General features: G+C 49.1%; 2 protein-coding genes and 1 non-coding gene across 5 annotated transcripts; 1 reads left to right on the plus strand and 2 right to left on the minus strand.

The window, feature by feature from the left end:
• Positions 1-40,922: 40,922 nt before the first annotated feature.
• On the minus strand, positions 40,923-41,025 carry LOC147864939 (U6 spliceosomal RNA). The gene has a single exon (XR_015529742.1). It is a non-coding gene; the product is annotated as a U6 spliceosomal RNA (small nuclear RNA).
• Positions 41,026-42,037: 1,012 nt separating this feature from the next.
• Positions 42,038-45,158, plus strand: LOC147864940 (uncharacterized). Of its 2 annotated transcripts, XM_087317613.1 has the most exons (7): positions 42,044-42,197; positions 42,323-42,487; positions 42,599-42,659; positions 42,766-43,100; positions 43,696-43,825; positions 43,914-44,042; positions 44,417-45,158. In XM_087317613.1, the coding sequence occupies exons 1-7, from the start codon at positions 42,149-42,151 to the stop codon at positions 44,784-44,786; spliced, it is 1,239 nt and encodes a 412-aa protein (XP_087173739.1). In that variant the 5' UTR covers positions 42,044-42,148; the 3' UTR covers positions 44,787-45,158. The 2 variants fall into 2 exon arrangements, 1 of the variants encoding a protein (XP_087173739.1); XR_015529598.1 differs by lacking the exon at positions 43,696-43,825 and having other exon boundaries at positions 42,038-42,197; positions 44,417-44,554.
• Positions 45,159-45,827: 669 nt separating this feature from the next.
• Positions 45,828-47,182, minus strand: LOC147864941 (protein CYSTEINE-RICH TRANSMEMBRANE MODULE 13-like). 2 transcript variants are annotated; one of them, XM_087317721.1, is made up of 3 exons: positions 46,973-47,182; positions 46,305-46,449; positions 45,828-46,115 (listed from the first exon to the last, which is right to left on the minus strand). In XM_087317721.1, exons 1-3 carry the CDS (start codon positions 47,019-47,021, stop codon positions 46,070-46,072), a joined length of 240 nt encoding a protein of 79 aa, XP_087173847.1. In that variant the 5' UTR covers positions 47,022-47,182; the 3' UTR covers positions 45,828-46,069. The 2 variants fall into 2 exon arrangements, with proteins under 2 accessions (XP_087173847.1, XP_087173846.1); XM_087317720.1 differs by having other exon boundaries at positions 46,305-46,464; positions 46,973-47,174.
• Positions 47,183-71,563: the final 24,381 nt, after the last annotated feature.

The following is a 71,563-nucleotide window of genomic DNA, read 5'->3' on the forward strand; positions in this document are numbered from 1 at the left end:
TGGTCACTCGATTGACCGGCTGCAGGTCCTGGATGAAGCGCAACGAACCGTTTTTCTTCGGTACGGTAAACCATCGATTCGAATATGGGGCGCTCGACGGCTCGAGAATTCCCATATCAACTTTCTGCCTCAGCAGCTCCATCAACTTCGGGATGTGAGCTCTCGGAACCGGGATTGGCTTGAGATTCCATGGTACATGCGGTACCGTGAATATCACCATCGGCTCCACGATCGTCGGGTCAACGCACCCGATTTCCTCCGGCGAGAATGCGAAGGCTTTCCCGTGCCTTCCGAGCATTCTCCGAAACCGGTCTTCCTCCGCCGGCAGTAGGAACCCGCCCCCACCTATTTTGAGCTCTCGGAGCGTCTCGTCGGTGAAGGTGTGCCCTATGCAGGCCGGATCTCGTAGACTAGGGTCCGATGCAACCCCTTTGATTCTCGACGCGCTGTCCTCCGGTAAGGGTGCCGCGACTGGCCTTACCTTCCGGTCCACCGTCTTGTACTTGGTGCTTACGTGGGCCGTCCGAACTGACTCGAGCCCTCGACCGAAGTCCGCGATGACTTCGTACATCTCCTCGGAACACACCGGTATCGTCCGGTCTTCGTTAAGGCCTTCTTCGACTACCTTTCCCAGCATTCCCAAGGTGTCGTCGAATGAGACCGCCTCCACGGCTCCGTTGATTTCCTCGTCCGGGCCGAGAACTCCGCACGCTCGAAGTCTCCCCTCCGCCTTTGTCTTCTCTCGGCCTCCGATGCCGACGATCGTACACGCTCCGCTGTCGGAGAACAAAAATTCCCTACCTATGGTACAAGGTTTCTTCGGTTTTATCGTACAGGTGTGGGGTTTTCCCGGGGTGTCCGGACTGTCGCGGCCCCACGCCTTGACAGCCCTCTCTAAAAATCCTCTCGGTTATCGGAGCCGAGGGAGTCGCGGTTACGCTCGTGGTTCGGCCTGACCGTCAAAAACTGGACCGAATGGCGCCCGTCCTGGCTCTTGACCCGCGCATAGGCCGAACCGTTGTCCAGCACCTTGGTCTCCATTCGAGCCGCCGTGATGTACGGCTCTCCCAGTATGACGGGGTGCGATGACGACTCCTGCACGAAGAAGTGCTGGTCTATCTCGACATCGCCGATCTTGACCCGTACATTCGGGCAGGCCCCGTGAAGTTCCTCGGTGGCGCGCGTCGCCGCCCTTATCTTCCACCCGTGCTTGGTGTTGATCGGCCATTTGCCCTTCTTATAGAAGTCCATGGACATCAGGTTGATTTCCGATCCGTGGTCCACCAAAGCTACTACCGGTTCCTGGACATCGCCGATCTTTACCGGGGTTTCCGTGGTCGCTCGGGCCCAGTGTGGCCGCGAATAGTGGCTCTCCGCCCACTCGTCTTCCAGCGCCATGTCGTCCAGGTGCGTCGTTCGCACTTCCACCGGTCTTTCCGGTTCTGTCTCCGTTGACAGCCTCTTCCGTTTCACCAAGTCCACGATGGAGTCGTGGAACTCCTTCTTGGCGATTCCCAGCACCTCCCGTAGCGACAGCTCCACCTTGCTGTCGAGGATCCGTTCCTCCAGGACCTTTCGTAAGTCCGTGGTTCTTTCTATCTCCGTCCCCAGACGGTACCCGCCCTTCTGGGGTTTATCTTGCGTACCGGCCCCGCCGGCTTCGTCCCGTCGTGGCCCGGACCGGGTCTCGTATCGTTGTGAGGGCCCGGTCGTCCCGGGTTTCCTCACCCGCTTCTCTTCTACCAGAGCCTCGTAGTTTCGGCAAGCGGCTTCCACGAAGCCCGTCTTTTCCTCGACCGGGTCGCTCCACCCGGTCATCTCCCGTACCCGTTTCTCCGCACGGTCCGATTCCTCCCTTTTAAGCCCTGCACCGGCAAGGCCTTCCAGCATCGTCGGCCAGAATCCGGCTTTGCTTTCCTTTCGGGCCTCGCCGCCCCCGACTCGAATGCCGGCCGACGCCGAGTAGTGGACGGTTTCCGCATGTCGGGCCGCCGCCTCTTCCATCAACCTCTTCATTCCGCCTCGCCCGTCGTTTCGGTTTAGGGCCCTTCTCGTGTCGTTGGCGTGAACCCGGCCTTCCCATAGGTACACCACCCGGTTCCTCAGCGCCTCTGCGAAATCGCCGCAGTCTTTTCGGATGTGGCCGACCCCGTCGCACCACATGCACCTGTTCCCTGCCGCCGGCCGTCGGTCACGAGCAGGCCCTCCGCCTTCTCTGCGGGCTTGTGCGATTTGGAGGTCTTTTATCGCCCTCGTCAGTTCCTCCAACGCAGCTCCCCCAGTCGAGCCTCCGATCACGCCGGTCGGAGCCGAACCGGATTCCAGCCACTCCCGAGTCTCTTCCCTTTGCACCGGCTGCGCCGGCTCGAGTTTCCTCGCCGCGACTGAGCCCGACCCGGTTGCTCTGTCATCCTCCCATTCTCGCCGTTTGTCGAAACGGCCGTAGGCTCTCTTGACCGCCGCCCAGTCGGCTGTCAGCCCATCTTCGGTTTCTAGCAGGGCGCCCACGTGACTCCGATCCCTCTCGTCAACCGATTTGACGAACAGCAGGACCCGGCTTGTATCCAGGACCATCCTGTCAAGCGCCGAAAGGCGCGCGAAGTTCTCCTCGAACTCCCGGAGGAGTGCCGACGCATTCCTTCCTTTCCCGGGAGACTCCACCCACTCCATGAAGCTTCGCTTCGAAAGCCGGAGCGCGTCGTCCAGTCCGTATTTTTCCAGGAGCCGCCCTTCGAACTCCTCCCAGGTACGGCTCTCCGCCCGCACCTCGAGCACCTCCGCGTGGATGCTCGGCATCGCCACTCGGGGAAAACCGGCAAGACGCCTGTCTTCCGGAATGTCCCGCATTAACATTTCCGCACCGTAGGACGCCAGGTACTTCGTGGCATCTTTTCCGGTGAATCGACCGATCGTTCCGACGACCGCCTCAATAGCTCTATCGAGGGCGCCGGTGCCCTCGCGCGCGCTTACTATCCGATCCACGGCCGAAGCCATGGCCTCTGCAAGATCCGCCCCCTTCATTTCCTACTCTTCTGCCGCCTCTTTCACGTCGGGTTCACCAAGATGTCGGGGTTACTACGCCCTTGCGTGTAGAAAGGAGGAGGGACCACGGGGGTCTCGAACCGAAGAGCAAGAGAGAGAGGAGTAAGAGAGAGAGACCCGAATACACAGAACCGAAGATCCGATTGCGCAGAACCGACGATTGCACAGGGACACGGCCCAACAAACAGAGATCACAAATGAACGCCGACGCAGATGGACGCAACAACGAGAGATATGTACTTATGAATGCAAGAAAATAACAGACTAAAGTATTACAACCCACGGTGGGGCACAAAATAGATACTAACGAAAACGAACAGGGCGGCGAACAGCTGCCGACCCCTGTATGTCGCGACGCACAGAAAGGGAAAACAGGTCGGAGGTGCTGCAGGACGCACTCGGGCGTTCCACGGAACAGCGCAAGCCTCCTCGAAACCTGCACAGGTACGCGATGGAGCAGAAGACAGAGAGAGCAGGAGTGAGAGAGAAGCTCCGAAATCGGTTCGGCAGCACTTCGTCCTCTCCGCGGGAGATGCCGACTTCTATTCTTCCTCTTCCTTTTATAGCCCGTCAAGAGGCCGTTTGGCATTAACTGCATACCAACCGAATCTACCCACCTAGGATCCTCGTATGTACCTACTTCGTCCTTAGGTACTTCTTGGCGCGCGTGTGTGTGTAGAGCCGTTTCCCGCGCCTTGTTCCTCCGATTCCTCTTGTGGGCGGTTTTCTTCACGACAACGGTAACACAGAAAATGGAAGGCGGCGGTAGTGGGCCTCCGGGCATGATGGTGTTGAACTCACAGAACTACGCCGACTGGAAGATAAAGATGGAAGACCTCCTCATCGTCCGAGACCTGTACGAACCGATCGACAATGCCGAGATACCCAAGGGGGTAATAGAGTCGGAGTGGAAGCTCCTGAACCGGAAAGTCGTAGCGACGATCCGGCAATATGTAGATGTAAGTGTTCTGCAACATGTGGCGAACGACACCAACGCATATGAGATGTGGAAGAAGCTGTCGGGCCTCTACGAGAGGAAGAATGCGTTGAACCGGACCTCCCTGATGAGGAAGATAGTGAACCTCAAGTACCGGGACGGCGAGAATATGGTGGAACACGTGAGCACGTTCATGGGATTCGTGAACCAGCTTGCGGCGATCAAGTTCCCGTTGGAGGATGCAATGCAAGCCATCATTCTGATGTGTACATTGCCGGAAAGCTGGGAGAACTTGGTGGTGACACTCAGCACCTCCTGCACGGAAGATAACTTGTCCCTACAAACGGTAAAGACAAGTATTTTGAACGAAGAAGCGCGTCGGAGAGATAAAGAACCGGCCTCCGACTCGAAGGCGCTGCTTACCGAATCGGAACGGGGAAGACAATGGAACCGGAGTCCGCAAAGACGGGAGAAGTCGGGGACCCGGTCGCAGTCAAGAGGAAGGCCCACGTGCTTCCACTGTGGGAAGCCGGGGCACTTCCGGAAGAATTGTCGGCATTACCGAAAGGACAACGTAGCCGACGACACCGATTCGAAGAAGTCACCGGAGAGAAACGGTGCATACCGGGGAGCCACGGACCGGAGAGGTCCGGATTGGCGAGGGCAGGACCGGAAAGGAACGACGGCACTCGCGGCAAGTGAAGAAGAGATAATGCTCATTACCGAAGAGAGGGAGCTGAACCTTGCCGGTGAAGAGATGACCTGGGTGGTCGATTCCGGAGCGTCGTTCCACCTGACCCCGGAGAAGAAATACTTCTCATCCTACACAGCCGGTGAGCACGACTGTGTCCGGATGGGAAATGAAGGCACATGCCGGATTGCCGGCATAGGAGACGTGTGGCTGATGACATCAACCGGATGCAAGATGCTGCTGAAGGATGTGCGACACGTTCCGGAGGTCCGATTGAACCTGATCTCGGCCGGGAGGCTAGACGATGAAGGCTACACAGGTAGCATCCGGAACGGCGTAATGAAGTTCAGCAAGGGGAGCCTGATAGTGGCTCGGGGCCGGAAAGTCAACACACTGTACCTGATGAATGCCCGGTTATGTCCGGAAGAGCTGAATGTGGCAGCCGATACTGCCGGTGAGCTGTGGCACAAAAGACTGTGCCACATGAGTGAGAAGGGGATGAAGAGGCTTGCAGAAGACAACCTTATCCCAGTGAAGCATGTGCACCTGGAGAAGTGCACCGACTGCCTGGCCGGTAAGCAAAACCGGACCTCCTTCCACTCAAGGCCACCGACGAGACGTAGTGTACCATTGGAGTTGGTACACACTGATGTGTGTCAGGTAGAAACGAAGTCACATGGCGGAGCCCAGTACTTCGTGACATTCATTGATGATCACAGCCGGAAGCTGTGGACGGCACCGTTGAAGACAAAGGACCAAGTGTTGTCCGTCTTCAAAGAACTCCACGCGAGAGTGGAAAGAGAATCCGGCAACAAGCTGAAAGCGATACGAGCGGATAACGGAGGGGAATACCGGGGGCAGTTCGCGGAGTACTGTCGTTCGAAGGGAATCCGGCTCGAGTTTACTGTGCCGAAGACGCCGGAACTGAACGGGCTGGCCGAGAGGATGAACCGGACCATAATGGAGAGGGTCCGGAGTATGTTGGGGCATGCGGAATTACCCAAGGGGTTTTGGGCTGAGGCAATGTCGACGGCGACATACGTGATAAACAGATCACCCTCAGTACCTCTGGACGGAGACACGCCGCAAAGAGTGTGGACCGGTAGGGAAGTATCCTACCGGCATCTGAAGGTGTTCGGGTGTCTCGCATACGTGCATGTGGCAAAGGACCGGAGAGGAAAGCTAGATCCAAAGACCCGGCCATGCATATTCCTCGGGTACGGCGACGACGAGTTTGGCTACCGAGTATGGGACCCGGTCGACAAGAAGATATTCAGGAGTCGAGACATCATCTTCATGGAGGACAAGACACTCGCCGACTGGGAGTCGGAGAAGAAGATGAAGAGCTCCAAGTCGACCGGTGAGAATCAACTCTACGAGGAGCAGTCCCGACCGGCAAGGGACCGGTTAACACTCGAGGATCCGGCCGAAGACTATGAAGAAACAGAACCGGCCGAAGAAGATGAAAATGATACCGGAACCGGCCCCGATCCCGAAATGGATTCGGATGAAGAAGAATCGGAAGAACCGGTTACCGAAGCTCCGGAACGGAGATATCCTCTAAGAGAGAGAAGGGCCCCCCGGAGATTTCCGGAACCAGAGCACGTGCTGCTAACCGACGAGGGGGAGCCGGAGAGCTTTGAAGAAGCAAAGCATGACACCCAGAGCCGCAGGTGGTTGAGTGCCATGCAGGACGAGATGGATTCCCTGCATGAGAACCACACATATGAACTTGTGGAATTGCCAAAAGGAAAGCGGGCACTACGAAACAAGTGGGTGTTCAAGCTGAAACCGGGAGATGCCGGAAACCCCCCGAGATACAAAGCCAGGATCGTGGTGAAGGGGTTCCAGCAAAAGAAGGGCGTCGATTTCGACGAGATATTTGCCCCGGTAGTGAAGATGACCTCCATCCGGACGGTGCTGAGCATAGCGGCAAGCATGGACCTCGAGGTAGAACAGATGGACGTGAAGACGGCATTCCTTCACGGTGACCTCGAAGAAGAGATCTACATGCAGCAACCGGAAGGATTCGAGAAGAAAGGGAAGGAGCACCTGGTATGCCGGTTGAAGAAGAGTCTTTACGGACTGAAGCAGGCTCCCCGGCAATGGTACCGGAAGTTCGACTCCTTCATGACCGACGAAGGGTACCACAAAACGCAGTCCGATCACTGCGTGTTTGTGAAGAAGTTCGAAGGAGGAGACTCTCTAATACTCCTCCTATACGTGGACGACATGTTGATCGTCGGACGGGACCAGGTCAAGATACGGACACTGAAGAAAGCGCTTCACCAAACCTTCTCAATGAAGGACCTGGGTCCGGCGAGGCAAATACTAGGGATGCACATCATCCGGGACCGGAAGAAGAAGCAGTTGTGGCTGTCACAGGAGAAGTACGTAACAAAGGTGCTTCACCGGTTCAACATGTCGGAAGCAAGACCGGTCGGATCAACTCTCCCGGCAAACTGCAAGCTGTCCAGCAAGCAAAGCCCCAAGACAAAGGCTGAGAAAGAGGACATGATGAAAGTACCATATGCCTCTGCCATCGGAAGCTTGATGTACGCAATGGTGTGTACAAGACCGGACATAGGATACGCAGTCGGAGTGGTGAGCCGGTACATGAGCAATCCCGGCAATGAGCACTGGAACGCGGTCAAGTGGATACTCCGATACCTGAAGGGCACGGCAAACGTGTGCCTCCGATTCGGCTCCGGTAAGCCCGAACTCGACGGCTTTACAGATTCGGATATGTCGGCTGATGTAGATACCAGCCGGTCCACATCAGGGTATGTGATGACGTATGCAGGAGGAGCTGTTTCGTGGCAGTCGAGGCTGCAAAAGACGGTTGCGTTGTCAACCACGGAGGCGGAGTACATGGCGGCTGTTGAAGCCGGCAAGGAAATGATATGGATGAAGGACTTCATTAGAGAGCTCGGTATCCGGCAGGAGGAGTACCGACTCTACTGCGACAGTCAGAGTGCCATCCACCTTGCGAAGAACACGGCCTATCACTCCCGGACGAAGCACATCCAGCGAAGATATCACTGGATCCGGGAAAGGATAGAAGACCAGGAGTTCGTGCTGACGAAGATCCACACGGACGAGAACGACTCAGATATGCTGACCAAAGTGCTCACACCCGACAAGCTGGAAGCATGCCGGAAGAGGATCGGATTGGAGAGACATCCCATGCCGAAGTGAAGGGGGAGTTTGTTGGGATTTCGGTCCCTCCGGATGGGATGTCCGGAGATGAATGACGGCAAGCCCGGTTGCGGTTACGGAGCCGGATGACGAAGACCCTGGCTACGGAGCCGGATGATGAAGACCCTGGCTACGGAGCCGGATGATGAAGACCCCGGCCACGGAGCCGGATGATGAAGACCCCGGCTACGGAGCCGGATGATGAATACCCCGGCTACGGAGCCGGATGCTGAAGACCCCGGTTACGGAGCCGGATGACGAATGTACCCGGAGGGAGATCCGGATGCGGGGACATATTTGTGAATATGTTTGCCAAGAGCCCTTGAGGCTATATTTGTAAATAGCCCGAAAGTCATATGTGTATAAATATGACTTAGGGCAAACAGTTTAGGTTGTTGCTCATTTTCTGTTTTCCACTTAGAGGGAGCGAAGTGAGAGTAGCCGCGAGAGAGAGAGAGAGAGAGAGAGAGAGAAACGAAGAGGTCGACGCCTCTGTGTAATACCGCCGCCTGTAGCGAGGACAGCGAGCTCAAGGTCGTCGCCTTGCAGCTCGCCATTGTATATTCCAGTGTATAGTGATAGTTGGAGTCGTGCACTCCCGTGGTTTTTCCCGTTTAGGGTTTTCCACGTTATACCCTGTGTATTCGTCTCTCTGTGTCTTTGTTTTTTTTCCTGCTGCATTGATCCGTCTTGTCTCGGCTGTGGCCGAGAGGCGAAAGATTTGATAGCGTCAAATCCCTACACGTACAACGAGGCCCAGACACCTAATCGACCAGATGTTAATTATGATGGTTGGTCTACAGTTTCTAACAAACATGTTTTTAAACCGTCTAGTACGATGGTTAACCCAATGTTATTACTTGAAGCTAATCCTTATCAGTCTTTGTAGGAAGTGGAAAAAGATGCGGGGATTAGTACAATGGAGGTGGGGTTTGCCATTCCAAATCTCACAAAGGAAGATCGGGTGGCACAAAATTCGCAAGACATACCTTTGAAGGTACAAATTGTAGAATCTGTTTCTAAGGTAAATAATCAAGGGAATAAGGATAAACATATGTTTTTAGATAAACTAAAACAAGATGATAGGTCCTTACTTGTGAATAAGGGTGAAAAAATGGAAGTAGGCAAGGTAGACCTACCACATGTTGACATGGATTGTGGGAATATAATTGCTTTTACTACAACCACTACGTTTTCCGATAGGGTTTCTATAGTGGATAAGCATGCGCCAATGCGAGCACATAAATTGATTGGGAAAGACATTTGGTCAAATAGGAGACAATTACGAGCTTCGGAGGATGGGCGGAAGGGTAGAGATGTTGCACTTACTGAAAAGAGAGTAGGAGGGAAAAACATGAATGATGGATAGTTTAAATATTATTTCATGGAATGTATGGGGTTTAGGAGGTAGACATTGTTGTAAAGTGAAGAGTGTCTTCCGTCGTCAATTAAGGAAGTCTCTGGTAGGTAGGATTGATGTTCTTCTTATTCAAGAGCATCATTTAAATGAACAAAGGATCCAAAAATATGGAAACTTGTTGGTAGGCCAATGGAGACAGTTCTGGGTGCATGCGATTGGTGATAATAGTTTGAAAGCGGAACTTTGCATTGCAATAAATGATATTTGGTGGCCTTCGTTCTTACATTATGGCATCTTGACGTGTGGTAGAGGTCATTATGTAATTTTTCAACTAGGATTGAAGAAGTGGGGTTTGCTAAATATCTATGCTCCGAATCATGCAAGAGATAGAACGATATTATGGAAGAATATAATGTCACAGTTACCGACTATTGACCATTGGGCAATTGCGGGTGATTTTAATATGTTGGAGGATGTGAGTGATAGGTTAGGAGGCACATCACAAACATTGGCCGGCACAGAATTATATGAATGGGAACGTTTGATTTTTTATTTGGATTTAGTGGATTTATGGCATGTGTCTTCTTTTGTAAGGATACAAGATTCGTTAGCTTACTCAAGGTCAAATAGAAGAGAGTCACATACCAATTTATCTAGGTTAGATAGATTCTATGTTGATAAGTTTTTATGGGACAAAGGAGGTTCCATTGGAATCATACCTTCATTCTCTTTTTCTGACCATGCACCGGTTCGTTTAGTTATAGTATTGCAGGAACATCATAAAACTTCTAGGTTTAGAATTGCAAATCATGTGTTTCTTAGTCAAGAGTGTGCTCCTATTATACATAATATTTGGAATAAATATGACTATTCTTATGATTTTGCACTATCTAGTGTTCAGAAGGCTCTTGGTGAAATACAACAATTTTTCCATTTTAAGTCTAAACAAATATTCTATGTGTCTTTTACTAAAATAGGAAGACTTCGTAAGGGGTTAAGGTCCTTGCAACATCTGCAAGAAAAAAGACCATATTCCAGTTATATAAGTTCCCGAGTGATACAACTAGGGAATCAGATATTGGAATTAGAAAAGATTGCCGCTGATTTTCATTATCATAATATATCATCTACATGGGCAGAATCGGGAGAAAAAGTCACTAAAATGTTCTTTGCAGCGCATAATCATTATAAGTCGAATCTTAGGATTTCTCGGTTAAAATGTCTTGATGGTTCTTATACCACTGATCCTAATCAGGTGCGTCATATAGCCTCTGATTATTATGAGATTTTATTGAAAGCTAGATCCTTTTCTGGGGATGATTTAGTTAAAAGGTGTTGAGAGACAAGCTCAACATTTGTGCGTAATCCAATGCGTAAAACCGGTACGCAGACCGGTGTGTAGGAAGGCTATATCGGTGTGTAGACCGAAAGGCCGTTAGAAAGACATTCCTCGTAAGGAATAGTTTTGGGAGTAAGTGTCGAGGCTCATTTATGAGCAGTCAAGTACTGTCAGTACTTCTGTCAGCCCATTGTCAAGGCTTGTATAAAAGTGCTCATTGAACACATCTTGTGTACAGATTGAGTATTATCGTTTGAATTAAGTTCTTGTGCTTACTCTCTCTCTGTCTCTACCGTGCGTACTGTGCAAACCTAAGCTTTCCATTAAACCTGCGTCTTCTGTTGTTCGGATTTCCTATATTGCTTCCACACGCCATTCTTTTCATGGTATCAGAGCACGAGGGTTGAGAACCTCTGCAACCGACTTTGCTTGAAGGAAAAACCAACGAAGAAGAACAAGAAAACCGATGGACAGAGGTATGGCTAGCTCGCTTCCAACGGAGAAGCTCGACAGAACCAACTACGCATCTGTTGGGAATAGACGCTTCTATTCACCTTCACCACTCGGCCACAACCAAGTAGTCTTGAATCAATGCAGCAGAAAATCGGAAACACAGAGAGAGAAAAAAAAACACGGATACACAGCGATTAACGTGGAAAACCCTAGACGGGAAAAACCACGGGAGTACAAGACTCCAATCCAACACTATACAGAGAAGTATACAATGATGAGCTGCAAGGCGACGACCTTGAGCTCGCTGTCCTCGCCACAGGCGGCGGAAATACACAGAGGCGTCTACCTCTTCCTCTCTCGCGCTCTATCTCTCTCTCTCTCACACGGCTGCTCTCTCTTCACTCCTCTAGAGTGGAAAAAACAGAAAAATGATCAGCAACACTAAAACTGTTTGCCCTAAGTCATATTTATACTTATATGACTTTGGGCTATTTACAACTGTAGCCTCAGGGGCCCATAGCGAACATATTCACGGATATGTCCCTGCATCCGGATCGCTCTCCGGGCACATTCGTCATCCGGTACCGAAACCGGGGTCTTCGTCATCCGGATCCGAAACCGAAACCGGGCTTGTCGGCATTCATCTCCGATATCCGACCATCCCATCCGAAAGGGACCGTAATCCCAACAAACTCCCCCTTCACTTCGGCATGGGATGTCTCTCCAATCCGATCCTCTTCCGGCATGCTTCCAGCTTGTCGGGTGTGAGGACCTTGGTCAGCATATCCGACCCGTTCTCGTCCGTGTGGATCTTTGTCAGCACGAACTCCTTGTCTTCTATCCTTTCCCGGATCCAGTGATATCTTCGCTGGATGTGCTTCGTCCGGGAGTGATAGGCCGCGTTCTTTGCAAGGTGGATTGCACTCTGACTGTCGCAGTAGAGTCGGTACTCCTCCTGCCGGATACCGAGCTCTCTAATGAAGTCCTTCATCCATATTATTTCCTTGCCGGCTTCAACAGCCGCCATGTACTCCGCCTCCGTGGTTGACAGCGCAACCGTCTTCTGCAGCCTCGACTGCCATGAAACAGCTCCCCCTGCATACGTCATCACATACCCTGATGTGGACCGGCTGGTATCTGCATCAGCCGACATGTCCGAATCGGTAAAGCCGTCGAGTTCGGGCTTACCGGAGCCGAATCGGAGGCACACGTTTGCCGTGCCCTTCAGGTATCGGAGTATCCATTTGGCCGCGTTCCAATGCTCTTTGCCGGGATTGCTCATGTACCGGCTCACCACTCCGACTGCATATCCGATGTCCGGTCTCGTACACACCATGGCGTACATCAAGCTCCCGACGGCTGAGGCATACGGCACTTTCATCATATCCTCCTTTTCAGCCTTTGTCTTGGGACTTTGCTTGCTGGACAGCTTGCAGTTTGCCGGGAGGGTCGATCCGACCGGTCTTGCTTCCGACATGTTGAACCGGTGAAGCACCTTCGTCACGTACTTCTCCTGTGACAGCCACAACTGCTTCTTCTTCCGGTCCCGGATGATGTGCATCCCTAGTATTTGCCTCGCCGGACCCAGGTCCTTCATTGAGAAGGTTCGGTGAAGAGCCTTCTTCAGCATCCGTATCTTGACCTGGTCCCGTCCGACGATCAACATGTCGTCCACGTACAGGAGGAGTATTAGAAAGTCTCCTCCTTCAAATTTCTTCACAAACACGCAGTGGTCGGACTGCGTTTTGAGGTACCCTTCGTCGGTCATGAAGGAGTCGAACTTCCGGTACCATTGCCGGGGAGCCTGCTTCAGTCCGTAAAGGCTCTTCTTCAGCCGGCATACCAGGTGCTCCTTCCCTTCCTTCTCGAATCCTTCCGGTTGCTGCATGTAGATCTCTTCTTCGAGGTCACCGTGAAGGAATGCCGTCTTCACGTCCATCTGTTCTGCCTCGAGGTCCATGCTTGCCGCTATGCTCAGCACCGTCCGGATGGAGGTCATCTTCACTACCGGGGCAAATATCTCGTCGAAGTCGACGCCCTTCTTCTGCTGAAACCCCTTCACCACGATCCTGGCTTTGTATCTCGGGGGGTTTCCGGCATCTCCCGGTTTCAGCTTGAACACCCACTTGTTTCGAAGTGCCCGCTTTCCTTTCGGCAACTCCACAAGTTCATATGTGTGGTTCTCATGCAGGGAATCCATCTCGTCCTGCATGGCACTCAACCACCTGCGGCTCTGAGTGTCATGTTTTGCTTCTTCAAAACTCTCCGGCTCCCCCTCGTCGGTTAGCAGCACGTGCTCTGGTTCCGGAAATCTCCGGGGGGCCCTTCTCTCTCTTAGAGGATATCTTCGTTCTGGAGCTTCGGTAATCGGTTCTTCCGATTCTTCTTCATCCGAATCCATTTCGGGATCGGGGCCGGTTCCGGTATCATTTTCATCTTCTTCGGCCGGTTCTGTTTCTTCACCGTCTTCGGCCGGATCCTCGAGTGCTAACCGGTCCCTTGCCAGTCGGGACTGCTCCTTGTAGAGTTGATCCTCACCGGTCGACTTGGCGCTCTTTATCTTCTTCTCCGACTCCCAGTCGGCGAGTGTCTTGTCCTCCATGAAGATGATGTCTCGACTCCTGAATATCTTCTTGTCGACCGGGTCCCATACTCGGTAGCCGAACTCGTCGTCGCCGTAACCGAGGAATATGCATGGCCGGGTCTTCGGATCTAGCTTTCCTCTCCGGTCCTTCGCCACGTGCACGTATGCGAGACACCCGAACACCTTCAGATGCCGGTAGGATACTTCCCTACCGGTCCACACTCTCTGCGGCGTGTCTCCGTCCAAAGGTACTGAGGGTGATCTGTTTATCACGTATGTCGCCGTCGACATTGCCTCAGCCCAAAACCCCTTGGGTAATTTCGCATGTGCCAGCATACTCCGGACCCTCTCCATTATGGTCTGGTTCATCCTCTCGGCCAGCCCGTTCAGTTCCGGCGTCTTCGGCACAGTAAACTCGAGTCGGATTCCCTTCGAGCGACAGTACTCCTGGAACTGCCCCCGGTATTCCCCTCCGTTATCCGCTCGTATCGCTTTCAGCTTCTTGCCGGATTCCCTTTCCACTCTCGCGTGGAGTTCTTTGAAGACGCACAACACTTGGTCCTTTGTCTTCAACGGTGCCGTCCACAGTCTTCGGCTGTGATCATCTATGAAAGTTACGAAGTACTGGGCTCCGCCATGTGACTTCGTTTCTACCTGACACACGTCGGTGTGCACCAACTCCAATGGTGCGCTACGTCTCGTCGGTGGCCTTGAGTGGAAGGAGGTTCGGTTCTACTTACCGGCCAGGCAGTCGGTGCACTTCTCCAGGTGCACATGCTTCACCGGAATAAGGTTGTCTTCTGCAAGCCTCTTCATCCCCTTCTCACTCATGTGGCACAGTCTCTTGTGCCACAGCTCACCGGCAGTGTCGGCTGCCACATTCAGCTCTTCCGGACATAACCGGGCATTCATCAGGTACAGTGTGTTGACTTTCCGGGCCCGAGCCACTATCAAGCTCCCCTTGCTGAACTTCATGACACCGTTCCGGATGCTACCCGTGTAGCCTTCATCGTCTAGCCTCCCGGCCGAAATCAGGTTCAATCGGACCTCCGGAACGTGTCGTACATCCTTCAACAGCATCTTGCATCCGGTCGGGGTTGTCAACCACACGTCTCCTATGCCGGCAATCCGGCACGTACCTTCGTTTCCCATCCGAACACAGCCATGCTCACCGGCTGTGTAGGATGAGAAGTATCTTCTCTCCGGGGTCAGGTGGAACGATGCTCCGGAATCGACCACCCAGGTCGTCTCATCGCCGGCAATGTTTAGTTCACCTTCTTCGGTGATGAGCATGATCTCCTCTTCACTTGCCGCGAGTGCCGTCGTTCCTTTCCGGTCCTGTCCTCGCCGATCCGAACCATTCCGGTCCGTGGCTCCCCGGTATGCACCGTTTCTCTCCGGTGACTTCTTCGAATCGGTGTTGTCGGTTCCATTGTCTTTTCGGTAATGCCGACAATTCTTTCGGAAGTGCCCCGGCTTCCCACAGTGGAAGCATGTGGGCCTTCCTCTTGACTGCGACCGGGTCCCCGACTTCTCCCGTCTTTGCGGACTCCGGTTCCATTGTCTTCCCCGATCCGATTCGGTAAACAACATCTTCGGGTCGGAGGTCGGTTCCTTATCTCTCCGACGCGCTTCTTCATTCAAAATACTTGTCTTTACCGTTTGTAAGGACAAGTTATCTTCGGTGCAGGAGGTGCTGAGGGTCACCACCAAGTTCTCCCAGCTTTCTGGCAATGTACACATCAGGATGATGGCTTGCATTGCATCCTCCAACGGGAACTTGATCGCCGCAAGCTGATTCACGAATCCCATGAACGTGCTTACGTGTTCCACCATACTCTCGCCGTCCCGGTACTTGAGATTCACTATCTTCCTCATCAGGGAGGTCCGGTTCAACGCATTCTTCCTCTCGTAGAGGCCCGATAGCTTCTTCCACATCTCATATGCGTTGGTATTGTTTGCCACATGTTGTAGGACGCTTACATCGACATATTGTCGGATCGTCGCTACGGCTTTCCGGTTCAGGAGCTTCCACTCCGACTGAAGTACCCCTTTCGGTATTTCCGACCTGTCAATCGGTTCGTACAGGTCCCGAACAATCAGAAGATCCTCCATCTTGATCTTCCAGTCGGCGTAATTCTGCGCATTCAGCACCATCATCATCGGCTGCCCGTTGCCGCCGCCTTCCATTTTCTGCAACAGTTCGCTCTGATACCAGTTTGTTGGGAATAGACGCTTCTATTCACCTTCACCACTCGGCCACAACCAAGTAGTCTTGAATCAATGCAGCAGAAAATCGGAAACACAGAGAGAGAAAAAAAAACACGGATACACAGCGATTAACGTGGAAAACCCTAGACGGGAAAAACCACGGGAGTACAAGACTCCAATCCAACACTATACAGAGAAGTATACAATGATGAGCTGCAAGGCGACGACCTTGAGCTCGCTGTCCTCGCCACAGGCGGCGGAAATACACAGAGGCGTCTACCTCTTCCTCTCTCGCGCTCTATCTCTCTCTCTCTCACACGGCTGCTCTCTCTTCACTCCTCTAGAGTGGAAAAAACAGAAAAATGATCAGCAACACTAAAACTGTTTGCCCTAAGTCATATTTATACTTATATGACTTTGGGCTATTTACAACTGTAGCCTCAGGGGCCCATAGCGAACATATTCACGGATATGTCCCTGCATCCGGATCGCTCTCCGGGCACATTCGTCATCCGGTACCGAAACCGGGGTCTTCGTCATCCGGATCCGAAACCGAAACCGGGCTTGTCGGCATTCATCTCCGATATCCGACCATCCCATCCGAAAGGGACCGTAATCCCAACAGCATCTTAGTCCTACAAGATGCACCAGTACCTGCTCGGACACGGTTATTGGAGCTATGTCGATGGAGCAAATGACACAACACCCAATTCGACACACAAAGACTTCCCGGCGTGGGAACAATCGGCGAGCAAAGTGTTGTACTGTTTCGTGTCTTGTGTGGGTGAACAACTGTTAAGCTACGTTCGGGATGCAAAAACGCCGAAGGGTACGTGGGAAAATCTGAAGAAGATCTTCGTTGCGAGCACCACAGCCAGGAAGCTTCAGCTTCAACAGGAGTTGAGCAACCTACGGCAACGCGATTTGTCGGTGGTTGACTATACCTCAAGGATTAAGAACATATGCGACTCATTAGCTTCCATCGATGTGAACATCGAGGAAAGCGAGATGGTCCAGGTCTGTCTCGGGGGTTTGGCGTCGAAGTTCAGGGCGTTCTGAACTGCTGTGTGTACCCGGGAGAATACGCCGTCCTTTTTCGACTTACAGTCGATGCTCCTGGTAGAGGAGAACCACACGGGTGCGTCAACAAGCACACACACCGATATCAAGATGTTGTACACGGAGGGAGAGAGGCCCCGTGGTCGTGGCGAACGAGGCGGCTGACGGGATCAAGGAAGAAGGCACCGAAGTGATGCCGACCGCAATTCTAGACCTTCCGGAAACAGGGGCAGTCGAGGCGACGAGAACCGGCAAGGGAAATCCATCGTGGAATGTTGGTACTGTGGCAAGAAAGGCCACAGGGAGAGCAAGTGCTGGAAAAAACGCGCCGATTCGGAGAGAACCGGGTCCGGAACATGCTCGAGATAGACCGAGAAAGGAAATCGGCAACGATCGCACTACGCCGAAGGATTCGGAGAACCCGAAAAAGGGTCAATCTTCGTGACGAGACACAAAGCAAACTCAATGAAGCAGACCACCCCGAAATTGGACGAGGTGTGGTACGTCGACTCCGGAGCGTCAAATCACATGACTGTCAGGAATAGTACTAAAGCAGAGATGGAATTAGTACTAAGAAGGGAAGTACTATTAGTACTAAGAAGACGGGACTGCGTGAGATTCCCGAGAGAGGAAGTGAGAAGAGGAGAGAGAGAGATAGCGAGGATGAGAGAGAGAGAAAGATGATGACAACAGCTAATATATTATGTGAAAAGATAAGTACAAAGCGGCTAAGAGGCTTAAGACTAGCGTTGAACCAATTTGGTTCAACATAATGCCTAGTGCCTTCTTTTATAGTGTTGTCAGGAGTAATCCTGAAACTTCTAGAATGTTCCAGAGAAATCTGGAATATACATTACTTTCTTATAATAAAACATAAATGAAAATAATATCCTATGAATTACAATAGATGGTGTGATGGTTAAGAGCTCGACCCATATACCATAAGGTCATGGGTTCGAGTCTTGCCATATCATGACACTATCTCCCCCTTAACGACGACGAGTGGAACGAGTCGGCGCTGATTGCAGACCGGGTTTGTCCGGATACTTTCGGTGGAAATCAGCAAGCAGATCCTGAGCATTGGCAACATGCTCGACGGGTTCCCAAGTGCGTTCGCTCGGACTATAACCAACCCAATCGACCAAATAATAAAGTTTGTTGCGAATAAGTTTGGAATCGAGGATGGCAACAACTTCATACTCCGGGTCGGCGTCCAACTCCAGCGGGGGAATGGTGTTTGCTTTATAAGGTTCAAGAAGAGAACAATGGAAAACTGGATGTATCTGAAGCTGTGGAGGGAGATCAAGGCAGAATGTGACATCATTAACTTTACCCGTAATACGGAATGGACCGAGTCGTCGATAATCCAACTTGTCGCACAAGGAGGAATGTGACATCATTAACTTTACCCGTAGTACGGAATGGACCGAGTCGTCGATAATCCAACTTGTCGCACAGTCGAGTAGTCTTGATGTGACGACGTAAGAGCCATACTCGATCTCCGATGGCAAAAGAGGAGGGAAGCCGATCACGATCCGCGTAAGTCTTCTGTGTCTGTTGAGCATGACGAAGATGAGTTGAGAGATCTGTCTGGATCTTGCGTAGTCTCTCCAAATGATCCCCGGCACGAGGATTGGTAGGTAGCTCCGGGGTGTCGATCACCGACCAGCGAGGATGAGAACCAGTATAAGCATAGAATGGGGAGACTCGAGTCGAGGAGTGAACAACATTATTATACGCAAACTCCGCAAAGTGGAGAATCTCGGCCCAATCGTCCTGTTGATAGCTCAGGAAACACCGGAGATATTGCTCCAGCGTTTGGTTTGTTCATTCTGCCTGCCCATCGGTCTGAGGATGGTAGCCGGAGGAGAGGTTGCAAGAGACCTTAAGCATCTTGAAGAGATGTTGCCAAAATTTGGAGACAAATTGTGGTCCTCGGTCACTGATGATACTGTCTGGGAGGCCATGATGCCGAAATACCTCACGCATGACTAGGGCGGCGGTTTCCTCACTAGTGATGGCCTTAGTAAACGGAACAAAATGTGCCATCTTCGTATATCAATCGACGATGGTTAAGATAGCATCGAACCCCTGCGAGACCGGCAGATCTGTGATAAAATCAAGACAAATAGACTGCCACGGCTTACTTGGAATCAGTAAGGGTTCCAACAAGCCATATGGATGGTGTCGTGGCATCTTTGCTCGGCAACAAGCATCACAGGTCCGAACGTAATCGTCGACAAAACAGCGCATGTGGGGCCACCAAAAAGATCGTTGCACTAGCTCCAACGTCTTAGTACTACCGAAATGTCCCGCCGTATGGGTGTCGTGACAATGCTGGACGATTTGAAGGCGATAGGAGCAATCGGGGACATATATGCGCTTTTTAAAGAATAACAAACCATCATGATATTCGAATTGTCGGTAGTCAATACCTGGTTGTTGAGACTGAGAACAGGATGCCCGAGAAGTATCAATGTGCGCCAGGATGTCTTGAGCAAAATTATCCGTCTTCAAGTTTGCACGTATGTCATCGATAATCCGTGAATCCATCGGGGTGTGAAAAATCCGCGTCGTGTGCAATCGTGTTGGTCCCAAGATTACTTGCGTTTGATTATCAAATGTTGGATCACCAGGACGAGGTGCAAGATATGAACGCCGTGATAGTGCATCTGCTTTTCCTTGCTGCTTCCCCGGTCGATATGTGATTTTGAAGTCGAAACGCGTGAGGAATTGCGCCCACTGAGCTTGCCGTCGATTTAGTACGCGAGCGTTCTAGAAATAAGCAAGATTTTTATGATCACTAAAGACAACGACCTGATGTGGAGAGCCCTCTAAGAAATGCCGTCATTGCACAAATGAATCCACGATGGCTAATAACTCCTTGTCATGTATTTCGTAGTTGATTTCCGCAACATCGAATTTGCGCGAATGGAAAGCCACCGGATGCAACTCTTCTTTATCTCCTTGTTGAGAAAGGATGCTACCGAGGGCGAAATCTGAAGCATCGGCCTCCATGATGAATGGTTTGCTAGTATCCACATGAGCTAGAATCGGTGCTGATGTAAAGGCTTTCTTAAGATGCTGAAAAGCCATATCTGCTTCAACGGACCAAAGAAATGTTTGGCCCTTCTTCGTAAGTTGTGTGAGGGGTAAGATAATCTTCGAGTAATCCTGTATAAACTTACGGTAGAAGTTAGCAAAACCTAGAAAACATTGTACATCTCGTACCGACCGTGGAATTTGCCACTCTAGTACAGTTTGGACTTTAGTTGGATCCATGGCGATGCCCTTTGAGGAGATGACGTAGCCTAGAAATTCTACTTGCTTGCAGTCAAAGCTACATTTTTCTAGCTTGGCATAAAAGACCATTCTCGCGGAGTCGCTTTAGTACTAATAATACATGAGAATCGGGCTCTTGCTGGGTCTTCGAATAAATCAATAGATCATCAAGATAGATGATCAAACAGATATCCAAGAGGTCTCTGAATATATCATTTGCCATATGTTGGAAGACTGCGGGTGCATTGGTTAGGCCGAACGGCATAACAGTATACTCGAAATGCCCATACTGCGTGCGAAAGGCGGTCTTCCATTCATCTCCTGGTCGGATCCGCACGAGGTTATACGCTCCTCGTAGATCGATTTTGGTAAAAAACTTGGCACCATTAACTCGCTCTTAAAGACTTGATATAAGAGGAAGTGCATACCTATTCCGGATGGTGACCTTATTCAATCCGCGGTAATCAACGACGAGACGAAGTGAGCCATCTTTCTTCTTGACAAAGAAGATAGGTGCACCAGCCGGAGATCTCGAATGACGGATGAACCCGCTTGCCAAGTTCTCCTCTATGTAGGCTTGAATGACTTCTAACTCGGTGGGTGACAAGTTGTAAATTGGTCCCCATGGTGGCTCGGTTCCTGGTTGTAAATCGATGGGACAGTCATAGGGACGGTGATGAGGAAGGGTACCGGCTTTTACCTTGTCAAATACATCGGCATAAGGATGATATTTTACCGGAAGTTGTACTGAGGAGTCCTTCTTAATAGTGCTGGAAGGATGTACTGATATTGCAAATAGGAACATTGCCTCCTTGTGTCCTTCTTCGCGTAATTGATGGAGTGAAATGGTCTTAAGCCTCTTAGCCGCTTTGTACTTATCTTTTCACATAATATATTAGTTGTTGTCATCATCTTTCTCTCTCTCTCATCCTCGCTATCTCTCTCTCTCCTCTTCTCACTTCCTCTCTCGGGAATCTCACGCAGTCCCGTCTTCTTAGTACTAATAGTACTTCCCTTCTTAGTACTAATTCCATCTCTGCTTTAGTACTATTCCTGACAGTTTGAACCAATTTGGTTCAACATAATGCCTAGTGCCTTCTTTTATAGTGTTATCAGGAGTAATCCTGAAACTTCTAGAATGTTCCAGAGAAATCTGGAATATACATTACTTTCTTATAATAAAACATAAATGAAAATAATATTCTATGAATTACAATAATGGTGTGATGGTTAAGAGCTCGACCCATATACCATAAGGTCATGGGTTCGAGTCTTGCCATATCATGACACTGACGAGCCATAAGGAGTGGTTCTCGTACCTAGAAAAACCGATGCAACCGGGAGTAGTCGCAACCGGAGACGACACTCCGCATCCGATCACGAATGTCGGAGAAGTACCCCTGAGCCATGTCGGGTAGAAAGGGAAACTCATGAACGTGCTACACGTTCCGACAATAACGAAGAACTTGGTGTCGGTCGGACAGATCGTCGACCAAGGGATGGAGGTCCGGTTTACGCACCTCGGGTGTTTCATTGAGGAAGAAGGCCGTATCATTGCGCAAGGGCGCAGAGATGGGAGGATGTCGGACATCGACTTATGGCACAAGCGGATAGGCCACGTCAACTACCAGCGGCTTCAAGACCTACAATCGAAACAAGTGGTGTTCGGATTGCCCAATTTTAGTGGCCGGAAGGCACAAATTTGTGAAGCCTGCTAGCTTGGGAAGCAACACCGACTTCCTTTCCCCAACAAGCGTAACCGGAGCCAGAACAAGCTCGACTTGATACACTCTGATGTGTGGGGGCTGGCACAAAATGTTTTGTCTCCTTCATCGACGACTACACGCAGCACACGTGGATCTACCTCATTGAGAGGAAAAGCGAAGTCTTCGACTGTTTCCGGGACCTCAAAGGGTTCGTGGAAACGGAAACAGGAAGAAAGATCAAGTGCATGCGGTCGGATGGCGGAAAAGAATACTTTTCCAGTCAGTTCACCGGTTATCTACAACAGATGGGAATTCGGCACGAATTCAGTTGTAGATACACGCCGGAGCAAAACGGCGTGGCTGAGAGGAAAAATCGGTCGGTTGTGGAAGCGGCACGGGCAATGCTGGAGGAGAAGAGCTTGCCCAAGTTCTACTGGGCCGAGGCGGTAAGGACCGCGGTATACATCCAGAACCGGATCGGAGAAAAAGTGTCAGTGCACGAGCTTTACTTCGAAACGAAGCCGAACTTGCGACACTTACGAGTTTTCGGTAGCATTGCATATGTGCATGTGCCGAAGGAGAAAAGGAGGAAGTTGGACGCAAAAGCCGAGAAGTGTATCTTGGTCGGCTATTCGGACGAGCAGAAGGGTTATAAGTGCTGTAACCCGCGTACCAAACAAGCGCGCGTGAGCCGCGACGTTGTGTTTGATGAGTCCGCGTCCTGGTACTTGCCTCTGACTCCGGACCTCACCTCCAATCTGAGATCTGACGATGAGGATAGCAAGGCCGAGGTGCCTCCGGCTCAGCCTGAAATCGGGACCCCCGAAGAGAGTCTGATTTCGTTTCGGTTAAGTGGACCGAATGGACAACTGAGTCGGTACGACCAGTCCGATGAAGAGCCGGCGAGTAGTGGAGACTCGGTCGTGCATTCCCCGCGTAGGAAGCCGAGGAGACGGCTTACGCGCAAAGAGAAAGGGAAGAAGAAGGTGTCGGATTCCGGCACGGATAGGAACGAGTCAGACCGACGCGAGTTCGACTTTGAGGGAAGTGGCAACGGGCCTTCAGGAGGGAAGTCCGAGTTGGCCGAGAAGACCTCGACATCGGCTAATGACCGATTACGCCGATCTACCCGCCAAAAGAACCTAGTTGTGCGGTTCGGATACAACGAGTACATGGCGCATCATTATGCGTACATGACCCGTGTAGTGGAAGTGCGTGAGCCGGAGAGCTACACAGAAGCGGCGAAGGACGCGAATTGGTGCGCCGCGATGGAGGAAGAGATGCACGCATTGGCGGAAAACGGGACTTGGGACCTAGTTGACGCACCGAAGAGTGTGAAGCCGATCGGATGTAGGTGGGTGTACAAGGTCAAGTACAACACCGATGGCTCGGTCAACCGATACAAGGCCCGGTTAGTGGCAAAAGGCTACGCGCAGAAACACGGCATCGACTACGATGAGACGTTCGCGCCGGTCGCGAAGATGATGACCGTCCATGTTTTGCTCGCGGTAGCCACGGCCAAGGGGTGGCACTTACATCAGATGGATGTAAAGAATGTGTTCATGCAAGGTGACCTTGAGGACCAAGTGTACATGGTATAGCCCCCCGGATTTCACTCCGAAACGAACACGTCGGTAGTGTGCTGATTGAAGAAGTCCCTTTACGGACTGAAGCAAGCCCCGCGTGCCTGGAATGCGAATATCACGCATCGGCTGCGTCGGATGGGCTTTGCGACGTCAAAATCGGACTCCTCGTTGTTCATTCAAAAAGGTCGACTCAGGCCGGTCAGTATTTTACTCTATGTTGATGACTTGATCATCACCGGCGCCGACCTAGGTGAAATCAACTGCGTGAAGCTCCAACTTGTGGCATCATTCGACATGAAGGATCTAGGGGACCTTCATTACTTCCTCGGGATCGAAGTGATCCGCACCCCCGAAGGCATACTGATCAGCCAACATCATTATGCGCTGAATATGCTCTTCAAATTCGGGATGGCAGACTGTAAGTCCGTCTCGACTCCTCTGGATAGAACTGTCAAGCTTCGCCCCAATTCCGGCAAGGTTTGCGATCCGACAAGGTTCCAACAAATTGTCGGAAGCCATATCTACTTGACAATCACCCGACATGATCTCAGTTATCCGGTCGGGGTGATCAGTCAGTTTATGGCACGACCTACCGAGGAGCACCTTCAGTGTGTGCAACGCGTACTGCGGTACGTAAGCAGCACTAAGGACCGGGGACTACTATATCGGACCGATACAGCCCCGCAGTTGGTCGGCTACACCGATGCCAACTGGGCCGGCAATGTCGCCGATCGTCGATCCACGTCCGAATAAGTGTTCTCTCTTGGGAGTTCCGCGATCGCGTGGAGTATCAAGAAGCAGCCGACAGTTGCACTGTCGAGCATCGAAGTTGAGTACCGAGGAGCGGCTATCGCGACATGCGAAGCCATATGGTTGAAGCGGCTACTTAAGGATCTGCAGGTGGAGGTGTCCGATCCGACGATGATTTACTATGACAACCTCAGCAACATCCAATTCGCAAAGAACCCCGTCTTCCATGCACAGACCAAGCACATTGAGGTGCACTACCATTTTGTCCGTGAGCGTGTCCTTTCTGGTGAAGTCGAACTTCATTATGTTCTGATGGCTCGGCAGACCGCCGACATCTTCACCAAGCCTCTTGGTCTGGACAAGGCCGTTAGAAAGACGTTCCTCGTAAGGAATAGTTTTGGGAGTAAGTGTCGAGGCTCATTTATGAGCAGTCAAGTACTGTCAGTACTTCTGTCAGCCCATTGTCAAGGCTTGTATAAAAGTGCTCATTGAGCACATCCTGTGTACAGATTGAGTATTATCGTTTGAATTAAGTTCTTGTGCTTACTCTCTCTCTGTCTCTCCCGTGCGTACTGTGCAAACCTAAGCTTTCCATTAAACCTGCGTCTTCTGTTGTTCGGATTTCCTATATTGCTTCCGCACACCATTCTTTTCAAAAGGGACATCATATGGTCAAGGATTCGCAAGAGGGTGTCGGTACAACTTTTAGAATGTCTTTTGCAGCCTTTAAGTTCCCAAGAGATTCTTAAAGCAGTAAAAGCCCTTGCAAAGGATGTTTGTCCTAGATTGGATGGGATGGGAGTCCAATGGTATATAAAATATTAGGATTTGATAGGTGATGGCCTTACCAAAGCTTATCAACAGATCTTAGACTTAGGAAATATGCCACAAGAATGGAATGAGGGGTTAATCTATATGATTCCTAAAACAAATGGACAGGTAGAAGAACTTAGTCATTGGAGACCAATTACTCTATTGAATGTTATTTATAAGATATTAGCAAAAACAATATCTAGAAGGTTACAACCTTATCTCCCGGAGCTAATTCATGATTCCCAAACCGGTTTTATGAAAGAGCGAAGTATTTTTGACAATATTATTCTTTTTTGGGAAATGGTGGCAATTGCTGAATTACGTAACCAAGATCTAGCAGTGTTATTTCTTGATTTTGAAAAAGCTTATGATAGAGTAGATTGGGATTTTATGGAGGGAACACTACTTAGGATGGGTTTTCCTACCACCTGGATACGAGGAGTGTCAGCATTATATCGTCATGCGCATAGTTCTCTTTTATTTGCGGGGGATATTGGTAGGCGATTTTCTATTTCAAGATCCGTGCGACAGGGATGTCCACTTGCTCCTTTTCTGTTTCTATTAGTATTTGAAGCGTTTTCCATACATCTAAATTCTCAAGATGTAAATATTAAAGGTTTAGCACTATCTGTGGAAAACGCTGGTGTGGATAGTGAGTTTGCTGATGATACAACTCTATACGTTGCTGCCTCACAAGTTAATTTGTTACAGGTACAAAAAGTTGTGGATGATTTCTCACATGCATCCGGAGCATTGATAAATTGGGATAAATCATCTGGTTTTTGGATTGCTTCGGGAGATCCGTTGGTTAATATACCGCTGGTTAACATGGTCAATCCATTAGATATTTAGGTTGTAGAGTGGGTTTGGGTTTAAATGCAGAGGATATGATTGCACCATTACTGTTAAGATTAAGGAACAAGTTAATATATTGGAACAAGGAGAAGTTATCCTTAGCAGGGCCTGTAGTTGTAGCTAACTCGGTGCTTTTGTCTTCGATTTGGTATATAGCATCTACCTGGTTGTTTTCTAGGTCAATAATGCTTAAAGTTCAACGCCTTATGCGTAATTTCATTTGGGGGAACACTATTGCAGACAATTCTGTAGCAAAGGTAGCTTGGTCGGTTCTAATACAATCTAAACAAAAAGGAGGTCTAGGTTTGATTGACCCTTTTATGCAAAGTAAAGCCTTAATTGCTAAACATGTCGTTAGGAGTTTATTGCCAGGTGATGAGTTATGGAAAAAGCTATGGATTCAGCACTTGCATAAGGTCAAGCCCTCAGTAGGAGGGCAATGGCATGATAGTCTTAGGTGGTTTTTTAATTCAGATTTTCCATTACCTAAGTCCAATGTTGGATCATTACGTTTCTTTAGTGGAATTTTCGGGCATGGGAAACTCTGCGACAAGCACTTGTTTTCTTGCCACCGAAAAATTATCATCAATTCATGCGTCAACCTTTGATCTGGAATCCTTTATTTACGGACGAAGCTGCATGTGTTTTGGGTCTATGACCGAGGTTACCTTGGGCGGCAATGGACAGTGGGCCAGCCCATACAGTCCTGCCACTAGCACCGTCCTTAGAGCATACAACATGACTCAACATGGAAGAGGTGATTGGGGTGCATAGTAAGAGTTTTTTCATAAAAGAATTTTTTCTCGGTAATCTCCGATATGTTTGGTGCGGATAGTGAACCAGATGCTTTACCTTACATAGGATGAATGATAAGGTTGTTTCATAAGGACAACAGTGTATGCATTCATTTTTGTTTATGTAGGTTTAAGCTATTGGGGATACTCGATAACAATGAACTGATTGATGGGGAACTTCGTGGACATTGCCAAGATGCTAATACGCGAGATGGCTGATGAGGACTGAATGAAGAAATTTTGCCTGTGATAAGGATGAGTGAAGATGATGGGGGTGTTGTAGCCGACTATCATGAATGGGTGAGATTTTTTCATGGACATTGGCATGAGGCTAATCAGCCAGATGGTTGATATGGACTGAACGAAGAAAAATTTTCTGTGATAAGGATGAGTGAAGATGGTGGGGAGGTCGAAGCCGACTAGCACGACTGGGTGAGGAAACATTTAGACTAATTTTTTGTTGATTCATACAGGATATGCGTGGACACTGGCACCATGTTAATCAGTGAGATGGCTAATGTCGACTGAACGAATAAATTTTTCTGGGTTAAGGATGAGTGAAGATGGTGGGGAGGGTCGAAGCCAATTATCAGGAGTGGGTGAGGAAACATTTAGACTAATTTTTGTTGATTAATACAGGATATGCGTAGACATTGGAACCATGTTAATCTGTGAGATGGCTGATGTCGACTAAATGAAGAAATATTTGTTGTGTTAAGGATGAGTGAAGATGGTGGGGAGGGTTGAAGCCAATTATCAAGAGTGGGTGAGGAAACTTTTGGACTGATTTTGTTCTTAACACAGGATTACCAACAAGATATAATCCCAATTCAAAACCAGGTTCAATCTTGCATTGGAAAAAGGCAGAGAAAGGTATATAAAGACTGAGAAGATGGGCAGGCTGAAGAGAAACCAAGTTTTTTGGCAATGTTTAAGCCGATGTTTACAGGTCCAAGAGTTTGGACAAGTTATGAATCTTGCATTGGAAAAAGGCAAAGAAAGATATATAAATACTGAGAAGATCGGCAGGCTGAAGAGAAACCAGGTTTTTTGGCAATGTTTAAGCCGATGTTTACAGAGCTAGAAGAAGACTACGACCAAGAAGCAGCAGATTACCTCAGCAGCTTGATTGGAGAGAGGGGATTTTTACTGCCAAACTGGTAGAAAAGGACACATCACATGGGAAAGTTAAAGGCCAAGGAACAGGCACAAAACTGAGTGTTATTCTGTATGACATTGTCGTAGTGTAATTCGCACACTACGTGAAAAATTACATTTTTGGTTTCTTTGGATAGGATATGGAGTACCCAGTGAGAACCGGAAGGAAGAACCAGTGAGGACCGAAACCGGTAAGGAGACCCGACAAGAGCCGGATGAAGAAGGCCGGTGAGAGTCAGTGAGAACGGACGAAGAGGACCGGTAAGGAGGATCCAGTAAGAACTGGATAAAGAAAACCGGCGAGAACCGGATGAAGCAGAGCCGGATGAAGAAGGCCGACGAGAGTCTCTCACCAGATGAAGAGACATATTTGTAAATAGAAGAAAGTATAAAATTATATATTACATGCATAGGCCAAGATTCGAACCTTGCACCTCCATGTTAATAATGTTAAACCTTATCATTATACTAGTGTATTATGAATTTTAAAGTTATACTAAACTTTATCCCATGTCTACACATGCATGGTACAAAAAGTTATTCATGCATAGACACTCGAGTTAAAAGAAAAGATGAGATAGAAAGCTAATCATGCACATGCAGTGTGCATGAAAACTAAAGATAGGAAAAGCATGATGCTTGCATGTGATAAACTTAGACTCTTCCAACACTATATAAGGAAGAGAGAAAGATGTATAGAGGTTGTTGATTATTTTACAAGGATTTTGATCAATCTAATATATTCGTGGGATTCACGATTTTTTTCCATCTATTTCTCTCTTACATTCTTAGTATCAATTAATACACTATACTTGTGGGATTCACGAGTTTCATATCTTCTTTCAAATATTTCTCTTTCTTGCAATCGATTCATGAGGAGCCTTATCTCATATTTTTTTCTTTCTCCTAGTCCAAAACCTCAGTGGTTCCCACCCGACTCACGCAACGATCCGGAGCCGAAAGGCACGACACAAGTGGTGAACCCAATGTGAACACGGGTGGCAAGGAGATGGAAAATCAACCGGAGGCTAACAACATGATGATGATGTTCGAGCGGATGCTTCAGGAACAACGTGCGATGTCGGAGATAGCGGCGGCAGTAGAGCGGCTCATGCAACGGATCGGGCAATTCAACGGAAAGGACATATCACGCTATCTTTGGAACTACAAGGCGGAAATGCTACGGTGCGGGATTTCGGAAGGACTGCAAGTGGCATCCTTCAACCGGGTGGCTACCAACGGGCTTCAAGCAAGTATCCAAGGGCTACGACAACAAAATCCGACGTGGGAAGCATTTGAAGAGGCGCTAAAGACCACGTTCGCTATTGAGGACTCCTCCAAGGCAACGCGGAGAGGATTCGAGGATTGGGTAGAAATGCCGGACAAGGGGATGAAGGTCCTCGATGTGTTCTCGGTATTCGAAAGTCGGTTCGGGAGGTTGTCTGGGAGAGATCAAGCTATCCTCGCACCGGACAAAGTTATCATGTTCTTACGAGCCGTAGACGTCCGGGACCGGAAGGATCTTGGAGTGCTTCTAGAGGACACGAATACCAAGAGTGGCCTCACCGAAACATGGGAAAGCGTGCGGGATATCGTCGCGCTATACACAAAGAGGGGGCAATGGCTTGCCAACGAAGAAAATAGGGTTTCGGAACCGATTCCGAAACCGAGATTCGGATCGGAAGACCATCAACCGCGGGCTCGGGAAGCTACGACTGAGAAGGCAATCGACGCAACTACGGTGGAGCAGTTGTTGAAGGAGATGGAGAATCTAAAAATCGCGATGGTGAAGAAGTCGGATGACCGTCCCACAAGTTCCAAGTATATGGACACCGTCGATGCATATGGTGCGATAGCACCGAACATGATCGGAGGGATTGCGACGAGCACAAGGAAGTGCTACGACAGGATCTTATCTACTACGAGGGAAATCAGATTCATTCGATGGACTCTCGAAAGCCGCTCCGACCGAACTTCCGAAAAGGCGGCATGAAGAAGGTCCTAGAGGAGGAAATAGCGGCGAAGAACAATTACGCGACAACTGCGGGAATACGTGTCGGGGAGTCATCAGGGGCAAAGGTGTCTTTTTGGCCGGAAGTGCTAGAAAACACCGAGAAAACCGACTCTAACGAGATCCGAAGCACCGCTGTCGTGCCTTTCGGCTCCGGATCGTTGCGTGAGTCGGGTGGGAACCACAGAGGTCTTGGACTAGGAGAAAGAAGTTCGTGAGATAGAGATTAATTATGAGTAAATAGCAAAGAGAAAGATAAGAAACTCGTGAATCACACGAGTATACTATATTAATTGGTACTTAGGGTGTTAAGAGAGAAGTAGATGTATAAATCGTGAATCCCACGAATAAATTTTGTATTGATTAATACTTAATCCAAATAATCAACAACCCTTTACATATTTCTCTCCTCCTTATATAAGGAAAGAAGAGTTAAGCATGGCTTCATGCTTTTTTTTTTTTTACAAAAAGTGTTCATGTCCACTAAATGTGCATGTGATGCTTTTTTATTTCCTAAGTATAGGGCTCATGCACGCTAGATGTGCATGAGTTATTTTTAGTGTCTCGTGTTTTTCTTTTTCATATATTAAAAAATACACGATTTACCTTTTAATAAAGGTATGCATAAATAAAGGTCTTATACGTATTAAATCTATATTTAAAACACTTAAGATAAGTTAATGTAATGGTAAGGTTGGGGTTTGTCAACGTGGAGGTGCAGAGTTCAAATCACGCCCTGCGCAGTAGTGAGTATTTCCCTTTTTTTTTACATTTACGTCTCTTTATCCGGCTCTTCCTTGCCGGTATGCCGTTTTCTTCCTTGCCGGTATGCCGTTTTCCTCCTTGCCGGTATGCCGTTTTTCCTCCTTCCGGTTCTCACCGAGCACTCCATTCTCTATCCGGAGGGACAAAAATATAATTTCCACATAGTGTGCAACCTACACTACGACACTCGCCCCCTCCAAACCCGCACATCCTCCGGTATGTGCCGAAGTTCTTGATTCTTCGTATCTGTCTTCATCCGAAGCTTCCTCCGATTCTCCCCTTATGTCGACTATGAGTTGTAATCCACTTTCTTCGCTTCCCGCATCATTGTGGTCTTCGTCCGATTGCTCCTCGTTGTTGGCCTTGACTTGGATCACATAAGGTTTGTCGTCGGTCCGCTTCTTGAAAATCTTCACCCGCTTCCCGGCTATAGGCACTCGTAGTATTGTTCCATCCAACTCGGACAGTCGGTACGTCCCGTTGTCGAAGACCTTCCGAACCTCGTACGGCCCGAACCACCTTTTCGCGAATTTCCGCATCGTTGTATGTTGATGGTCCAAGCTACTATCATAGACGATCACCCAATCTCCTTCTTCAATCCTCCTCGGTCGTAGTCGGTGCTTTGTGTCGAACCGGCTTTTGTTCCGGAACCGTGCTTCTTGTTGTCGGCGTGACGCTTCCGCTACATCTTTCGGTCTTCCCTCCAGTTGTCGTATCCGGACCGCTAGTAGTTCTTCCCGGCTCATCTCTTCCTTCCACGGTAGTATTGTCCATGTCGCGATTGCGGTTTCCGTTGGCATTACCGGTGCTTGTCCGGTCATGAGTTCTGCCGGCATGTAACCGGTCACGGAGCTATGCGTCGTCCGATCCGCCCATAGTGCATACGGAAGCATTTGTGGCCAATCCTTCACCCTTCCGTCGCATGCCTTCGCAAGTGCTTTCACGATCGGACTATGTCCTCGTTCGATCTTCCCGTTGGCCTCCGGATTGTAGGCCGTTGTCAACGTTAACCGAACTCCATGTTTGGCGAAGAATCCCCTAGCTTTGTCCGAGTCGAGTTCTCCCCGGTCCGCAATCACTTGTCCTACGCAGCCGTACCTACAAAACACTTCTTCCAAAAGAAATTGGCACACCGCGGCACACGTTTTCCTCCGAAGCGCCCGACCTTCAACTTGGTTTGTGAGATCTTCTCGAGCTAACACCAAGTATTTCTTTTGTCCAATCCCGGTCGGCATAGCTACAATGTCGACCATCCACTTGAAGTTGATTGTCGGTGAGAATGTCGGATGCAGCTCATCTCGGTGTCGGACCCCGGAGTAGACTTGACATTTCTCGCAGCTTTCTGTGAACTCCGCGACATCTTTATACATGTTCTTCCACCAATATCTTTGCTTGATTTTCACAAAAGTTGCCCATGTTCCTCGATGTCCAGCCCAATCGGATTCGTGGAACTCGGACATTATCCGGTTTCGTTGCTCTTTCGTCCCGACTACTCGAAGTGGTATCCCATCCGGTCTTTTCGGCGTCCTCCATATTAAACCGTTTTCCAAGAAGAACTTTTGGACTTGCCTCTTCATCCTTCGGATCTCGGCTCTCCTTTCTTTATCATTGGTTGAATCCTCGACCTCTTGTAGCATCTTCCCGATCATCAAGGTTTCCCCCTCGTATTCTTCTTCCCGGAATTCTCGGATCACGTTCACTCGGCATATGTGTTCTGACGTGAAGTAGTCTTCGGAAACTTCTTCATTATCTGATTCGGTTATGTCGTCTTCAAACCGCGCCCTCGATAACATGTCCGCTACCGCGTTGTCCTTCCCCGAGATGTGTCGAACCTCCGGATTAAGTGACTTGACATATGCAATCCACCTTAGCATAGCCACATCCGGTATCGTACAACACCGCATCATCCCGAGTATCGGAAGACAATCCGTCTCGATCACCACTTCAGCTCCGATCAAATAATCCCGATCCGATTTTATCGTCGACACGACTCCCCACAATTCTCTTTTGACTTGTGCATATCCGCGTTGCCTTTCGTTGAGGACCTTTGCTCCAAATCGGATCGGATACCGCGAACCATCCGAGTCGGCTTGATTGATGACCCACCCGATACCGGTTGGACTTGTATCAACCGTTACTATGATTGGCCGCTCGTAGCTTGGCTTCTTAAGTGATTCCGCCCTCCATAGTGTCTTCTTGAGCTTCCTCATGGCTTTAGTGTGTTCCGGTTTCCACTCGAATTTCTTACCTTTCCGCAACAAGTGATAGAGCGGGTCCGCTATATGTGCATAGTGCGGAATCCATATGTGATAGAATGCACACGCACCTAGAAACCTTCAGACTTCCGATGTTGACTCACATACTTCCTTCATAGCTTGAATCGCATCGATCTTTGTTGGTGACGGTCTTCGGCCATAGGGTCCACATAGATGTCCGACCACCAATATTTCTTCTTGCCCGAATGCCGATTTCTCCCCGGAAAGTGTTAGGTGCACATCTTCTAGCTTTCGCAACACTTTCTCGCAATCATGAATATGGTCGACCACGAACTTTCGGCATCCCCGATCATCCATAGTCTCATCTTTTTCTTCCACCGCGCATCCTTTCATCGGAATGTCATCTAGAAACGGCATCGTTATCTCCGGGATGCAATCTCGAAGCACCTTGTTCATCGCGTTCATCATATGTGCAACCGAGTTTGTCGCTCCTTGTGGTAGTGTGCACATTCGAACTAGTCCTACCGGTGTCCGCATGGTAGTGATGTCTCGGCTCTCCACGGCTAGTTGGAATTGGTCATACCCCGAGTATAGGTCCCCGATGGAGTATATCGCACGTCCGGCAAAAGCTTCCGCGAATTCGTCCACTATCGGACCGACTCCCGAGTTCCGGATCGTGACCTTGTTCACCGGTTGCAAGTCTTGGATGAATCGGAGTGACCCATTCTTCTTCGGAACCGTAAACCATCGATTTGAGTACGGAGCACTTGATGGCTCTAGAATCCCCATCGCTACCTTCTCCTTGAGCAAGTCGATGACTTTCGGAATATGCGCCCGTGGCACCGGAATCGGCTTCAGGTTCCACGGTACATGATCAATCGTGAAAATCACCATCGGCTCCACTATCTTTGGATCAATGCATCCGATCTCCCTCGATGTGAACACGAATGCTTTGCCATGTTGCTCCAACATCTCTCGAAACCGTTTTTCTTCTTCTTGTAAGAGGAACCCACCTCCACCGATCCGAAGTTTCTTCCGGGTCTCATCTGTGAAGACATGTCCGATATCCACGGACTTCCGAAGTGTCGGATCTCCCGAGACTTCTTTCTTCTTTTGTTCGCTATCGGCGGGTAGTGGTCCCGCGGCCGGTTTCACCTTCTTCTCCACGGTCTTGTATTTCGTACTTACCATTGCTTCTTCTTTGCGGAGCGCATCCGGCCCCATTTTCGCAACGATCTCGTACATCTCGACCGATTCCACCGGGACTACCCAGTTCCCTTGGCTTTTATCTTCCGCAAGCTCTTCAAGCCGTTGTAGTGTATTCCCATAGAACACTTCCTCGATCACTCCCACGATTTCTTCGTCTTCTTTTATTATTGATGCCGACCGTAACTTATCCTCCACTTGTCGGTATTGTTTCTTCATTCCTCCGGTTACGGTCGTGTACGTAGATGCCCCATCCGGGCCGATTCGTACTTGTTTTGCTCCGAGAGTTTTCTTCCTATGTGGGGTATCAGGGCTTCTCGGACTATCACTTCCCCACTCCGCAACAGTCCGCTTTAAAAATCCATTCTCACTTGGGACAAGAGTTCCCTCTTGTTCCTTTCGTGATTTGCCGGCACCGTTAGGAATTGGACGGATTTCCCTCCGTTTTGGCTCCGAATTCGCGCAAAAGCCGCACCACTATCGAGCACCTTCGTCTCCATCCGTGAAGCCGTGATAAAGGGTTGGCCGAGGATGACAGAATGTGAAACCTCATCCTGCACAAAGAAATTTTGGTCAATTTCGACATCCCCGATCTTTACTGTCACATCCGGACAAGCCGCAAATAGGTCTTCTGTCGTTTTCGTGGCTGCCCGAATCTTCCATCCATGGTTGGTGTTTATAGGCCACTTCCCCTTTCGGTAGAACTCCTTGGACATCAAGTTGATCTCCGATCCGTGATCAATCAATGCTAGCACGGGTTCTTTGATGTTGCCGATTCGGACCGGAGTCTCCGTAGTCGCACGTGCCCAGTGTGGCCTTGTATAGTGGGAGTTCGGAATTTCGCCTTCCACTTCGGTGTCGTTCATTGAAACGGTATTTGCATTCACCCTTGGAGCATTTTCCTCCGTACTTTGTCTCTTCCTTTTCACGAGATCCACGAGAAGATCGTGAAACTCCTTCTTCGCTATTCCGAGTAGTTCCCGCAGCGAAAAATCTACCCGGCTATCCAAGATTCTTTCCTCGAACACTCTTTTCAAGTCGGTTTGTTGTTCTATGTCCGAGGCGAGCTTGAATGCCGGAGTCGCCTTTTCTTTTCCCTTACCTCCGGAGTTCCAACTTTCCGGTATCTTCGATGGTCCGGCCGCATCCTCCGTGCGCCGTCGTTTCTCGTCCACATACACCTCATGTAATTGACACAGGGCATATATGCTATTCTTGTCGACAGGACACTCCCATCCCGTAGCTTCCCGGACGCCTTCCGCGGTGTTTCGGATATCGTTGGAGTCGGTTTTCTCGGTGTTTCCTAGCACCTCCGGCCAGAAAGACGCCTTCGCTCCCGATGACTCCCCGACACATATTCCCGCGGTTGTCGCATAGTTGCTTCTTGCCGCTAACTCCTCCTCGAGCACCTTCTTCATGCCGCCTTTCCGGAAGTTCGGTCGGAGTGGCTTCCGAGAGTCCATCGAATGAATCCGGTTTCCCTCGTAGTAGATGAGATCCCGTCGTAGCGCCTCCTTATGGTCGTCGCAATCCCTCCGATCGTGTTCGGCGCTATCGCACCATATGCACCGTCAATCCGTATATTTGGAGCTTGTGGGGCGGTCATCCGACTTCTTCACCATCGTGATCTTTAGATTCTCCATCTCCTTCAGCAGCTGCTCCACCGTAGACGTGTCGACTCCCTTCTCGGCCGTAATCTCCCGAGCCCTCGGTTGATGGTCTTCCAGTCCCGTTCTCGGTTTCGGAATCGGTTCCGAAACCCTCTTTTCTTCGTTGGCAAGCCATTGCCCCCTCTTCATGTACCGCGCGACGATATCCCGCACGCTTTCCCATGTTTCGGTGAGGCCGCTTTCAGTGGTCGTGTCCTCAAGAAGCACTCCGATATCTTTCCGGTCCCGGACGTCCACAGCTCGCAAAAACATGATGACTTTGTCCGGTGCAAGAATAGTTTGATCTCTCGCGGACAACCTCCCGAACCGACTTTCGAATGTCGAAAACACTTCGAGGACCTTCAGCCCCTTACCTGACGTTTCCACCCAATCCTCGAATCCCCTCCGCGTTGCCTTGGAGGAGTCCTCGATGGCAAACGTGGTCTCTAACGCCTCTTCGAATGCTTCCCACGTCGGATTTTGTTGTTGCAACCCGTGGATACTCCCTTGAAGCCCGTCGGTCGCCACCCGGTTAAAGGATGTCACTTGCAGTCCTTCCGAAGCCCGGCACCGGAGCATCTCCGCCTTGTAGTCCTGCAAATATCGCGACACATCCTTACCATTAAATTGCCCGTTGCGTTGCACGAGCCGCTCTACTGATGCCGAAATCTCCGACATCGTGCGTTGTTCTTGAAGCATCCGTTCGAACATCGCCATCATATTGTTAGCTTGTTGAGCCTCCATCTCCTTGCCACCCGTCTTCACGTCGGGTTCACCAACTGTGTCGTGCCTTTCGGCTCCGGATCGTTGCGTGAGTCGGGTGGGAACCACAGAGGTCTTGGACTAGGAGAAAGAAGTTCGTGAGATAGAGATTAATTATGAGTAAATAGCAAAGAGAAAGATAAGAAACTCGTGAATCACACGAGTATACTATATTAATTGGTACTTAGGGTGTTAAGAGAGAAGTAGATGTATAAATCGTGAATCCCACGAATAAATTTTGTATTGATTAATACTTAATCCAAATAATCAACAACCCTTTACATATTTCTCTCCTCCTTATATAAGGAAAGAAGAGCTAAGCATGGCTTCATGCTTTTTTTTTTTTTACAAAAAGTGTTCATGTCCACTAAATGTGCATGTGATGCTTTTTTATTTCCTAAGTATAGGGCTCATGCACGCTAGATGTGCATGAGTTATTTTTAGTGTCTCGTGTTTTTCTTTTTCATATATTAAAAAATACACGATTTACCTTTTAATAAAGGTATGCATAAATAAAGGTCTTATACGTATTAAATCTATATTTAAAACACTTAAGATAAGTTAATGTAATGGTAAGGTTGGGGTTTGTCAACGTGGAGGTGCAGAGTTTGAATCACGCCTTGCGCAGTAGTGAGTATTTCCCTTTTTTTTTACATTTACGTCTCTTTATCCGGCTCTTCCTTGCCGGTATGCCGTTTTCTTCCTTGCCGGTATGCCGTTTTCCTCCTTGCCGGTATGCCGTTTTTCCTCCTTCCGGTTCTCACCGAGCACTCCATTCTCTATCCGGAGGGACAAAAATATAATTTCCACATAGTGTGCAACCTACACTACGACACCGCGGAAGGCATCTGGGAAGCTACGGGATGGGAGTGCCCTGTCGATAAGAATAGCGTGTTTGCTTTATGCCAATTGCATGAAGTGTATGTAGATGAGAAGTGACGGCACACGGATGAGGCGGCCGGTCCATCGAAGACACCGGAAAGCTGGAACTCCGGAGGTAAGGGAAAAGAAAATATGATTCCGGCATTCAAGCTCGCCTCGGACATCGAACAACAAACGGACTTGAAAAAGGTGTTCGAGGAAAGAATCCTCGATAGCCGGGTAGATTTTTCACTTCGAGAATTATTTGGAATAGTGAAGAAGGAGTTCCACGATCTTCTTGTGGATCTCGTGAAGAGAAAAAGGCAAAGTACTGAGGAGAACGCTCCAAGGGTGAATGCAAATACCGTTCTAATGAATGACACCGAATTAGAGGATGAAATACCGAATTCTCACTACACAAAGCCACACTGGGCACGCGCAACTACGGAGACTCCGGTCCAAATTCGTAATATCAAAAAACCCGTGCTAGCATTGATTGATCACGGATCAGAGATCAACTTGATGTCCAAGGAATTCTACCGGAAGAGTAAGTGGCCTATTAACACGAATCGTGGGTGGAAGATCCGGGCGGCCACTAAAGCAACAGAAGATCCAGGCATCCACGTACACGGCCGTAACCGGAGGAATGAAGAAAGAATACCGAAAAGTGGAGGATAAGTTACGGTCGACATCAATAATAAAAGAAGACGAAGAAATTGTGGGAATAGTCGAAGAAATGTTCTATGGGAGCACACTACAACGGCTTGAAGAACTCACGGAAGATACAAGCCAGGGAAACCGGGTAATTCCGGTGGAGTCGGTCGAGATGTACGAGATCATTGTGAAAATGGGACCGGATGCGCTCCGCAAAGAAGAAGCAATGGTAAGTACGAAATACAAGACCATGGAGAAGAAAGTGAAACCGGCCGCAGGACCGTTACCCGCAGATAGCGAACAAAAGAGGAAAGAAGTCTCGGGGGATCCAACACTTTGGAAGTCCATGGATATTGGACATGCCTTTACGGATGAGACCCGGAAGAAACTTCGGATCGGTGGAGGTGGGTTCCTATTAAAGAATGAAGAAGAACGATTCCGTGGGATGCTAGAGCGACATGGGAGAGCATTTGCATTTACATCGAAAGAAATAGGATGCGCTGACCCAAAGATAGTGGAGCCAATGGTGATCTTCACGATTGACCATGTGCCGTGGAACCAAAAGCCGATTCCGGTGCCACGGGCGCATATTCCGAAAATCATCGACTTGCTCAAGGAGAAGGTGGCGATGGGGATTCTAGAGCCATCAAATGCTCCGTACTCAAATCGATGGTTTACGGTTCCGAAGAAGAATGGGTCACTCCGATTTATTCAAGATTTGCAACCGGTAAACAAGGTCACGATCCGAAACTCCGGAGTCGGTCCGATAGTGGACGAATTTGCGGAAGCATTTGCCGGTCGCGCGATATACTCCATCGGAGACCTATACTCCGGATATGACCAATTCCGACTAGCTGTGAAGAGCCGAGACATCACTACCATGCGGACACCGATAGGATTAGTCCGGATGTGTACGCTACCACAAGGCGCGACGAACTCAGTCGCACATATGATGAATGCGATGAACAAGGTGCTCCAGGATTGCATACCGGAGATAACAATGCCATTCCTAGATGATATTCCGATGAAAGGGTGTGCGGTGGAAGAAAAAGATGAAGCTATGGATGAACGGGGATGCCGAAGGTTTGTAGTCAACCATATCCGTGATTGTGAGAAAGTGTTACGGAAGTTAGAAGATGTGCATCTAACACTTTCCGGAGAGAAATCGGCATTCGAACAAGAAGAAATATTGGTAGTTGGACATCTTTGTGGGCCCTACGGCCGAAGACCGTCACCAACCAAGATCAATGCGATTCAAGCTATGAAAGAAGTATGCGAGTCACAATCCGAAGTTCGAAGGTTTCTTGGAGCATGTGCATTCTACCACATATGGATTCCGCACTATGCACATATAGCGGACCCACTCTATCACTTGTTGCGGAAGGGTAAGAAGTTTGAATGGAAACCGGAGCATACCAAAACCGTGAAGAAGCTCAAGAAATCACTACGGAGGGCAGAAGCACTAAAGAAGCCGAACTATGACCAACTGATCATAGTAACGGTTGACACAAGTCCAACCAGAATCGGATGGGTCATCAATCAAGCCGATCCGGAAGGTTCGCGATATCCGATCCGATTCGGAGCAAAGGTTCTCAACGAAAGGCAACGCGGATATGCACAAGTTAAAAGAGAATTATGGGGAGTCATGTTGGCAATCAAATCGGATCGAGATTATTTGATCGGAGCTGAAAGGCACGACAACGTTGAGCCATTTTAATCTGTCTTATTCTGTATGAGATTAAGCCAAATTCTGTAGGAGATTGAAGAAAAGCAGATGGGATGCCAAAGAGAAACTAGTTAAGTCTGTGATGAATACCCAATTGTTTTCAAGGGAAAGAAGGAGGTGGCGGTATTATGGGCTTTCATTATGGGTTTTGTTGTGTTCTATGGCTGTTTGATTTGTTCTATGGTTGCCTCATCGAGATGTCTCCAAAACATCGTACATTTTCAGCATATGATCCCATGGAATATAAATCAATGGTAGTGGCAAAGAAGTTAAATGGCAGAGAATGGTTCTGGTTGGACAATGTCCCACATGTTCAAGCAAAGGTGAATGGAAAAGAGGTGATAAAGAGGCTTATTCGTGCTAAAGTGGAGGCCTTCTCAAGGTTTATATGTGGTCTTATAGCTTGACGTAGCAATGGAATTTTCTCAAGGTTTATATGTGCTCTGCTAGCAAAGGTGTTATTGGCAACAATGTAGTTTTTTTGATAATATGTATTTGTGTAGAGGAAACAATATTATGTACTATTTGTATATTGCCTTTGGCTTTTTATTAATACTAATGGAGCATATTTTTATGGAAAAATAAATAAAAAATGATAGAATGCCTCTCAAAATATTCAGTTGTAAGGTCATCCCAAACATGGTACTTAGTGCTCACCACTACGAAGATGCCTAAAACCATGTCTAGATCATCCTCTATCAAATCCATATCTAATTCATAACTAAGGGGATTGTACACAATACCTTCAACTAAATCTTGAAGTGCTCTAATTACATCATTATTCATAAACAAGTGCAGGTCAAACAACTCCTTAAAGTAATTAACACATGTTTTGAATTTATTGTAGATCCTCATGCACATCCTCATATCAATATGTTATTTGCATCATTCTCAATCTTCTCTAATATATTAGACAATAAGGTATTGTTGATCGTCCATAAATGATCCCGATTAGGATCATCCGTGTGACCCTCTTCGATTTGTATTAACTCAACATTTGTTAATTTTCCCCCACTGACTTTTTAACAACCCTTAATCCTTTTGGAAACCCCCAATTCTTCACAAACAATTACACTCTAGCATTGTATATCACTTTTGGGGAGCATATACAGTGTACCCCATGGATTATGAGGAACCTATGCTCGTGTTCATGCCCTCTATCTTTGAGATCATAGTAGACTATGATTAAAGCAAGAACAAAAACCAATTAAGAATACTACGTGAGGCCCATAACGTGTTGAGTAGGTGTGCAAATGACTCTCTCTCTCTTTCTCGATTTGTGCATGTCATCCTTGCGTAGGGGCCATGCTAATCTTCTTTGTATCGTTCCAATTTTATCAGATGTCCCTGGAGGTACCAAATCTCTCTCTCACCAATTAACTATTCATAGATATGAATACAATTACCTCCCTTCACTTCCAAAAATTCCTAATGCATAAGAGAACCCATTACCCTTAATTAGTTCAGTTTTGGTTCTCATAATCTTAAGGAGTTCAAAATTCAAAATGACGGGCAATCATTTTATTTACAAATTAATTAAAACGTCTTTGTACTTTTTTTACCTTAAAAGTATGTTGTTTTGGGTAAAATAAAAGGGGAAAATAACCATCGATGTAGAACCTTGGTTCCATGTTAACACCCTACATATTTGTTTCTTTCCACTCATACAACGATGAATTAGATAGCTAGTGTTATGACGAGGGTATTACTGACGTCATTTGTTTCAATCACATCAACCTTAGAGAATCGTCTGGTCATATTATTAATTGGTCATGACGTGAAGTGCCATGGCAAGCCATTCTAAGGTGTGGTGCGTTGTGGGACAAGGTGTGTGCACAGACATGTGCGTGTCTATAGAAGGGGAAAAAGAAGAGGAGAGAAGTTGAGGAACAACCATGGCATGCTTATCGGGCACCTGTCTATCTATCTGTCCGCCTACTTGCCTGCCTACAAAAAGAGAAGAGGAGAGAAGCTAGGGAACAAGCACAATATGCTTGTGGGCGTATTGTCGGTCCGCCCGCCTACAGAAGAGAAGAGAAGATAGATAGATATTTGAAGCGTCCATAGAGAGGGCCAATATGGACCCAATGGGACCTAGCCGCCCATCCAAGGAATTGTGGAAGGAACAACCAACAAACAAAAAGCAATGAATGGAAATTTGTGTTGTCTCGACCTTTCTCTTCCGTCTACTTCTTCTTCCACTTCTTCCTCCTCTTCTCAGCTCACAAGCTTTATATACGAGTAGTTAAGTAGTAAGGAGGAGGCGGGAAAATTATGGCCCCCTACCCCCCAAAGTCATGGATGCCTCGTGGGCGATATTGCCTCCTCCTTCACCAAACCCCCCCCTCCTTCCCCAACCCAAAAACAATTCATCTGTCTCTTTCTCCTTCATCACATCCCACGCTCTGAAACCCTAAAACTTCCAATTTGGGCCTCTCCCCCTCCCCCTCAGAACAAGTTGTTTTCCTCTCATCCCATCCATGGCAGCTATGGTGGGTGACCTTCGACAACCCCTCCTCACTCATCCACGTAAGTATAACTTCCTTTATTTGTATTTGTATTTATCTTTTTAGGGTTAGAATCAGGCTTTCCTTGTGGAATCCTTAACCCCCCCCCTCCCCCCCCCCAATCTTTCTTTCACTCTTTCTCATCAGAGGAGCAGATTACTTACTCGGAGAATCGCTCCTCAGAAGCTTCGACTCTTCTTCGCATCCTTGGAATTGTAGAAGCTAACACGGAAATCACAGTCAGTGGTAGTGAGATCAGAGGAGCTTCATATACTTATCCCTCTACGCTTGATATACCCAATTTGTCGCAGAGTATGTGCTTCATATGCCCGAAGATGTCTTTAAGAATGTGTCTTTATTACCAATCCCCACCTTTTTATTCACAGAATATTCCTATGTGATAAAACCTGTCATAGTCTACAGGAGATGGCAAAGCTTATGGCGATCAACGTCAACCAGCCATAGCCGATGCTCTTCGAAGAAGGTAACTTAAATGTCTACATTATACCTTATTCTCATGTTCTGTTAAGAAAGGCAAGGCAGTCTTAATGGGAAAATCTTAGGCTTCTCTCTTATGCTGTGTATCATAGTATCGAGATTCCAGAAGAAGAGGAATTGAGAGACCTTTTGCATGATCATGTCGAGGAGCATTATTGCTGTGGTCAGAAAGGTGGAGCAGAATGGAGTGTCAAGAGAGTGGATGATTGTAGTTCTTACGTGGGCACTCTCGAGACGTTTGTTGAAGAACGAGAAGTGGTAGATGAGGCCGAGCCTTATTCAGGTGGCCCTGTGGATGGGAAAGATAAGGGACGCATACCCGATGCTTGGGAAATCGATATGAAAGCTGAGATTCCTTTACTCTTCGTTCTGAGAAAAGAAGCTCGGAAAAGGGTTCCACATTCTGAAGTCATTATGGCATGCCAAGGTTCGTTTGCTCTTTGCTCCCCTCCTCTTCCACTTCACAGTTTAACTTTCACCAAATTTCCTAGTGTTTCTCTACACCATATTCAACATTATGGGTTTCATAAAAGAAGGCTCTATATGCATGAATATCATATTTGATCTGTCATAACATGCAAACTAGGAATTATAGATAGTGAGCAAATATTTTGAAGTTTTCTTGTTTGTGGGTTTGACCTAAAAAAAGCTTTGTGATGCGAGAGCTAGATAATATCGTCACATATCATTCAAGTCTCCTAACCTAAAATCTGATTGCCTGAATTATTCAGTAGTCTAATCAGCGCTGTATCTCTAACATTGTCGGCAGTTTCTTAAAGGAATTTCTGGGATTCTATGTAAGAATCATTGTAAGTTGTTACCTCCAGCGTAAATTTGCCTCTGATCATTCTGGTGCTTCACCTCCATACCTCCCTTTAACAAATAAAACTGCTAAGAGGTTCGGGAAACCTCAGAGAGACCCAACTACTACCTGGTAGTACAATTGAAGACTACGAGTCACAATGTAATTTATATTTGAAAAACATTGAAATGATCTTGATTGTAGTCCAGTTTATGTTCAGATTGTTCAGGCTGTGGTAGCCTGCCTTCATGCAGTTGTAAGATAAAACGAGAGTTCAAACATATCGCGACATCTGAATGTAGAATGTGTTCTGGACCATGCATTATGTGCATCAATACTTCAGATCCAATGTAATACTACTATGTTTTTTTCGGTTGTGTTTGGTTCAAATGCTTTTAGTCTCGATTGCTCATGAAGGCATATCTCTTTTAATGGCAGATGCAAAAGATGCAGTAAGAATGAAAGGAAAATTTCCTGCACCAATTGTGGGGCACAAAGACTGAAGAGATGCATGAAATGTCGAGGTGAAGGTGCTTTCCTTCATAGAAAGGTTCTTCTAGTGAGATGGTAATGTCAATGGTGGCAATTAAAGTTTTAATTAAGTTCAGTCCAATGGATTAAGTTAATAATACAACAATAAACATCTATTAAAGCCTGGTTCGTTCATAATGAAAAACTCTGCAATAATCCCACTCTCTTTATTTCGTCAATGACCTTAAGTTTTTGTTATTTCTCGAAATTGCCTTGCACAACACCTTGTTGAGCAATTACATGGATAATTTTTATCCCTCTTTTCTCAATTATATGTGCAATTTCGTATGGTCACTTTATCGTCTTTCACTCTTTCGGGGATTAACTATAGAAAATAAAGAAAAAACTGATGGGTATTTCAAATTGTTTATCCTAATTTATATTGGATTTGATCATGGTGCATGATTTAGGCGAACCATCCTGCTAAGGCGTGTTTGTTCCACAAAAAATGCTAAGTCGGTACCTGACGAAGTATTCCAGAGAGCGAAAGGAGTCCAACTTCATGAAAGCCAGAGCTATCAATGTGAACCTGCATGTTTTGAAACCTCAAATAGCCTAACAAGATTCTCTGAGCATATAATTGCAGAGCGAGGTTCTCTTCCTTGGATGGCTCGGATGATTTGCGAACGGCACCAATTAGGGTTGGTGCCTGTTATGAGAGTGGTCATGGCCCGGAAAAAGAAGACATTCAAATTTTACATCATTGGTATGAGTAGGGAGATTTATGTTGAGAATTATCCCACAAAGAGCTGTTGGGCCTCCTTTTGTGGGCTTTTCTAGATATTCTACTCCAAAGTGTAGTGTATGAAAAGGTTAGCTTAGTTTTAGGGTCTAATTGTAGTCGCTTGCACCTATCCTTGACTGAATGGATAGATGGCATTATATGGCCACGGAGAGATGGCATCTATTCTTAGCCATCATATGGCCATGCAAGTCTCACACTCGGCTCAACAGGCTCCCTCCGTGGGATGCATTATACTTAATAGCATCATCAATTAGTCATAAGATGAAATTGATGAATATTATAATGTAAGGCTAACTTCATGATGAAAGTGAAAAGTTCTAAATGTACCATTTGCCATAATGTGTCATTGTGGAAGTAGTTTGTGAAAATTTGAAGTGGGTGTGATGTGACATGGTATTTGCTGGAGCCTGAAATATTGAAAGTGGATAATATTGACGTGTTAAGGTTATGTATTATGATAATATCTGAATTGTTAGATGTTGATTCACATTAACTGCTAAATATTTGATTCATCAGAATTGCAGACCTATGTGATTCTTCTTCAGATAAGTTAAGACTCTTGGACCAAGTTAATGCCACTGTTAATTCAGTCATAAAAACAATAGCCAGGACTTCACATAAGCCTGCGGAGACACAAATCCATCTGATGTATAATCTCATGTTCCTTTAATAAAATAATAAAATTGCCAATGCAAGTTTTCGCACAGGGAGGAAATAAAAAACATAATCCCGTCAAGTGGTTTCATTATCTAAAGAGTAATTTATGGTATTATATCTAATCCATCTTCGCCAATGCCTTTGAATCATCACTGTCAATTCCTTGTCAGAGACAACCAGACATTGTCAATTGCATAGCACAGAGGCAATCGTTCACAGTCTATTCCTAGCAGAGACATTCATTCCCTAGCATAGGTGTTAAGATTAGATTAGATTTAAATAAGCATCCAAAAACCGTTGTCAATTTTCCAGCAGACATTTTCAAGATTTAGATTTGGCAGAAACGTCAAGAATTCAACGTAATCATTATAAAACAGTAAGCATGGAATCAACGCACCTATGCTGTCAACAATGATCGCTTCAACAACAAGAATAACTTTTTATTTGGCCAAAAATAGCATTTAATATACAAACAAAAGAAATTTGAAATCTGTCAGCATAAAACCCCCAGCTTCCAAGAAACAAATGTTTCATTGTCTAATTCAAGCCAAAGAAAATAATTTCACGACTTCCTATAATGTGCTTCATTTAGATTTCTTCGTTAATGTCCTCTAGCAGTTGACACACGGAAGCCGAGGTAGTCATGGAAGTTCATCGACGCTTAAAATAGACAGTCAAGCAAGCAGCAGCAACACAGAGCCGCAAGACTGAAATAAGAAGAACGCAATAAGTATATTGATCAGTGAAAAGCCTTCTCCCAAATGCAATCGCAATAAAGGATTTACCAACGCAACATTGTTCACATTTCTAATAGCGATAAGCATTTTACAAATAATCATAATCCAATTAAGATTGTGATTCTTTTTAATCAATTGCCGAAAAGTTTAGGAATATACCATCCTTCAACGAAACCACTGTCTTGCTTTTGGTTCACTTGCTGTGGAGGATAACCTTGTGGAGGATAGCCTTGTGGAGGATAGCCTTGCTGAGGATAGCCTTGTGGAGGATAACCTTGCGGAGGATAGCCTTGCGGAGGATAACCTTGAGGAGGGTAACCTTCACAAACATAAACATAAGAGTCAGTCCTATAACTTCACTGGTTCAAATCTGTAAGTCAAAATTATATAAAACTCGCATATCAACACAATTTCATTAGAAATAAAGATTGACGTCAAGCACTAGGCTAGAAAGCTTTGAATTAGAATACTAGCACAGGAAAAACGCTCAAGAATAATGGCGAACTGGTAAGACCACAATTAAGCTCGAAATACAAAGAAGAAAGCACTGCCATTGAGCAAGAACGAAGAAATTGACTTCACTGCTAGGATGGTTTCATTAAAAAACATGACAGAATATGTACAGACATAATAATTTATGAAGAATCTGAGAAAATGCGGGGGTTCATGAAGAATCTGTGAAAATGCAAAGATTCTTGAAATATCTGCAAAAATACCAGAGATCTAATAGTTCACGAAGATTCAGCTAAGGATCCGTGAAAAGAAGAGTCAGAAAAATAGTTGAAAATGCGTGCATTCATTTAGAAATTGTGATGCTTCAGACATACCTTGAGCAGGGGGAGCCATAACCGGAGATTTGTCTTGGTTATAACTCATCTTTCTCTAATGCAAGAAAGCGTTGAATCTCTGATGACAATGTCTTGCCGTTTCAGGAGGAGGAGGAGGAGGAGAAGGTTGAAGATGGTAATGATAAACGGAGAAGAAGAAGATAAGCGGTTTTCACAAGAAGTAGACGAGCGGTTTCCACCAAAAGAAGATGAGCGGTTTCCTGCGTGTCCAAGGTTGAAATGCGAGCGGTTTTTTATAAGATAGGGAGACGCGCTTTCACACACGAAGACAAGGTCTTCGAAGGTCAAATTTCAAATATGGCCTATATATCTATCACACCAAAAATATGTGTGTGAGAGAGAGAGAGAGGGGGCAGGCGGACAAATGAGAAAAGAGGCGGACAAATGTGAAACCAGTTATTATGTTGTGTTTCTCTTCCTTATCATTTTTGCTCCTTTGACACATTCAAACAAGATCCCATAATTTCAAACCATACCCTGCCTCGGAGCCTCCCAAGAAGAAGAAGAAGAAGAAGAAGAAGAAGAAGAGCAAAATTCCAACCCAAACACACTCTCTCGATCGCGGGTCCGTCAATTTTGCTAGTTTGTGCCCCTTGACTTTCCCGAACCCTCTGGATCTTCCCCCCCCCCCCCCCCCCCCCCCGCCCTTGCTAGTGTTTATGGTAGAGCGAGAATTCATTTATGTCATTATCATGAAAGTCTTCTAGATTAATATGTGAGGCCAACCAATGGCCCTATGGCACCCTTGGAACAATGTGTAAGAGTTGCATATTGATGTTCAATGAGGATGGATGCATATTGGGCTTGTGAATGGATATAGCTATTATGAATTTTTGAGGGATCATATAATTGTTGCCATAATGAAGGATCAATACATTGTATGGGTAGCCATAATTATAATTTAATGGCAATCGATAATGTCTCTATCTAATGTATATCAATGCACATTAGCCCCTTTCCATCAAGATCTACATGGTGCTCTTTTACAAATTATATTGTCTTGTTGTTGGTTGTCCAACAAAGGTGAGATGGTTGGAAGGCCATAATATTAAATAGAAAAAGTCAATACATTTAATAAGGTTGTAGGACCAATTTTGGCATTACCGCCAGTTAGACAACCCAATGAATAGGGCATTAAAATTGAACCATAAGACAGTCTCATAATGTAATATATATGCAACATCTCTTGAATGACACATTTGTAGAGAGGGAGAAAGAAAGATATATTGACATCTTTTAACACTAGAATTGGCCCATGAGACAAATGATACAATAGTAGGATGTGTACCCAATCATTGAAAATAAAATGAAATGAAAAATGGGAAAAGGGAACATAAATAAAAGAGTTATAGCAATTTTTAAACTAAAACACATATATGACCAAATCATGTCATCTAGTATTTCCAACATTTTAAGCCTATCAAACAACTGGTCTCTAGGGACTATGCGAAAGGCTTTGCGAAAGTCCACAAAACAACAACAAAATTTTCGTTTCTGAGCCTTGGTCTGGTCAATTAAGCATCTACGTATGAAGATGCCATCACAAAAGGCTCACCTAAAGCCAACATGTTCGAGTGCTCGAAGACTTCATGTCTCCATATAATCACTGACCTCTATTTCCATCATTGCCCCATGTAGTTTAGTGAGCATATTGACAATCATATTAGTCTTATATGTATTCAAGTCGATATGGTCCCCTCCTTTATATATAGGGATCATTGTGTTCATGATCCATTGTGGCAGAAAACCCTCACTAATGCCTTATTAGGCTTAAGCATTATACTTACTTAATACTTAATGAATAAAAATACAAGTAAATTGGTTAATCGTGCTTCAATTAGTAATGGTTACCAATTAATACATACAAGGGAGATTAAGGTTTGGCACTTAATGAGACCTTACCACCGATCCCCTACAATAGATAGTTCGAATATATTTTTAGGTAGGGTATGAGAGGGAAAGAGTTTCAACTTTAGCCTTCAGGGGGGAAGAAGTTCAGAAAGGATTAAAAAGGTCCAAACTTACCTTTCTTTCCCTTACAAAAGTATTGACCCCTTTCACATTGGGGTGACCATAAGGCTTAAGTTCTAGAACTAATTGTATTGTATCCTCTTCTCTTGGTCCCATATTTGTATCCTTAGTATCAATGTAGGTATCCTCATTGGTCATGCTATGTATGTTAGTTGGCCATGCTACTTAACATTATTCGATGCAAATTGTAAAGATAGGATCCAACATAGAAGGTTACTATTGAGTTGTGCGAGTAGCAAGAAAAATGAGGGAGGATATCCAACATGCATACAAAGAATTGTTAGGAAATGGGGCTCAGACACAACCAAATCGCAAGCACAAGAAGGGAAAACAGAGTATTAAACACAGAGATGATGCAACGACACAATGACACAAGATATTAACGTGGAAAACCCTATAATGGGAAAAACCACAGGATCCCACAGACATCGAACTGTTCCACTATAGGAGGAGAGAATACAAGGAGACTCACAGGCGACAACCTTGAGCTTGTTTTCATCTAATTGACGGTTACACACACTCACTCACTCTCTACTCCACACTTAGATTACAACTATGTATAGTGATAACTAACTCTACAACAACACAATTAACATGTTAGCCCTAACTGTATATATACTTAATGTTGAGTGGGCAAGCTCAACCGGATCCAGATCGGCTAAATAAGCCAGAGCCGGATTGGTACCCGGAATGGAGAACTGGATAGGTGTTCGGATATATCGGTATCCGGAACCTAGAGTCGGACTGGAGAACCGGATCGTACTCCGGAATAGTGAGAACCAGTGGTTCGAGCCTAGTACATAGGCATATTCCTTGGAGTTAGTGTCAATCACTCGCACGAGCGTTGAAGTACATGTCAGTACTTTTAAGGACATGTATAAAAAGTGTTCTATAGGACATTGTATATACATAGTGTTATTATTTTGAATTAAGTTTCTGTTATTCTAATCTCTCAGTCTCTCCCATGTACTCTATATTCTTAAGATTCCATTAAACCTTCATTTCTATTTTACTGTTGTTATCCGCCTGAGCTGGTTTATCTAAGCTTATGCATATTAACTTATACATGGTATCAGAGCACGAGGGTTGAGAATCCTCTACTGCTGACGAGTGACGCTCACAGACAAACCCTAACACCCGGTAAAGAACAGGAAGGAAGATATGGACAGAAGCATGGTGAGCTCGCTAGAGCTATGTGGAAGGAGCAAATGAAGTTGCGCCAGATTCGACACACAAGGACTTCCCGATATCGGAGCAAGAAGCAAGCAAGGTGTTGTACTGCCTCGTGTCCTATGTGCATGACCAGATGCTTGGCTACATCAGGGATGCAAAGTCACCGAAGGAGACCTGGGAAAATCTCCGGAAGATTTTCGTTGCAAGTACCACGGCTTGGAAGTTGCAGCTCTGGCAAGAGCTCAACAATATCCGACAACGGGACATGTCGGTCACCGGCTACACCACCAAGATCAAGGAGATCTGGGACGCGCTCGGGTCCATCAACGTGATGGTGGATGAGGACGAGATGGTCTAGATCTGCCTCAGTGGTCTAGCACACCAGTACGGGCCAATCCGAAAGGCAATTTGCACCCGAGAGAAGCCACCATCCTTCTTTGACCTGCAATCGATGCTGGTGGTCGAAGAAAACCACGCGACTGGGTCAAGGGCCACTCAATCGGACAACCGGATGATGTACACGGAGGCGGATCGGCCCCATGGGCGTGGAGGACGAGATGGGTCGGCACACAATAGCAGCGGCCGGCAAGAGCAGAACAAGAGGCACAGAGATAGTGTCGACAGTAGTTCTGGACCTTCCACAAGCAGGGGGAGACAAAGCGGCACCAGAAACTGGCAATCAATGACCGAAACATAATGCTGGTATTGTGGCCGGAAGGGCCACAGAGAAAGCCAGTGCTGGAAGAAGTGTGCCGATTCGGATAAATCCGGATCCGGCAAGCCTGGACAAGGGAACCGGCAAAGCTCCCACTATGTAGAAGGATTTGTATCTGGAAAGACCGGAAAAGGGCCAACCTTCGTGATGAAGCATAAGGCGTACTCAATGAAGAAGACCACTTCCGGATCAGAGGAAGTGTGGTACGTTGACTGCGGAGCATCTAACCACATGATGAGCCACGAAAAGTGGTTCTCATTTCTGGAAAAGCCGGAGCAACCGGGAGTTGTCGAAATCGGAGACGACACTCCTCACCCGATAATGCATGTCAGTGAAGTCCCCTTGAGTCATGTCGGACAACAAGGGAAGCTTATGAACGTGCTTCACGTCCCGACAATCACAAAGAACTTGGTGTCCGTCGAGTAGATCATCGACCAAGGAATGCAGGTGCGATTTACACATCTCGGGTGCTTCATTGAGGAAGACGGCTGGATCATCGCGCAAGGCTGCCAGGAGGGAGAATGCTCATCCTCGACACCAAAGATGTAGGCATTGCCTTGTTCGCAAAAGGATAGAAAGTCGAGTCGGATATCATCCTGTGGCACAAGTGGATTGACCACGTCAACTATCAGAGGCTTCAAGTTCTACAATCGAAATAAGTTGTTTTCTGATTGCCGAAATTCAGTGGTTGGAAGGCCCAAATTTGTGAAGCTGCCAACTCAGGAAGCAACACCGGCTTCCATTCCCCACTAAAAGAAATTGGAGCCATAACAAGCTCGACTTGATACATTCAGATGTATGGGGACCGACACAGAACATTAGTCTTGGGAGAACAAAACGGTGTGGCCGAAAGGAAGAACCGGTCTATTGTGGAGGCGGCACAGGCAACGTTGGAAGAGAAGAGCATGCCCAAGTTCTACTAGGCCAAAGAGGTCCGGACGGCCATCTATATCCAAAACCGGAGTGGGGATAAGTTGCTAGCACACGAGCTATATTTTGGACGGACACCGAATTTAAGGCACCTTAGGATATTCAATAGCATTGCATATGTGCATGTGCCGGATGAGAAGCGGAGAAAGCTAGACCCGAAGTCGGAGAAGTGTATCCTTGTCGGCTACTCACATGAGCAAAAGGGTTATAACTACTATAACCCCCGAAAAAAACAAGTTCAAGTGAGCCGAGAGGTTGAATTTGATGAGTTAGCATCATGGTACTCTCTACCAACTACGACTCCCGACCCCGACCCGATTCCAGAAGATGAGGCCAGTGAACGAAAACAATCCGGGCAGAAGAAGAAGAAGACTTTGGTACTCTTGATGAGAATCCAATTTCATTTTGGCTAAGCGAGCCAAACGAGTGACTGAGTCGAAATGACCAGTCAGATGAAGAGTCGGCGAGTAGTGGAGACTCAACCGTGTTATCCCCATGTAAGGAACCAAAGAGATGGTTCACTCGCAAAGAGAAGGGGAAGAAGAAGATGCCGGAATACAACATTGGCAAAGACGAGTCGAACGGAGCGAATCCGACTCCGGACAGAACGAAGATAGACCTTCAGAGACGAAGTCCAAGCTGGCCCAGAGGGCCTTGAAATCAGCTAACGAGAGGTTACACCAATCGACCCCGCCAGAAGAACCCCTGTCAAACGGTATGGGTATAACGAGTACATGGCACATCACTATGCATACATGATGAAGGTGGTGGAAGTGCATGAGCTGGAGAGCTACGCAAATGTGGCAAAAGACGCACAATGGTGTGCCGCCATGGAGTAAGAGATGCGGTCACTTGATGCCAACGACACATGGGACCTGGTTGACCCTCCCCGACATTGCAAACCGATCGGTTGCAAGTGGGTGACAGACAAGGTAAAGTATAATGCTGACGGTTCGGTCAACCGGTACAAAGCACGGTTAGTGGCCAAAGGATATGCGCAAACCCACAGAATGGACTACGATGAAATCTTCTCTCCGATAGAGAAGATGACGACGGTTCGTGTGGTGCTGGCAATTGTTGCGGCAAGGGGATGGCATCTTCACCAAATGGACGTGCAGAATGTGTTTCTTCAAGGTGATCTTGAAGAACAGGTCTACATGATCCCGCCCCCTAGATTTCAGTCAGAGATGAACAAGTCAGTAGTGTGCCGACCCAAAAAGTCCCTTTACGGCCTGGAGAAAGCCCCCTGAGCTTGGAATTCGAAGATCACGCATCGGTTGCGTAAGATGGGGTTTGTGTTCTTGAAGTTGGACACTTTGTTGTTCATTTGGAAAGGTCCGGAAGGTCCGGTATATATCTTGTTATACGTGGATGATCTAGTCATTACCGGACCCGGCCTTGCTGAAATTGGCCGCATGAAGTCCCAGTTGTCGGATGCATTCGAAATGAAGTACCTGGGGGACCTTCATTACTTCCTCGAACGACATACTGCTCTCTCAGCGACATTATGTGCTCAATATGTTGTACAAGTTCGGCATGACAGATTGTTGACCAATCTCCACACCCCTGAACCGGAATCTCAAGCTTTGTCCCGACTCCGGTCCGGCTTGCAATGAGAGACGGTTCCGACAAATTGTCAGAAGCCTTATTTATTTAACGATCACCCGAACCGACATTAGCTATATGTGCAGAATAGCGCTCGTCCACAACCAAGACTCAAACACTTTATGAGATAACAAAATAGAAATGGAGGTTCATACACTTATAGAGAAGAGACGACACAGGATGTTTACGTGGAAAACCCTAATAGGGAAAAACCACGGGAGCCCACAAACTCCAACTATCACTATATGAGAAAGGAGGTACAACAGAAGACTCAAAGGCAATGACCTCGAGCTTTGTATCTTCGCCAACCGGCGGCTTCTCTTCTCTCTCTCTCTCTGTACAACTATGATACAACTAACAACAGCAACAACCACACATCTGAAGTGATTGCCCTAAGTCATATTTATACTTATATGACTTTATGACTATTTACAAATATAGCCTTTACATGCACACCAGAAACATATTTGTAGATGTCCCTGGATCCGGTTCACACCGGATCCATCCAGATACCTTCCGGTTCGATTCCTTCCTTCGGCTTGTTCGATCCGGCTCCTCCGGATCCCATTTGGAGGGACCGAATTCCCAACAAACTCCCCCTTCACTCTGGCATGGGATTTCTCGTTAGTCTGATCCGTCTCCGGCACGTGTCCAGTTTGTCGGCTGACAACACCTTGGTCAGCATATCTGACCTGTTCTCCTCTGTGTGGATCTTCGTCAACACGAAGTCTTGATCTTCTACCTTCTCCCGGAGCTAATGATATCTTCTCTGGATGTGCTTGGTCCGAGAATGGTAGGTTGCGTTCTTAGCAAGGTGGATGGCACTTTGGTTGTCGTAGTAGAGCCAGTATTCCTCCTTTCGAATCCCTAACTCTCTGATGAAGTCCCTCCCTTGCTGGCTTCCACAGTTGCCATGTACTCCGCTTCCGTTTTTGACAGTGCAACAGACTTCTACAGCCTCGACTGCCACGATACAGCTCTCCCTGCATATGTCGTGACGTATCCAGATGTGGACCGGCTGGTATCCACATTAGCTGACATATCTGAATCCGTAAAGCCTTCTAGTTGGGGTTTACCTGAGTTGAACCGGAGGCACATACTCGAGGTGCCTTTCAAGTACCGGAGTATCCACTTGAGCACGTTCCAGTGTTCTCTTCCCTGATTGCTCATGAACCAGTTGCCCACTCCGACTGCGTATCCGATATCTGGTTGGGTGCAAACCATCGCATACATCAAGCTTCTGACGGTAGAGGCATATGGTATCTTCATCATATTCGACTTCTCTGCCTTTGTCTTCGGGCTCTAGTTTTTGGACAACTTGCAGTTTGCCGAAAGTGTCGACCCGACCGGCTTCGCATCCGACATGTTGAACCGTTTAAGCAACTTCATCACGTACTTCTCCTATGACAGCCTGTTGAGATACAAGCTCAACATTAGCCGGATCAGTGTGTAAATCGGTGCGTAAACCGGTGTGCAACAAGAGACCGGATCGGTGCGGAAACCGGGAGGCCGTTGAACAAATATTCTGCAAGGGAATATATTTGGGAGTTAGTGTAGGAGCTCAGATATGAGCATTAAAGTACATGTCAGTACTTCTGTCAATCCATATGGACTTGTATAAAAGTACTCTCTGAGCACATCCTATGTACAGAGTTTACAGATTATTCGAATTTCGTTTTTTCTGTGTGTTAATCCCCTCTCTGTCTCTCACGCGTACATCGTGTCTTAAGCTCTCCATTAAACCTGTGTCTTCCCTATTGGTATTTTGTGTTTCATATAGCTTCCGTGCGTAACATTTCACATGGTATCAGAGCGCAAGGGTTCAGAACTGTTGGGTTTACGGTCCCTTTCGGATGGGATGGTCGGATGCCGAAGATGAATGCCGACAAGCCCGGTTTCGGTTTCGGAACCGGATGATGAAGACCCCGGTTTCGGAACCGGATGACGAATGTACCCGGAGAGAGATCCGGATGCGGGGACATATCTGCGAATATGTTTGCCAAGGGCCCTTGAGGCTATAGTTGTAAATAGCCCTAAAGTCATATGTGTATAAATATGACTTAGGGCAAACAGTTTTAATGTTGCTACTCATTTTTCTGTTTTTCCACTCAAGAGGAGTGAAGAGAGAGCAGCCGTGAGAGAGATAGAGCGTGAGAGTGGAAGAGGTCGACGCCTCTGTGTAATACCGCCGCCTGTGGCGAGGATAGCGAGCTCAAGGTCGTCGCCTTGCAGCTCGCCATTGTATATTTCTCTGTGCATAGTTTTGGTTTGGAGCCTTGCACTCCCGTGGTTTTTCCCATCTAGGGTTTTCCACGTTAATCCATGTGTTATAGTGTCTTTCTCAGTGTTTCCTATTTTCTGCTGCATTGAATCGCGATTACTCGGTTGTGGCCGAGAGAAGAAGGTGAATCGGAGAGCGTCGATTCTCAACAAACTGGTATCAGAGCGAGCTGCTGCAGAAAATGGAAGGCGGCGGCAACGGGCAGCCGGGGATGATGGTGCTGAATGCGCAGAATTACGCCGACTGGAAGATCAAGATGGAGGATCTTCTGATTGTTCGGGACCTATACGAACCGATTGACAGGTCGGAAATACCGAAGGGAGTACTTGAGTCGGAATGGAGGCTTCTGAACCGGAAAGCCGTTGCAACCATTCGGCAATACGTAGACGTGAGCGTTCTACAACATGTGGCGAACGACATCAACGCATATGAGATGTGGCGGAAGCTGTCGGGACTCTACGAGAGGAAGAATGCGTTGAACCGGACCTCCCTGATGAGGAAGATAGTGAACCTCAAGTACCGGGACGGCGAGAGTATGGTGGAACACGTAAGCACGTTCATGGGATTCGTGAACCAGCTTGCGGCGATCAAGTTCCCGCTGGAGGATGCAATGCAAGCCATCATTCTTATGTGTACATTGCCGGAAAGCTGGGAGAACTTGGTGGTGACTCTCAGCACCTCCTGCACGGAAGATAACTTGTCCCTACAAACGGTAAAGACAAGTATTTTGAACGAAGAAGCGTGTCGGAGAGATAAAGAACCGACCTCCGACTCGAAGGCGCTGCTTACCGAATCGGAACGGGGAAGACAATGGAACCGGAGTCCGCAAAGACGGGAGAAGTCGGGGACCCGGTCGCAGTCAAGAGGAAGACCCACATGCTTCCACTGTGGGAAGCCGGGGCACTTCCGGAAGAATTGTCGGCATTACCGAAAGGACAACGGAGCCGACGACACCGATTCGAAGAAGTCACCGGAGAGAAACGGTGCATACCGGGGAGCCACGGACCGGAGAGGTCCGGATCGGCGAGGGCAGGACCGGAAAGGAACGACGGCACTCGCGGCAAGTGAGGAAGAAATCATGCTCATCACCGAAGAAGGTGAACTAAACATTGCCGGCGATGAGACGACCTGGGTGGTCGATTCCGGAGCATCGTTCCACCTGACCCCGGAGAGAAGATACTTCTCATCCTACACAGCCGGTGAGCATGGCTGTGTTCGGATGGGAAATGAAGGTACGTGCCGGATTGCCGGCATAGGAGACGTGTGGTTGACAACCTCGACCGGATGCAAAATGCTGCTGAAGGATGTCCGACACGTTCCGGAGGTTCGATTGAACCTGATTTCGGCCGGGAGGCTAGACGATGAAGGCTACACAGGTAGCATCCGGAACGGTGTAATGAAGTTCAGCAAGGGGAGCCTGATAGTGGCTCGGGCCCGGAAAGTCAACACACTGTACCTTATGAATGCCTGGTTGTGTCCGGAAGAGTTGAACGTGGCAACTGACACTGCCGGTGAGCTGTGGCACAAGAGACTGTGCCACATGAGTGAGAAGGGGATGAAGAGGCTTGCAGAATACAACCTTATTCCAGTGAAGCATGTGCACTTGGAGAAGTGCACCGATTGCCTGGCCGGTAAGCAGAACCGAACCTCCTTCCACTCAAGGCCACCGACGAGACGTAGCGCACCATTGGAGTTGGTGCACACTGATGTGTGTCAGGTAGAAACGAAGTCACATGGCGGAGCCCAGTACTTCGTAACATTCATTGATGATCACAGCCGGAAGCTGTGGACGGCACCGCTGAAGACAAAGGACCAAGTGTTGTGCGTCTTCAAAGAACTCCACGCGAGAGTGGAAAGGGAATCCGGCAAGAAGCTGAAAGCGATACGAGCGGATAACGGAGGGGAATACCGGGGGCAGTTCGTGGAGTACTGTCGCTCGAAGGGAATCCGGCTCGAGTTTACTGTGCCGAAGACGCCGGAACTGAACGGACTGGCCGAGAGGATGAACCGGACCATAATGGAGAGGGTCCGGAGTATGCTGGCGCATGCGGAATTACCCAAGGGGTTTTGGGCTGAGGCTATGTCGACGGCGACATACGTTGTCGGGGTTGCTACGCCCTTGCGTGTAGAAAGGAGGAGGGACCACGGGGGTCTCGAACCGAAGAGCAAGAGAGAGAGGAGTAAGAGAGAGAGACCCGATTACACAGAACCGAAGATCCGATTGCGCAGAACCGACGATTGCACAGGGACACGGCCCAACAAACAGAGATCACAAATAGACGCCGACGCAGATGGACGCAACAACGAGAGATATGTGCTTATGAATGCAAGAAAATAACAGACTAAAGTATTACAACCCACGGTAGGGCACAAAATAGATACTAACGAAAACGAACAGGGCGGCGAACAGCTGCCGACCCCTGTATGTCGCGACGCACAGAAAGGGAAAACAGGTCGGAGGTGCTGCAGGACGCACTCGGGGCGTTCCACGGAACAGCGCAAGCCTCCTCGAAACCTGCACAGGTACGCGATGGAGCAGAAGACAGAGAGAGCAGGAGTGAGAGAGAAGCTCCGAAATCGGTTCGGCAGCACTTCGTCCTCTCCGCGGGAGATACCCCACTTCTATTCTTCCTCTTCCTTTTATAGCCCGTCAAGAGGCCGTTTGGCATTAACTGCATACCAACCGAATCTACCCACCTAGGATCCTCGTATGTACCTACTTCGTCCTTAGGTACTTCTTGGCGCGCGTGTGTGTGTAGAGCCGTTTCCCACGCCTTGTTCCTCCGATTCCTCTTGTGGGCGGTTTTCTTCACGACATCCGCCCCCACCTAACCGCGCATCCACCGGCATGCGCCAAATTAAGTTGGCACGGAGAAAACCGGCCCGCCTTTACTCTTCGCCTGCCGGCCCTTCCTCGGCCTCGGATCGGTCGTCGCTGCTGTCCAGGAGAATCGGGTCGGGTTCGTCGTCGTGCCGCTTCTTGAAAGCTTTGATCCTCTTCCCGGCCACGGGTATCGCTATTCTCGTACCGTCGAGTTCCGCCAGATGATACGTCCCGTTGTCGTTGGCGCTCTGTACCGTGTACGGCCCGAACCATCTCCGTGCGAACTTCCTTGTTGCTCGGTGCTGGTTGTCGAGGCTGCTGTCGTAGACGAGCACCCAGTCACCTTCGTCGATTTTCTTCGGTCGTAGCCGGTGCGTTCGGTCGAACCGGGCTTTGTTCTTTGTCCTCGCCACCCGGAGCTTCTCCGTAGCCAGTGCCACGTCCTCCGGTCTCCGCTCGAGCTGTCGTATACGTGCGGCCAACAACTCCTCCCGGCTCATCTCGTCCCTCCAGTCGACCGTTGCCCACGAGGAGATCGTCCGTTCAATCGGCATGATCGGCTTCTGGCCGAACATGAGCTCCGTCGGCATGTACCCGGTTACCGAACTGTGCGTGGTCCGGTCTGCCCACAAAGCATAAGGTAGCAGCTGCGGCCAGTTACCGACTCGGCCTCCGCATGCCCGAATCAACGCCTTGACGATCGGTCCGTGTCCGCGCTCCACCTTTCCATTCGCCTCCGGATTGTACGCAGTGGTGAGCGAGAGCTTGACTCCAAGCCGGTCGAACAGCTCCGCGGCCTCTTCGGCGTCCAACTCCCCTCGGTCAGCCACGATCTTCCCGACGCACCCGTACCGGCATATCACGTCCTCGACTAGGAACCGACACACGGCCGCGGTCGTCTTGTTCTGAAGGGCTCGGCCTTCCACCTGGTTCGTCAGGTCTTCCCGCGCTAGGACCAGATACCGCATCTGTCCTACCCCCATCGGCATCGTCACCAGATCTACCATCCATTTGAAGTGGATAGTCGGAGGGTACGTAGGGTGAAGCCCGTCCCGGTGTCGGACTATCGAGTGCATCTGACAACTCTCGCAAGTTGACACGAACCGATGCACGTCCCGGTACAATCCCGGCCACCAGTACTTCCCCTTCAGCTTCTCAAACGTCGCCGACGTTCCACGGTGTCCAGCCCAAGGGCTGTCGTGGTAGGCCGCCAGTAGCTCCTCCTGTACTTCCTTCATCGCCACCACCCGGAGCGGGACGCCGTCCCTCTTCTTCGGGTGCTTCCATAGATGCCCATCTCGGAGAAAGAATCGATATGCTTTCTTCCGGATCCGGTTGGCCTCGTCCTTCGTCCATGACGCATCGGGCGTCATTGTCTTCAAAAACCCGCCGATCTGCAGCCACTCCCCGTCGTACTTGCTCGCGTCGAACTCGTTAAGCGCCGGAGTGCTCATCCCGTCGGTCGTTATGTATGCCGCCTCGAAGAAATCCACGCCGACTTCTTCGTCTTCCGAAACCATGCCGCCCTCGTCGTCGAACCTCGCCCTCGAAAGCATGTCGGCCATGGCGTTGTCTTTCCCGGAAAGGTGTCGTATTTCCGGGTCCAGGGACTTGATGTACGCTATCCACCTGAGCATCGCCAGGTCCGGAGTCGCGCATCCGGAAACCATTCCGAGAATCGGCAGGCAATCCGTCTCGATGATCACTTCTGTCCCTATCAGGTAGTCTTTGTCGGCCTTAACCGCCGAAACAATACCCCAGAGTTCGCGTTTAACCTGGGCGTATCCTCGCTGCCGTTCACTGAGGACTTTCGCGCCGAATCGGATCGGAAACCGATTGCCGTCCTCGTCTTCCTGGTTCACGACCCATCCGATCCCGGTCGGACTGGTATCCACCGTTATGAATACCGGGGTACCCTTCCCGTATACCGCCTTCCGGAGTGCCGGTGCCGCTGCAAGGGCCTCTTTCAGCTTCCGGACCGATTCCGCGTGCTCGTCTAGCCATTCGAACCTTCGTCCCTTTTTCAGCAACCCGTACAGTGGCTCCGCGACGTGTGCGTAATGCGGGATCCACATGTGGTAGAACGCGCATGCCCCCAGGAATCTCCGTACTTCCGTGACCGAGCTGCAGTCGGGCTTCATCGCGGAGATGGCTTCTACCTTTGCCGGAGACGGTTTCCGGCCATATGGTCCGCACAGGTGTCCGACCACCATGATTTCTGACTGCCCGAAGGCCGACTTCTCCCCGGAGAAGGTGAGTCTCGCATCCTCTAGCCTTTGCAGCACCTTCTCGCAGTCGTCGATGTGCGTCGCCACGAATCGCCGGCATCCGTCCGGCCCGATCGTCTCGTCCTTTTCTTCCACCGGGCATCCCTTGATCGGGATGTCGTCCAGAAACGGCATGGTGATGTCCGGGATACAGTCCCTCAGAACCTTGTTCATCGCATTCACCATGTGGGCCACCGAGTTGGTCCCTCCTTGCGGCAGTGTACACATCCGAACTAGGCCGAGGGGAGTTCGCATCGTCGTAATGTCTCTGCTCTCCACGGCTAGCTGGAACTGGTCGTACCCTGAGTATAGATCCCCGACCGAGTAAATTGACCTTCCGGCGAAGGCCTCCGCGAACTCGTCTATGGTCGGTCCGATCCCTGCGTTCCGAATGGTCACTCGATTGACCGGCTGCAGGTCCTGGATGAAGCGCAGCGAACCGTTTTTCTTCGGTACGGTAAACCATCGATTCGAATATGGGGCGCTCGACGGCTCGAGAATTCCCATATCAACTTTCTGCCTCAGCAGCTCCATCAACTTCGGGATGTGAGCTCTCGGAACCGGGATTGGCTTGAGATTCCATGGTACATGCGGTACCGTGAATATCACCATCGGCTCCACGATCGTCGGGTCAACGCACCCGATTTCCTCCGGCGAGAATGCGAAGGCTTTCCCGTGCCTTCCGAGCATTCTCCGAAACCGGTCTTCCTCCGCCGGCAGTAGGAACCCGCCCCCACCGATTTTGAGCTCTCGGAGCGTCTCGTCAGTGAAGGTGTGCCCTATGCAGGCCGGATCTCGTAGACTAGGGTCCGATGCAACCCCTTTGATTCTCGACGCGCTGTCCTCCGGTAAGGGTGCCGCTACTGGCCTTACCTTCCGGTCCACAGTCTTGTACTTGGTGTTTACGTGGGCCGTCCGAACTGACTCGAGCCCTCGACCGAAGTCCGCGATGACTTCGTACATCTCCTCGGAACACACCGGTATCGTCCGGTCTTCGTTAAGGCCTTCTTCGACTACCTTTCCCAGCATTCCCAAGGTGTCGTCGAATGAGACCGCCTCCACGGCTCCGTTGATTTCCTCGTCCGGGCCGAGAACTCCGCACGCTCGAAGTCTCGCCTCCGTCTTTGTTTTCTCTCGGCCGGCGATGCCGACCATCGCACACGCTCCGCTGTCGGAGAACAAAAATTCCCTACCTATGGTACAAGGTTTCTTCGGTTTTATCGTACAGGTGTGGGGTTTTCCCGGGGTGTCCGGACTGTCGCGGCCCCACGCCTTGGCAGCCCTCTCTAAAAATCCTCTCGGTTATCGGAACCGAGGGAGTCGCGGTTACGTTCGTGGTTCGGCCGTACCGTCAGAAACTGGACCGAATGGCGCCCGTCTTGGCTTTTGACCCTCGCGTAGGCCGAACCATTGTCCAACACCTTGGTCTCCATCCGCGCCGCCGTGATGTACGGCTCTCCCAGTATGACCGGATGCGAAGACGTCTCCTGCACGAAGAAGTGCTGGTCAATCTCGACGTCGCCGATCTTGACTCGCACATTCGGACAGGCCCCGTGCAGTTCCTCGGTGGCGCGCGTTGCTGCCCTTATTTTCCACCCGTGCTTGGTGTTGATCGGCCATTTGCCCTTCTTATAGAAGTCCATGGACATCAAATTGATCTCCGATCCGTGGTCCACCAAAGCTATCACCGGTTCCTGGACATCGCCGATCTTCACCGGGGTTTCCGTGGTCGCTCGGGCCCAGTGCGGTCTCGAATAGTGGCTTTCCGCCCACTCGTCTCCCAGCGCCATGTCGTCTAGGTGCGTCGTCCGCACTTCCACCGGTCTTTCCGGTTCTGTCTCCGTTGACAGCCTCTTCCGTTTCACCAAGTCCACGATGGAGTCGTGGAACTCCTTCTTGGCGATTCCCAGCACCTCCCGTAGCGACAGCTCCACCTTGCTGTCGAGGATCCGTTCCTCCAGGACCTTTCGTAAGTCCGTGGTTCTTTCTATCTCCGTCCCCAGACGGTACCCGCCCTTCTGGGGTTTATCTTGCGTACCGGCCCCGCCGGCTTCGTCCCGTCGTGGCCCGGACCGGGTCTCGTATCGTTGTGAGGGCCCGGTCGTCCCGGGTTTCCCCACCCGCTTCTCTTCTACCAGAGCCTCGTAGTTCCGGCAAGCGGCTTCCACGAAGCCCGTCTTTTCCTCGACCGGGTCGCTCCACCCGGTCATCTCCCGTACCCGTTTCTCCGCACGGTCCGATTCCTCCCCTTTAAGCCCTGCACCGGCAAGGCCTTCCAGCATCGTCGGCCAGAATCCGGCTTTGCTTTCCTTTCGGGCCTCGCCGCCCCCGACTCGAATACCGGCCGACGCCGAGTAGTGGACGGTTTCCGCATGTCGGGCCGCCGCCTCTTCCATCAACCTCTTCATTCCGCCTCGCCCGTCGTTTCGGTTTAGGGCCCTTCTCGTGTCGTTGGCGTGAACCCGGCCTTCCCATAGGTACACCACCCGGTTCCTCAGCGCCTCTGCGAAATCGCCGCAGTCTTTTCGGATGTGGCCGACCCCGTCGCACCACATGCACCTGTTCCCTGCCGCCGGCCGTCGGTCACGAGCAGGTTCTCCGCCTTCTCTGCGGGCTTGTGCGATTTGGAGGTCTTTTATCGCCCTCGTCAGTTCCTCCAACGCAGCTCCTCCAGTCGAGCCTCTGATCACGCCGGTCGGAGCTGAACCGGATTCCAGCCATTCCCGAGTCTCTTCCCTTCGCACCGGCTGCGCCGGCTCGAGTTTCCTCGCCGCGACTGAGCCCGACCCGGCTGCTCTGTCATCCTCCCATTCTCGCCGTTTGTCGAAACGGCCGCAGGCTCTCTTGACCGCCGCCCAGTCGGCTGTCAGCCCGTCTTCGGTTTCTAGCAGGGCGCCCACGTGACTCCGATCCCTCTCGTCAACCGATTTGACGAACAGCAGGACCCGGCTTGTATCCAGGACCATCCTGTCAAGCGCCGAAAGGCGCGCGAAGTTCTCCTCGAACTCCCGGAGGAGTGCCGACGCATTCCTTCCTTTCCCGGGAGACTCCACCCACTCCATGAAGCTTCGCTTCGAAAGCCGGAGCGCGTCGTCCAGTCCGTATTTTTCCAGGAGCCGACCTTCGAACTCCTCCCAGGTACGGCTCTCCGCCCGCACCTCGAGCACCTCCGCGTGGATGCTCGGCATCGCCACTCGGGGAAAACCGGCAAGACGCCTGTCTTCCGGAATGTCCCGCATTAACATTTCCGCACCGTAGGACGCCAGGTACTTCGTGGCATCTTTTCCGGTGAATCGACCGATCGTTCCGACGACCGCCTCAATAGCTCTATCGAGGGCGCCGGTGCCCTCGCGCGCGCTTACTATCCGATCCACGGCCGAAGCCATGGCCTCTGCAAGATCCGCCCCCTTCATTTCCTACTCTTCTGCCGCCTCTTTCACGTCGGGTTCACCAAGATGTCGGGGTTGCTACGCCCTTGCGTGTAGAAAGGAGGAGGGACCACGGGGGTCTCGAACCGAAGAGCAAGAGAGAGAGGAGTAAGAGAGAGAGACCCGATTACACAGAACCGAAGATCCGATTGCGCAGAACCGACGATTGCACAGGGACACGGCCCAACAAACAGAGATCACAAATAGACGCCGACGCAGATGGACGCAACAACGAGAGATATGTGCTTATGAATGCAAGAAAATAACAGACTAAAGTATTACAACCCACGGTGGGGCACAAAATAGATACTAACGAAAACGAACAGGGCGGCGAACAGCTGCCGACCCCTGTATGTCGCGACGCACAGAAAGGGAAAACAGGTCGGAGGTGCTGCAGGACGCACTCGGGGCGTTCCACGGAACAGCGCAAGCCTCCTCGAAACCTGCACAGGTACGCGATGGAGCAGAAGACAGAGAGAGCAGGAGTGAGAGAGAAGCTCCGAAATCGGTTCGGCAGCACTTCGTCCTCTCCGCGGGAGATACCCCACTTCTATTCTTCCTCTTCCTTTTATAGCCCGTCAAGAGGCCGTTTGGCATTAACTGCATACCAACCGAATCTACCCACCTAGGATCCTCGTATGTACCTACTTCGTCCTTAGGTACTTCTTGGCGCGCGTGTGTGTGTAGAGCCGTTTCCCACGCCTTGTTCCTCCGATTCCTCTTGTGGGCGGTTTTCTTCACGACAACGTGATAAACAGATCACCCTCAGTACCTTTGGACGGAGACACGCCGCAGAGAGTGTGGACCGGTAGGGAAGTATCCTACCGGCATCTGAAGGTGTTCGGGTGTCTCGCATACGTGCATGTGGCAAAGGACCGGAGAGGAAAGCTAGATCCAAAGACCCGGCCATGCATATTCCTCGGTTACGGCGATGACGAGTTCGGCTACCGAGTATGGGACCCGGTCGACAAGAAGATATTCCGGAGTCGTGATATCATCTTCATGGAGAACAAGACACTCGCCGACTGGGAGTCGGAGAAGAAGATGAAGAGCTCCAAGTCGACCGGTGAGGATCAACTCTACGAGGAGCAGTCCCGACCGGCAAGGGACCGGTTAGCACTCGAGGATCCGGCCGAAGACGGTGAAGAAACAGAACCGGCCGAAGAAGATGAAAATGATACCGGAACCGGCCCCGATCCCGAAATGGATTCGGATGAAGACGAATCGGAAGAACCGGTTACCGAAGCTCCGGAACGGAGATATCCTCTGAGAGAGAGAAGGGCCCCCCGGAGATTTCCGGAACCAGAGCACGTGCTGCTAACCGACGAGGGGGAGCCAGAGAGCTTTGAAGAAGCAAAGCATGACATCCAGAGCCACAGGTGGTTGAGTGCCATGCAGGACGAGATGGATTCCCTGCATGAGAACCACACATATAAACTTGTGGAGTTGCCGAAAGGAAAGCGGGCACTTCGAAACAAGTGGGTGTTCAAGCTGAAACCGGGAGATGCCGGAAACCCCCCGAGATACAAAGCCAGGATCGTGGTGAAGGGGTTTCAGCAGAAGAAGGGCGTCGACTTCGACGAGATATTTGCCCCGGTAGTGAAGATGACCTCCATCCGGACGGTGCTGAGCATAGCGGCAAGCATGGACCTCGAGGTAGAACAGATGGACGTGAAGACGACATTCCTTCACGGTGACCTCGAAGAAGAGATCTACATGCAGCAACCGGAAGGATTCGAGAAGAAAGGGAAGGAGCACCTGGTATGCCGGTTGAAGAAGAGCCTTTACGGTCTGAAGCAGGCTCCCCGGCAATGGTACCGGAAGTTCGACTCCTTCATGACCGACGAAGGGTACCTCAAAACGCAGTCCGACCACTGCGTGTTTGTGAAGAAGTTCGAAGGAGGAGACTTTCTAATACTCCTCCTGTACGTGGACGACATGTTGATCGTCGGACGGGACCAGGGAAAGATACGGATGCTGAAGAAAGCACTTCACCGAACCTTCTCAATGAAGGACCTGGGTCCGGCGAGACAAATACTAGGGATGCACATCATCCGGGACCGGAGCAAGAAGCAGTTGTGGCTGTCACAGGAGAAGTACGTGACAAAGGTGCTTAAACGGTTCAACATGTCGGAAGCAAGACCGGTCGGATCGACACTCCCGACAAACTGCAAGCTGTCCAGCAAGCAAAGCCCCAAGACAAAGGCTGAGAAGGAGGACATGATGAAAGTACCATATGCCTCTGCCGTCGGGAGCTTGATGTACGCAATGGTGTGTACCCGACCGGACATAGGATATGTAGTCGGAGTGGTGAGCCGGTACATGAGCAATCCCGGCAAAGAGCATTGGAACGCGGCCAAGTGGATACTCCGATACCTGAAGGGCACGGCAAACGTGTGCCTCCGATTCGGCTCCGGTAAGCCCGAACTCGACGGCTTCACCGATTCGGATATGTCGGCTGATGCAGATACCAGCCGGTCCACATCAGGGTATGTGATGACGTATGCAGGGGGAGCTGTTTCATGGCAGTCGAGGCTGCAGAAGACGGTTGCATTGTCAACCACGGAGGCGGAGTACATGGCGGCTGTTGAAGCCGGCAAGGAAATAATATGGATGAAGGACTTCATTAGAGAGCTCGGTATCCGGCAGGAGGAGTACCGACTCTACTGCGACAGTCAGAGTGCAATCCACCTTGCGAAGAACGCGGCCTATCACTCCCGGACGAAGCACATCCAGCGAAGATATCACTGGATCCGGGAAAGGATAGAAGACAAGGAGTTCGTGCTGACGAAGATCCACACGGACGAGAACGGGTCGGATATGCTGACCAAGGTGCTCACACCCGACAAGCTGGAAGCATGCCGGAAGAGGATCGGATTGGAGAGACATCATCCCATGCCGAAGTGAAGGGGGAGTTTGTTGGGTTTACGGTCCCTTTCGGATGGGATGGTCGGATGCCGAAGATGAATGCCGACAAGCCCGGTTTCGGTTTCAGAACCGGATGATGAAGACCCCGGTTTCGGAACCGGATGACGAATGTACCCGGAGAGAGATCCGGATGCGGGGACATATCTGCGAATATGTTTGCCAAGGGCCCTTGAGGCTATAGTTGTAAATAGCCCTAAAGTCATATGTGTATAAATATGACTTAGGGCAAACAGTTTTAATGTTGCTACTCATTTTTCTGTTTTTCCACTCAAGAGGAGTGAAGAGAGAGCAGCCGTGAGAGAGATAGAGCGTGAGAGAGGAAGAGGTCGACGCCTCTGTGTAATACCGCCGCCTGTGGCGAGGATAGCGAGCTCAAGGTCATCGCCTTGCAGCTCGCCATTGTATATTTCTCTGTGCATAGTTTTGGTTTGGAGCCTTGCACTCCCGTGGTTTTTCCCATCTAGGGTTTTCCACGTTAATCCCTGTGTTATAGTGTCTTTCTCAGTGTTTCCTATTTTCTGCTGCATTGAATCGCGATTACTCGGTTGTGGCCGAGAGAAGAAGGTGAATCGGAGAGCGTCGATTCTCAACAAGAACCTTTGCAGCTGACTTCAGCTCGAAACAAAAAAGAAAAAACCTAATCTCGGTGAAGAATAGAAAGGGAAAAAAATGGATAGAGGTATGGCTAGTTCGCTTCCAACCGAGAAGCGTGACAGAAGTAATTATGCATCTTGGTCGTACAAGATGCACCAGTACCTGCTCGAACATGGATATTGGAGCTATGTCGATGGAGCGAATGATGCAACACCTGAATCGACATACACAGACTTCCCGGCCTGGGAATAGTCGGTGAGCAGAGTTCTCTACTGCTTCGCGTCCTGTGTGAGCGAACAACTCTTGAGCTACATTCGGGATGCAAGAATGCCAAAGGATGCTTAGGGAAATCTGAAAAAGATTTTCGCCACAAGCACCACAACCAGGAAGCTCCAACTCCGATAGGAGTTGAGCAATGTGCATCAACACAACATGACGGTGTCTGACTACACCACCAAGATAAAGGATATCTGCGACTCCCTCACCTCCATCGATGTGAACATTGAGGAGGGCGAAATGGTGCAGATATGCCTCGGAGGATTGGCGTTGAAGTTCGGAGCATTCTGAACTGCTATTTGTACAAGGGAGAATACGTCGTTGTTTTTCGACTTGCAGTCAATGCTCCTTTTAAGCACGCCGATAGCAAGATGTTGTACATGGAGGGAGATAGGCCCCGTGGTCGTGGCGGACAAGGCGAGTTGGCGCGCAATGGAGGCGGCCGACGGGAGCAAGGGAGAAGGCATCGTGGTGATGTCGACAACAATTCCGAACCCTCCGGAAGCATGGGGAGTCAAGGAGCCGACGAGAACAGACAAGGGAAACACGCCGCGGAATGTTGGTATTGTGGCAAGAAAGGTCACAAGGAGAGCGAGTGCTAGAAAAAGTGCGTCGATTTGGAGAAAACCGCATCCAGATCTGGATCGACCGAATAAGGAAATCGGCAGCGGTCGCACCATGCCGAAGGATCCGAAAAAGTCGGAAAGGGTGCAGCCTTCGTGACAAGACACAAAGTGAACTCGATGAAGGAGACCACCCCAAAATCGAACAAAGTGTGGTACGTTGACTCCGGAGTGTCAAACCATATGACGAGCCATAAAGAGTGGTTCTCATATCTGGAAAAACCGGAACAACTGGGAGTAGTCGCAATAGGAGACGACACTCCGCATCCGATTGTACATGTCGGTGAAGTTCCCCTCAGCCACGTCAGGCAAAAAGGGAAGCTAATGAACGTGTTACACGTCTCGACAATAACAAAGAATCCAGTCTCAGTCGGACAGATCGTCGACCAAGGGATGCAAGTCTAGTTTACGTATCTCGGGTACTTCATCGAGGAAGAAGGCCAAGTTATTGCGCAAGGGCGCAGAGATGGGAGGATGTTCATCCTCGACACTGATGACGTAGGCACCACCATGTTCGCGAAAGGACAAAAAGTCGAGTCGGATATTGACTTGTGGCATAAGTGGATAGGCCACATCAACTACCAAAGGCTTCAGGACCTGCAATCGAAACAAGTTGTGTTCGAATTGCCGAAATTCAGTGGTCAAAAGGCCCAAATTTGTGAAGCCTGCCAGCTGGGAAGCAACACCAACTTCCTTTCCCCAACGAGCGTAATCGGAGCTGAAATAAGCTCAACTTGATACATTCAGATGTATGGGGACCAGCACAGAACGTGGGTCTTGGCGGGAGTTGATATTTCGTCTCCTTCATCGACGACTACACCCAGCACACATGGATCTACCTCATCGAAAAGAAGAGTGAAGTCTTTGACTGTTTCCGAAACCTCAAAAATCTTGTCGAAAGGGAGACAGGGAGGAAGATCAAGTGCCTACGGTCGGATGGCAGAAAAGAGTACTTTTCCAGCCAATTCAACAGTTATCTGCAACAAATGGGAATTCGGCGCGAATTCAATTGTAGGTATACGCCGGAGCAAAACGGCGTAGCCGAAAGGAAGAATCGGTCAGTTGTGGAAGCGGCGCAGGCAATGCTTGAAGAAAAGAGCATGCCCAAGTCCTATTGGGCCAAAGCAGTCCGAACCGCGGTCTACATCCAGAATCGGATCGGAGAAAAAATGTCGGCACATGAGTTGTATTTCGGAAGGAAGCCGAATCTACGACACTTGAGGGTTTTCGGTAGCATCGCCTATGTCCATGTGCCAAAGGAGAAGCGGAGGAAGCTAAACACGAAAGCCGAGAAGTGTATCTTGGTCGGTTACTCAAATGAACAGAAGGGTTATAAGTGTTATAATCCCCAAACCAAATAAGCTCGCATAAGTCACGATGTTGTGTTCGATGAGTTCGCGTCTTGGTATTTGCCTCCGATTTCGGACCCCAACTCCAATCCGAGTTCTAAAGATGAGGTCAGTGAGGCTGAGATGCCCCCTGATGAGCGCGAACTCGAAACTCTTGAAGAGAGTCCAATCTCATTTCGGCTAAGTGGACCAAATGAGCGACTATGTCGGGTTGACCAGTCAGATGAAGAGTCAGCGAGTAGTGGAGACTCGGTCGTGCATTCCGCGCGTAGGAAGCCTAAGAGATGGCTTACGCGCAAAGAAAAGGGAAATAAGAAGATGCCGATGTACGGCACGGATAGGGACGAGTCAGATCGACGCGAATCCGATTCCGAAAAGAGCGATGACGAGCCTTCAAGAGCAAAGCCCGCGTCAGCCAAAACGGCCTTAACATCGGCTAATGAGCAATTATGCCGATCTACCCGCCAAAAGAACCCTGTTATGCTGTTCGGATACAACGAGTACATGGCGCATCACTATGCGTACATGACAAGTGTAGTGGAAGTGCGTGAGCCGGAGAGCTACGCAGAAGTGGCAAAGGACGCAAATTGGCGTGCCGCCATGGAGGAAGAGATGAACGCACTTGCAGAGAATGAAACTGGGACCTAGTTGACACCCCCAAGGGTGTAAAGCCGATTGGATGCAGGTGGGTGTACAAGGTGAAGTACAACACCGACGGCTCGTTCAACCGATACAAGGCCCGATTATTAGCAAAAGGCTACGCACAGCAACACGGCATCGATTACGATGAGACGTTTGCGCCAGTCGCGAAGATGACGACAGTCCGTGTTTTTCTTGCGGTAGCTACGGCGAAGGGGTGGCACTTACATTAGATGGATGTAAAGAATGTGTTCCTGCAAGGCAAGCTTGAGGAACAAGTGTACATGGTACATCCCCCTGGATTTCACTCCGGAACGAACACTTCGGCGGTATGCCGGTTGAAGAAGTCCCTTTACGGACTAAAGCAAGCCCCGCGTGCCTAGAACGTGAAGATCACGCATTGCTTGCGTCGGATGTGATTTGCGACATCCAAATCAGACTCTTCATTGTTCGCCTAGCAAGGTCGACTTGGGCCGGTTAGTAATTTACTTTATGTTGATGACTTGGTCATCGTCGGCGTCGACTTAAGTGAAATTGACCGCATAAAGCTCCAGGTTGCGGCATCATTTGATATGAAGGACCTGGGGGACCTTCATTACTTTCTCGAGATCGAAGTGATCCGAACCCCCGAAGGCATACTGATCAGCCAACGACATTACATGTTGACTATGCTCTTCAAGTTCGGGATGACAAACTGTAAGTTCGTCTCAACTCCTCTGGACAAAACTGTGAAGCTTCACCCCGACTCCGGAAAGGTCTGCAACCCAAAAAGGTTCCGACAGATTGTCAGAAGCCTCGTATACTTGACTGTCACCCGGCCGAACCTCAGTTACTCGGTCAGCTTGATTAGTCAATACATGGCGCGGCCAACCGAGGAGCACCTTCAGTGCGTGCAACGCATACTCAG

The sequence above is a fragment of the Azolla caroliniana genome, unplaced genomic scaffold (assembly GCF_043228905.1).
Source record: "Azolla caroliniana isolate FFs.n. ecotype wild unplaced genomic scaffold, voAzoCaro1.0.p SCAF_4, whole genome shotgun sequence".
Lineage (NCBI taxonomy): Eukaryota > Viridiplantae > Streptophyta > Polypodiopsida > Salviniales > Salviniaceae > Azolla > Azolla caroliniana.

Coding starts and splice junctions, on each gene's coding strand:
- LOC147864940 (XM_087317613.1), top strand. CDS start 42,149: ATGGCAGCTATGGTGGGTGACCTTCGACAACCCCTCCTCACTCATCCA. Junction 42,660..42,765: donor GCCGATGCTCTTCGAAGAAG/GTAACTTAAATG, acceptor TGTGTATCATAG/TATCGAGATTCCAGAAGAAG. Junction 44,043..44,416: donor AAGGTTCTTCTAGTGAGATG/GTAATGTCAATG, acceptor TGCATGATTTAG/GCGAACCATCCTGCTAAGGC.
- LOC147864941 (XM_087317720.1), bottom strand. CDS start 47,021: ATGAGTTATAACCAAGACAAATCTCCGGTTATGGCTCCCCCTGCTCAA. Junction 46,465..46,972: donor TATGGCTCCCCCTGCTCAAG/GTATGTCTGAAG, acceptor ATGTTTGTGAAG/GTTACCCTCCTCAAGGTTAT. Junction 46,116..46,304: donor AGTGGTTTCGTTGAAGGATG/GTATATTCCTAA, acceptor TTCTTATTTCAG/TCTTGCGGCTCTGTGTTGCT.